This window comes from Coregonus clupeaformis, chromosome 33 (assembly GCF_020615455.1).
Source record: "Coregonus clupeaformis isolate EN_2021a chromosome 33, ASM2061545v1, whole genome shotgun sequence".
Lineage (NCBI taxonomy): Eukaryota > Metazoa > Chordata > Actinopteri > Salmoniformes > Salmonidae > Coregonus > Coregonus clupeaformis.
In genome coordinates, this window is record NC_059224.1 from 5,868,682 (window position 1) to 5,939,013 (window position 70,332).

At 44.5% G+C, this 70,332-nt stretch overlaps 5 protein-coding genes across 9 annotated transcripts; 4 read left to right on the forward strand and 1 right to left on the reverse strand.

Annotated features, from left to right (window-relative positions):
- Positions 1 to 6,719: 6,719 nt before the first annotated feature.
- Positions 6,720 to 8,840, forward strand: LOC121549216 (prostaglandin E2 receptor EP2 subtype-like). 2 transcript variants are annotated; one of them, XM_041861068.1, is made up of 3 exons: positions 7,521 to 7,604; positions 7,693 to 7,834; positions 8,095 to 8,840. In XM_041861068.1, the coding sequence occupies exons 2-3, from the start codon at positions 7,757 to 7,759 to the stop codon at positions 8,407 to 8,409; spliced, it is 393 nt and encodes a 130-aa protein (XP_041717002.1). In that variant the 5' UTR covers positions 7,521 to 7,604; positions 7,693 to 7,756; the 3' UTR covers positions 8,410 to 8,840. The 2 variants fall into 2 exon arrangements, with proteins under 2 accessions (XP_041717001.2, XP_041717002.1); XM_041861067.2 differs by having other exon boundaries at positions 6,720 to 7,834.
- An 8,422-nt stretch (positions 8,841 to 17,262) lies between these two features.
- LOC121548557 (26S proteasome regulatory subunit 10B) lies at positions 17,263 to 21,860 on the forward strand. Its single transcript, XM_041860026.2, has 14 exons — positions 17,263 to 17,378; positions 17,825 to 17,904; positions 18,023 to 18,062; positions 18,154 to 18,206; positions 18,489 to 18,556; positions 18,713 to 18,827; positions 18,948 to 19,035; positions 19,335 to 19,396; positions 19,514 to 19,637; positions 20,093 to 20,154; positions 20,478 to 20,598; positions 20,943 to 21,023; positions 21,155 to 21,226; positions 21,337 to 21,860. The coding sequence occupies exons 1-14, from the start codon at positions 17,294 to 17,296 to the stop codon at positions 21,453 to 21,455; spliced, it is 1,170 nt and encodes a 389-aa protein (XP_041715960.2). The 5' UTR covers positions 17,263 to 17,293; the 3' UTR covers positions 21,456 to 21,860.
- A 121-nt stretch (positions 21,861 to 21,981) lies between these two features.
- On the reverse strand, positions 21,982 to 29,563 carry LOC121548556 (cell growth regulator with RING finger domain protein 1). The gene is made up of 6 exons (XM_041860025.2): positions 29,322 to 29,563; positions 28,530 to 28,669; positions 27,265 to 27,445; positions 26,799 to 26,946; positions 23,023 to 23,130; positions 21,982 to 22,723 (listed from the first exon to the last, which is right to left on the reverse strand). The coding sequence occupies exons 1-6, from the start codon at positions 29,561 to 29,563 to the stop codon at positions 22,382 to 22,384; spliced, it is 1,161 nt and encodes a 386-aa protein (XP_041715959.2). The 3' UTR covers positions 21,982 to 22,381.
- Positions 29,564 to 29,907: 344 nt separating this feature from the next.
- On the forward strand, positions 29,908 to 39,828 carry LOC121548555 (phospholipase DDHD1). The gene is made up of 13 exons (XM_041860024.2): positions 29,908 to 30,700; positions 30,921 to 31,124; positions 31,792 to 31,920; positions 32,638 to 32,785; positions 33,074 to 33,183; positions 33,573 to 33,679; positions 34,138 to 34,397; positions 34,560 to 34,638; positions 34,753 to 34,902; positions 35,178 to 35,242; positions 35,443 to 35,624; positions 37,774 to 38,022; positions 39,573 to 39,828. Exons 1-13 carry the CDS (start codon positions 29,908 to 29,910, stop codon positions 39,755 to 39,757), a joined length of 2,661 nt encoding a protein of 886 aa, XP_041715958.2. The 3' UTR covers positions 39,758 to 39,828.
- Positions 39,829 to 42,621: 2,793 nt separating this feature from the next.
- LOC121548558 (syntaxin-binding protein 6) lies at positions 42,622 to 50,160 on the forward strand. 4 transcript variants are annotated; one of them, XM_041860027.2, is made up of 7 exons: positions 42,622 to 43,103; positions 43,869 to 44,029; positions 44,770 to 44,900; positions 45,300 to 45,624; positions 45,956 to 46,054; positions 46,829 to 47,001; positions 48,218 to 50,160. In XM_041860027.2, the coding sequence occupies exons 2-7, from the start codon at positions 43,876 to 43,878 to the stop codon at positions 48,245 to 48,247; spliced, it is 912 nt and encodes a 303-aa protein (XP_041715961.1). In that variant the 5' UTR covers positions 42,622 to 43,103; positions 43,869 to 43,875; the 3' UTR covers positions 48,248 to 50,160. The 4 variants fall into 4 exon arrangements, with proteins under 4 accessions (XP_041715961.1, XP_041715964.1, XP_041715962.1 ...); XM_041860030.2 differs by having other exon boundaries at positions 46,832 to 47,001; positions 47,995 to 50,160; XM_041860028.2 differs by having other exon boundaries at positions 46,832 to 47,001.
- Positions 50,161 to 70,332: the final 20,172 nt, after the last annotated feature.

Sequence of the window (70,332 nt, forward strand, 5' to 3'; positions counted from 1 at the left end):
AAGCCTGAGAAGTGTGAATTTCATGTTTCTCAGACTCAGTTTCTCGGGTTTATTGTCACTCCCGGGCACCTAGAGATGGATCCCAAGAAGGTCAAGGCGGTCCACGATTGGCCCACACCTGCCACGGTCAAGGAGGTTCAACGGTTCATTGGCTTTTCTAACTTCTATCGGAAGTTCATCAAGAATTTCAGCTCGGTGGTAGCCCCCTTGACGACGCTTACCAAGGGAGGAGGGACCAAGATTCACTGGGGTCCGGAAGCAGCAGGGGCCTTCGAGGATCTCAAGCGCCGCTTCACTTCTGCTCCGATTCTGGTGACCCCTGACCCAGAGAGACCTTTCGTGGTGGAGGTGGACGCCTCAGAGGTGGGGGGTGGGAGCCGTCCTGTCACAGAGGGGTGCGGATGGGAGATTACACCCTTGTGCCTTCATGTCTCGCCGCCTGTCTGAGGCCGAGCGCAACTACCACGTGGGGGATCTAGAGTTGCTTGCGGTAAAACTGGCCTTGGAAGAGTGGCGCCATTGGCTTGAGGGGGCTCAACACCCTTTCCAGGTTCTCACAGACCACAAGAACCTGGAATATCTCCAACAGGCTAAGCGGATGAACCCTCGGCAAGCACGATGGTCCCTTTTCTTTAATCGATTCCAGTTCCTCCTGACTTACCGACCTGGCACCAAGAACGTCAAGCCGGATGCTCTGTCTCGAGTCTATTCTCCCGAGGTACAAGAGAAGCCCTTGGCATCGATTATTCCGAGGTCTAGGATCGTCGCACCTCTTCAGTGGGAACTAGAAAGAGGGGTACGAGAAGCTCTTGCCCATGAGCCCGATCCAGGCGGTGGTCCTGCCGGTCGCCTGTACGTTCCTCTCTCGGTTCGGGCCCGCGTCTTGCAGTGGGGGTCATGAGTCGCCCTTGACATGCCATCCTGGCAGTGCTCGCACACTGGAGTTCCTCCGACGGCGGTTTTGGTGGCCGTCCATCAAGAAGGACGTGCAGGTCTATGTTGAGGCCTGCCCTGTGTGCAACCAGGGAAAGTCGACACGCCAGCGACCCCAGGGACTGCTCCATCCCTTATCTGTTCCTCGAAGGCCATGGTCACACCTTTCTCTGGACTTTGTTACGGGACTTCCTCTATCCCAGGGCAACACCGTCATCCTTGTGGTGGTAGACCGTTTCTCTAAGGCTGCCCGGTTTATTCCCCTGCCCAAGCTGCCCTCGGCTAAGGAGACTGCTGAGCTCCTCATGAACCATGTCTTCCGGATATTTGGCATTCCCCTGGACGTGGTCTCTGACCGAGGTCCCCAATTCTCGTCCCGGTTTTGGGGGGCCTTCTGCAGGCTTATTGGGGCCACAGCCAGCCTATCGTCAGGATTCCATCCAGAGTCTAATGGCCAAACGGAACGGATTAATCAGGATCTGGAGACCACCCTGCGGTGTATGGCGGCCAGTAATCCCACGTCTTGGGCCACCTATATCATTTGGGCTGAATATGCCCACAACACCCTCCAGTCCTCAGCCACCGGATTGTCCCCCTTCGAATGCCAGTTCGGTTACAACCCTCCATTATTTCCAGAGGAAGAGGCGCAAGTTGGTGTTCCCTCGGCCCAGCGCTTTGTCCAACGCTGTAGGCGGACCTGGAAGAAGGCCAGGTGTACCCTCCTTCGGACCTCCCAGAGATACCAAAGTCAGGCTAATCGCCACCGCCGGGACGGCCCCTAGTTTCCGAGCTGGTCAGAGAGTTTGGTTGGCCACTAAGAACTTGCCCCTCCGGGTCGAATCCAAGAAGCTTTCCCAGAGATACATCGGCCCTTTCCGCATTGCTAGAAAGGTTAACCCTGTTTCGTATCGTTTAGTTCTGCCTCGCTCCCTTAGAGTTAACCCCACTTTCCATGTTTCACTCCTTAAACCTGTCTTGTCTTCTCCTTTTGCCCCCCACACAGACCCCCGCCACCTCCCAGGATCATAGACGGCCAGCCAGCCTACACAGTCCGCCGGATACTGGACTCCCGGAGGGTCCAGAACTCTCTGCAGTATCTGGTGGACTGGGAGGGCTACGGGCCAGAGGAGCGCTCCTGGGTTCCAGCCAGGGACATCCTGGACCCAGGGTTGATCCGAGATTTTCGCACCCTGGGGCCAGGGTGTTCTGGAAGGAACGTCAGGAGTCGTTCCTAGAGGAGGGGGTCCTGTCAGCTTCCTGCTTCCCCTGTTTGTCTCCTGGCCTCTAGAGGTCAGCTGTGTTCCCCTTTGCCTTAGTTCTTCCTCATGTGTCCTAATTAGCTTATCCAGGTCACCTGTGCCTTGTTTCCCCTTGTGTATTTTAGCTGTGTGTTTTCCCCTTGTTTCTCACTTGGTTATTGCGTCCTGACTGTGTGTCTCCTGCTTTGTCTCACCGTGTCTGTCCTAGTAAGTTTTTGAAGTTATCTTTAGTTCGTTTTTCTCCCCTCGTGGAGTTGTTTTGTTTTGCCTTCTGTTTTGGAACATTAAATCTACTTGCCTGGAGTATTGCCTTGGGTGTTTCATTTGGGTCCTACAACATCTCCTCTGTGGCTAAGGGGTGGTACCCCCAGCTCTACACTTCTGAGACCGGAGTTCTAACCCGGATTGTGACAGTTAGGATCCCCATGCCAAGGCATCAGCTAGTTTTCCTGGGGGTCCAAACAGTGTTAAAACACAAATAGACACAAATATTTTTTTCTCCTCTTCCACTCTCACTTTACAGAATTAAAAATTGCAATATTTTGTCTTTCATAATTTGGTCTGTTATGCATTGATATGAAGGTTTCAGAATTTGTTGTTGCCATCCCTTGGTTTGCTAATCTTGCAAATGAAAAAGTCATTAAAGTAGTTGGGAATATCAGAGGGTTTTGTGACTAATGAGCCATCTCAATCAATGAAGGGTGGAGCTGGGTTTGAGTTTTTGCCCAACATTTAATTTAAGGTGCTCCAAAGCTTTTTACTATCAACAACTGTACTTGTTTCACAGTACAGTTTCTTCTTTTTATTCAGTTTAGTCACATGATATCTCAATTTGCAGTACGTTTGCCAATCGGTTGTGCAGTCAGACTTATTTGCCATGCTTTTTGCCTCATCCCGCTCAACCATACAATTTTTCAATTCCTGTGGGACCTTATATAGACAGGTGTGTGCCTTTCCAAAACATGTCCAAACAATTGAATTTACCACCAGGTGGACTCCAATCAAGTTGTAGAAACATCTTAAGGATGATCAATGGAAACAGGATGCACCTGAGCTCAATTTCGAGTCTCATAGCAAAGGGTCTGCATACTTGTATTTCTGTTTTTAGGTTATCATAAATTTGCAAAAAAATCTAAAAACCTGTTTTCACTTTGTCATAATGGGGTATTGTGTGTTTATTGATGAGAAAGAAAATGCATTTAATCATTTTAGAATAAGGCTGTAATGTAACAAAATGTGGACATAGTCAATAGTCTCAATACTTTCCGAATGCACTGTAACCAGGTAGGTACACTGATTGCATTAACCAGATTGTAGTCTAGGTTAGGGACATATTGTGACCTTGTTTTTCAACTGTTACTGCAGTAGGCTAGGCCAGTGTTTCCCAACCCTGTTCCTCCAGTACTCCCAACAGTACACATTTTTACTGTAACCCTGGACAAGCACACCTGATTCAACTTGTCAACTAATCATCAAGCCCTCAATGAGTTGAATGATGTGTGTTTTTTCAAGGGCTACAACGCTGGGCTAGGCCACAGAGTGCAATAAAGTATACGCTATTTGTTCGTGCTCCCACTCAATTGTCCCCAGTTACGCTCACAGATAATCCAACACCCCCCACTGAAAACCTAAAAACTTGTCACGTGTGTTTGTATATGAAAGCAAAAAGGAGAGAGGGAGAGACTGTTTGAGGCCACGGTGTTGTGTGTGATTGAGAATTTTGTATTAATCAAACACCTGAAACAGCTTTTTCCTGCAATCTACAGCCATAATCAAAATGCTTGATTCTATTTATTTTCTGTGTATCTAAGCATACCTCTTGAGCTGTCTGTATCCTCCTGACTGATGGGTAAAAGACTGAAAGGATGATGGGAGCAGAGAGAGAGAGAGAGAGAGAGTAATGTTTACTGTTAATATTTATTGTTTATTTCACATTTGTTTACTATCTACTTCACTTGCTTTGGCAATGTTAACACACGTTTCCCATGCCAATAAAGCCCTTAAATTGAATTGAATTGAATTTGAGAGAGAGAGAGAGAGAGAGAGAGAGAGAGAGAGAGAGAGAGAGAGAGAGAGAGAGAGAGAGAGAGAGAGAGAGAGAGAGAGAGAGGAGAGAGAGAGAGAGAGAGAGAGAGAAAAAAAGAGAGAGAGAGAGAGAGAGAGAGAGAGAGAGAGAGAGAGAGAGAGAGAGAGAGAGAGAGAGAGGAGAGAGAGAGAGAGAGAGAGAGAGAGAGAGAGAGAGAGAGAGAGAGAGAGAGAGAGAGAGAGAGAGAGAGAGAGAGAGAGAGAGAGAGAGAGAGAGAGAGAGAGAGAGAGAGAGAGAGAGAGAGAGAGAGAGAGAGAGAGAGAGAGAGAGAGAGAGAGAGAGAGAGAGAGAGAGAGAGAGAGAGAGAGAGAGAGAGAGAGAGAGAGAGAGAGAGAGAGAGAGGCTAAAACGAAATAGCACAAAAGGTTGAGCCTCCCTCCTCTCCAACTGTGGTTCTTTAATTACTGTGAATTATGTGGTTTCTGGGTGAGTGAGAAAGCACTTAGAGAGAAATCTGAATGAAAAGTAGTTATTAAATGCTACCATGTTTATTTGATGTCTGTTTGCCTTCCAGGCTCATAGTCTCAGTCAGATACTCAACATGTCCCATTGGTTCATCACACCAACAGAGGGATGAATGTACTGTAACGTGGTACATCAACTTCCAAAAGAGGCCTTGGTCTCAATGGGACTCCCTGCTTAAATAAATAGAAAATAAATAATAAATATAATGACCATGACACCTCACACACAAAATACACTTAATATAACCCTGTAGCACTGCGAGCCCATGTTGGAGGCTATATCAATATCCACTGAAGAATAACCTTTCCTATTTCAGTTGTCCAAGGTATCTGTATGTCTTTACTGTTTGTTGTCTGACTGTAAGTCGCTTTGGATAAAAGCGTCTGCTAAATGGCTTATTATTATCTTGAGTAAAGTCAAGCTGAACAGCCATAAGCGTTTCTCGAAGTTGACAATAACCCGACTAAGACCGCCATCTAGTGGAAAGAGTCTAGAACAACAGCCAACTGCTGAGTTGAATTCTGCGCTTACATTTACATTTTAGTAATTTAGCAGACGCTCTTATCCAGAGGGACTTACAGAAGTGAGTGCATACATTTTCATACTGGTCCCCCGTGAGAATCGAACCCACAACCCTGGCGTTTGACCCGCCATGCTCTACCAACTGAGCTACACAGGACATGATTCATACATCATGGATTTAGTCCCAAAAAAACAGGCCTCAGATATATTTTAACTATCTGGAACTGTATTCATTAAGGGTCTCAGAATTGATCCTAGATTAGCACTTTGATGCTTGATACGGCCACAGATCGATTCACTTGTATGGATTGGTTGACCGTTTAGATATAGAACTGATATGGTCTGTGGTTGACAGTCTTACCTGAGGGACACAGTGAGATGGGATGACTGTGATTCATTCCATACAGGTGAGACATTTGTCTAGGCAGGTACTCCTCTGTCAGATATTTAATTATAACTATAATAATCATAATAATATATGTTATTTACTAGACACTTTTATCCAAAGAGACTTACAGTCATGTGTGCATAACTTATCTTCTACCTTATCTTCTACCTTATCGTCTACCTTATCGTCTACCTTATCTTCTACCTTATCTTCTACCTTATCTTCTAACAGAAATATCACTCACACAACAGAGGACGAAACAGAAAAAAAATCTGATAAAACTGCAGTTCCTCACAATTAAATGACAGCTCTTAATAGAGATTGTTTAAAAAGAAAGACCAGCTCTATAGGACATTAAAACGAATCGTTTTGAGCTGATAGGAACTCCAGGCCTTTGAAGGCCTTAGAAAAGTCCCTAGTTGTGGATCTCATCAAGGAGTGTTTCATTGTGGCTTTGTATGAATAAATACAAATTAAATACATTATTTTCTGCCTTATATTCTACAATATCTTTATACATGATCTTTATTCATCAGGAGTCATGACAAGCACATCACTGAAAGAAGAGTAGGCTGGTGAGGGGATGTCGGCTCATAGTAATGGCTAGAATGGAATAAATGGTATGGTATCAAACACATGGAAATAATTTGTTTGACGTTTGACACAGTTCCATAAACTCCGTTCCAGGCGTTCCGGGCATTACTATGAGCCCCTGCCATCAGCCTCCACCAGCGACCTCTAGGCCTATACAAAAGAGGGCTACATACAAAAGTGGCATTTATCAGGCAGACCTATAATAGTGGGCCTAAACAAAAAGCAAATGAAATCCCAGGGGATTTCCAATCTTATAAAAAAACGAAACCATGGGTAGTGCGCACTTCTCAGTCTGAGCAGGCTGACAGTAGTCATATGCCACGTTCAAAACAACTGGGAACTCCGGGTTGGGTTTCCGAGTAGGTTGACTGTTCAAATCGATTTTGTCCAGTTGGAGCAATTTTTTTTTTTTTTTCGATTTCCCAGTTGTTTTGAACCCTCGGAAGTCGGAGATTTCAGAGTTCCGAGCTCCCAGTTGTTTTGAACGCTGCATTAACTTATACTCATGCGTTGTAAAATCTGGAATACGTCAGCAACGCCTTGGCAGAGGAACGTGCCCAGTGTGTGACCACACTACACTCAGTGCAGGAAACCACATGGTTGTGTATGAGAGTTGTGGGTGGGACTGAAAAGACATCAGAGTTTTTACTGACACGAGATGAACCGCATTTCTTATGTCATTCAAAAAGTTGGATGGGGACATTGCTCCTTTGTGTGCACTGATCTGAATAAAAGTACAATTGATCAGGTCATGCACTTACCGCTTAGTGGAGTAGGTTATGACAATTTTTTATGGATTACAAAAATAATATTACCTGCCGTGACAGTGTCACTGTCTCTTCCGGAAATCTCTATATGTCCGCGGCAATGTTCTCGGCGGGAGTTCTGGGCAATTTAATCGCCTTGGTCCTTTTGGAGATGCGGCGCCGGCGGCAAAGTCCATCCCTGTTCCAGGTGCTGGTGACCGCGATGGTGTTTACGGACCTACTGGGTACTTTCTCCGTCAGTCCTCTCGTACTAGCCTCTTATACACAAAACAGGACCTTGGTGGGTATGAGTGAAAACGGAGCAGTATGCGCCTATTTTGGGTTCAGCATGACTTTTCTAAGCCTCGCCACTTTGGCCATTCTGTGCGCCATGGCTTTGGAGCGCTACCTCTCCTTTGGACATCCGTACTTTTACGAGCGCCACTTGAGAAAGCGCTGCGGATACATCACCATTACACTCATCTACCTGATCTGCATCTTTTTCTGCCTAGCACCTTTCGTGGGTTTTGGAGATTACGTTCAATATTGTCCGGGGACTTGGTGCTTCTTTGACATGATCCAAACCGAGACCAAACAAAAAGTATACGTCGGTGTGTATGCGTCATTGACTCTCATCATGATTTCGACCACGGTGGTTTGTAACTTATCTGTCGTCTCCCACTTAATTATGATGTATAGGAGGTGTAAAGCGCGCCGCGGTGGTTTTACGCGACGGATACGGTTCTACCAAAGATCCCTCTCCATGACGGAGGAAGTGGAGCATCTTCTGCTTTTGGTGTTCATAACGGTGGCTTTTGTTATCTGTTCGTTTCCTTTAGTGGTAAGAGCATTCGTTTTGATGTGGCTGTTCTAAGTGTTGAAAATATTGATCCACAGTCTAATGTGCAGTGTGTGTGTGTGTGTCCTCCCTCCCTTCACTCAACCCAAACATCTCTTCATCTCTTCTTCAGATATGCTACAGTTCAAAATGGCCTGTAATAGATCATAATGACACTGTCTTACTTGATATCCATATTTTGTTGATGTTGAAATTCTGAATAACTGACTGTGATGCTTTCTCTCTTTGTGTCCCCCCTATAGCTCCATGTGTTGGTCAACCTCACGGGCGTGTCAAAGCCGAGGTATGGCAATGATCTTGCTGCTCTCCGCCTGCTGTCCTTCAACTCCATCATCGACCCCTGGCTCTTCATCATCCTCAGCCCCTCGGTGCTGCGCTTCCTCTGGAGGAAGCTGACACTGTGTAAGCCCCCTGAGGCCCCCACATTCCACCAGGAAAAGCCTCTCCCCGTTGGGCTAAAACTCTCTCCTCCAAGCCCACCCATGGAGCTCCAAAACAACGAAGTACAGAGACATTGTGTCATGCATATGGACCAGGGGGCCAATGGCCCACTCTAGAAGCAATATGGTAATGGGACCATCAGGAGCCTAAGTGGACACAGGAAGTGATTTGTCAGACTAGACATCCACTGGTTGAAGGGACCCGCTTACACAGTGTGTACTTGCAAATAAACATTTAGTGAAGTGCAGCATTTTCACTTACTGACCTCCCATGACAGGAGGTTGGAATAGATTGAGGAAGAGATCAGAGGTGTGGACGGATGCGGTGCTGACATGTGATACCCACACAATATGGATTTGGAACAGGACTTAGCATTTTGAGAATTCATTATGTGTCTATTTATTTTATTGCTTCATTATATTTATATACAAGCTTTATGATCAGCACTTCATAGGACTGAAATTCTAATTTGCCCAAACTCCTTCTGGACAAATGGGTCCAGTATTTACTGTATTTATGAAGGTCAATAAACATGATCTAATCTTAAGCCGTCTTGTGATTGGAGAACCAAATAAAATGTCCATGTATTATATTTAATGTTTACATTCAATGTTTCAGTATCAGAACCCAAACCCAGCTGTCGTCGGGGCCCGTATTCATATGGTGTCTCACAGCAAAGGAGTGCTGATCTAGGATCAGTTTCGCATTTTAGATCATAATGAATAAGATTACATGGACAAGGTGAACCTGATCCCAGATCAGCATTTCTACTCTGAGAGGCTTTGTGAATATGGGCCCATGTGAGATGACAGCCATAAGCCTGCATTCATGTGAGTGTGTGCGGTAGATCACTGGGGGACACTGCTCTTAATATACTCTTGTAATGCACATACTGAAGCATGCATACTAGACATGCTTGTTGAGGACAGATGGCCAGGTCACCTACATGGGACTCGAAAGCCGACAGACCAACTGTTAAGGCTGGACGCTATACAGTCCCAATCCTGAGAAGTTAGACACAGCTGTGGCATTCTTAACATTTACAGTGGGGAAAAAAAGTATTTAGTCAGCCACCAATTGTGCAAGTTCTCCCACTTAAAAATATGAGAGAGGCCTGTAATTTTCATCATAGGTACACGTCAACTATGACAGATAAATTGAGAAAAAAGAATCCAGAAAATCACATTGTAGGATTTTTAATGAATTTATTTGCAAATTATGGTGGAAAATAAGTATTTGGTCACCTACAAACAAGCAAGATTTCTGACTCTCACAGACCTGTAACTTCTTCTTTAAGAGGCTCCTCTGTCCTCCACTCGTTACCTGTATTAATGGCACCTGTTTGAACTTGTTATCAGTATAAAAGACACCTGTCCACAACCTCAAACAGTCACACTCCAAACTCCACTATGGCCAAGACCAAAGAGCTGTCAAAGGACACCAGAAACAAAAGTGTAGACCTGCACCAGGCTGGGAAGACTGAATCTGCAATAGGTAATCAGCTTGGTTTGAAGAAATCAACTGTGGGAGCAATTATTAGGAAATGGAAGACATACAAGACCACTGATAATCTCCCTCGCTCTGGGGCTCCACGCAAGATCTCACCCCGTGGGGTCAAAATGATCACAAGAACGGTGAGCAAAAATCCCAGAACCACACGGGGGGACCTAGTGAATGACCTGCAGAGAGCTGGGACCAAAGTAACAAAGCCTACCATCAGTAACACACTACGCCGCCAGGGACTCAAATCCTGCAGTGCAGACGTGTCCCCCTGTTAAGCCAGTACATGTCCAGGCCCGTCTGAAGTTTGCTAGAGTGCATTTGGATGATCCAGAAGAGGATAGGGAGAATGTCATATGGTCAGATGAAACCAAAATATAACTTTTTGGTAAAAACTCAACTCGTCGTGTTTGGAGGACAAAGAATGCTGAGTTGCATCCAAAGAACACCATACCTACTGTGAAGCATGGGGGTGGAAACATCATGCTTTGGGGCTGTTTTTCTGCAAATGGACCAGGACGACTGATCCGTGTAAAGGAAAGAATGAATGGGGCCATGTTTCGTGAGATTTTGAGTGAAAACCTCCTTCCATCAGCAAGGGCATTGAAGATCAAATGTGGCTGGGTCTTTCAGCATGACAATGATCCCAAACACACCGCCTGGGCAACGAAGGAGTGGCTTCATAAGAAGCATTTCAAGGTCCTGGAGTGGCCTAGCCAGTCTCCAGATCTCAACCCCATAGAAAATCTTTGGAGGGAGTTGAAAGTCTGTGTTGCCCAGCGACAGCCCCAAAACATCACTGCTCTAGAGGAGATTTGCATGGAGGAATGGGCCAAAATACCAGCAACAGTGTGTGAAAACATTGTGAACACTTACAGAAAACGTTTGACCTGTGTCATTGCCAACAAAGGGTATATAACAAAGTATTGAGAAACATTTGTTATTGACCAAATACTTATTTTCCACCATAATTTGCAAATAAATTCATAAAAAATCCTACAATGTGATTTTCTGGATTTTTTTTCTCATTTTGTCTGTCATAGTTGACGTGTATCTATGATGAAAATTACAGGCCTCTCTCATCTTTTTAAGTGGGAGAACTTGCACAATTGGTGGCTGACTAAATACTTTTTTCCCCCACTGTATTTGAATTTTTAATCTGTCCTTTTACACTAAGCCATTCCTCAACAGTTACTCAATCGTTGATTTAGTTGTAATGTGTGATGATAAGATGGGTTTCAGCTTGAAGTACTTACTCATACCAGTAACTTTCAGTTCCAAACAAAGGCGTTGGCTTGTCTTATTCATAATGTACACTGCACAGACAGGTTTTGACTTGTTTATGTCATCCTAACTACGGCTGTGACATATGGCCACTCAAGTGTTCCTGTAATTCTCCTTCATTTCCTGACATGGCTTTTCTTAAAAAAAAAAGATTAATGTTATTTTCTTCAAAGGTGTGCCTACTCTTCCATTGTTCTATTGATTTTCAGTCATTCCGAAAGCCCTGCATCTATATTCATCCTTCACGAGGGAAAAGACCAGCAGGGCTTCCAGTGGCAGTGATCTGGTTGAATGACTGTGTAAGACTGAAATAGCCATGTTGTCTATTAAACCAGAGTGTTATTGCCCTTAAGGCAGGAAGTCAGAGGGAGACGGTGTCTGCGTCCCAGAAGGCATACTATTCCCTTTAGAGTGCATTACATTTGACCAGGGCCCATAATGGAATATGTAGTAAATAGGGTGTCATTTGGCACGCACACACCGTATTCAGATTAGTTTGATTAGATTCACTCCACTGCTTCTGTATTTAATTTATGCTCCGTTCCCATCATTGATGGTAAGTCCCATGTCCTTAAGATCTCCGCTCGCATAAGAAATGTGTTTTCTGCTGGACTTTCAGTCCCTTATGAATCTAGGAGGGAAACACTTACCTTTGATTGTTTGACTATTGCATTGAGCTGACATTTTGGCACATCTTTGCTAGGTTAGTAAATGGTACAGCTGCTCTTTGTAAAAGTGGATATTGTTAAACTGTTCTCATGTGTGTGCCACTGTGTGTGGGTTTACTGTTTACATTTATTGGTCTGAATTTCAGTAGCCCGTTGAAGTGAGGGAGAGATCGAGCTAATATACTGTGGTTTAGCTCCAAAGCTCCATACGTATTGTACTGAATCTCTCCAAATGGTCCTTTTTTGATCTACAGAATGAAGAAAATAAGTCAATAATGTCTCCAAGTGCAACAGTATATTATGCTATATACTAACAGTACACTTCCAGGGAGGATGCATGGTCATCTCACAACCAGATGGTTTGGTTGGACTGATCCAACATAGATAAACATAGAATTGGACACAGATCCCACTTACACTAACAAACACAGACCGCATGTACAAACATATTTTTTAAATGTAAACGAGGACATAGGATTTCGAAACACAAACAGGAACTCAGAACTTTATTTTCAAAGGGATCTGAGATTTCATTGCAGTGAAGCTGACATTTTATTGTATTTTTTATGTTCATATCAGTTAGATTGGACAGCTCACAGAATGTCGCACATCTTATGAGGATAACAAGGAACAGACAAGTAAGAACAAACAAAAATAGCCCAGGACATTCCTGTACATGCAAAATACAACACACTACATGATATTTTAATAATAATAATATGTAATTTAGCAGACGCTTTTATCCAAAGTCACTTACAGTCATGCGTGCATACATTTTTACATATGGGTGGTCCCGGGGATCAAACCCACTACCCTGGCGTTCCAAGTGCCATGCTCTACCAATTGAGCTACAGAGGACCACAGTGTAAGTCAGTTCACAGTTTAGGGCCCTTATTCACAAAGAGTAGCAGTGGTAAAATTAAGATTCTATGGACAGCTCTGTGACTGAGAGACTGGGACACTATAAATACGGGTCCTGAGATTTAAAGATTTGACCTAGGTCTAATATACCGTAGGAGTGTATTTTTACGTTGATCAAGTACCATGTCCATGACCCCACAGGAAATTTCCCACAGGAAAGTTTTTTTAATGCTTCCGAGTTGAGAATATTGGCAGCGTCAAGGGACCAAATATCTGTAGAGAATTAACAACACATGTTTGATTTGCAGAGGGGTTGTTGAGTTGAAGCTTCTGTGGCGCTTGCTTCTCTGTCTGTCCTCATTCAAATTGAATTCTTTAAAAAATTCAACCCTTATTTTACCAGGTAAGTAGACTGAGAACACATTCTCATTTACAGCAACAACCTGGAGAATAGTTACAGGGGAGAGGAGGGGGGATGAATGAGCCAATTGGAAGCTGGGGATGATTAGGTGGCCATGATGGTCAGATTGGGAATTTAGCCAGAACACTGGGGTTGACACCCCTACTCTTACGATAAGTGCCATGGGATCTTTAGTGACCACCCATTTAACATCCCATCCGAAAGACAACACAGGGCAATGTCCCTAATCACTGCCATGGGATATTTATTTTGACAAGAGGAAAGAGTGCCTCCAACTGGCCCTCCAGCACCACTTCCAGCAGCATCTGGTCTCCTTTTCCAGGACCAACCCTGCTTAGCTTCAGAGGCAAGCCAGCAGCGGGATGCAGGGTGGGATGCTGCTGGCTAAAATGGAATGAGGGGGTGCCGCCAGATGGATGCTGCTCATTCTCCTCATTTGGAGACCAGCTGACTATGGGGTACCATTATGGGGTACCATTACTTACAGGGGCATCATGCACCCCAAAAATCTGAGGGGGCACAAAGTAAGTGAGGATGGCTGGGGGGTGATCCGGAGGGGGGCTAAGTTGGAGAATTTTGCCTTTTTCAAACAACTGAAACAGCTTTTTCCCGCAATCTAGAGCCATAATCATTATGCTTAATCCTATGTCAAAAATATGCATATTTTTTCTGCATATCTAAGCATACCACTTTGGCTGTCTGTATCCTCCTGACTGGTGGTTCTTTATTAAAGAAACAAAATATTATTCTCTGCATCTCTGCTAAAGTCTGGGTAAAAGATTGAAATGAATGTGAGTCTTATTCAGTACATTTAGTTATTGCTAGCTTTTCTAAAGTCTACCAACCTTGCCAGCAGACATGCGAGTTAAGATAGTTAGACAAGCTAGCTACTCTTGGTAGCTACTCTTGGTAGCTAGATGTGATGTTAGGAGATTGGCTAGCTAGCTACTCTTGGTAGCTAGATATGAGGTTAGGAGATCGGGAACCTATCTGGGCTAGCTAAAGCCAACTTCATAAAATTGCTACGTGGCTAGTATTATTATTACAGAGAAAATAATATAATTTTTTTCAAATTATTTTTTAACAGGACAAATCTGAGGGGGTGTGTGCCCCTGTGCCCCCTATGGGCATGACACCTCTGATTACTCAGTATAATCTGTAGCTTTTTAGACAAAGACATTCCAATGAAGTGCTGGGGCGGCAGGTAGCTTAGTGGGTAAGAGCGTTGTGCCAGTAACCGAAAAGTTGCTGGTTCTAATCCTCCTGTAAGTCGCTCTGGATAAGAGCGTCTGGTAAATGTAAATGTAAAGTGCTGCTTGCTGTGTTTTCCATTGAAACCTCCCCTGCAGAGCACTAATGCAGCGTGGCAGCCCAGAGGTTGTTTGTGTAACTAGGGAGGAATGCCAGAGCTTGTGCTCTGCAAAACCACAGAATCTCATCATAGTAAAAGGTCCCATTTATCAGTAGGCCTATACCACATCCTAGAGTTTTTATATCTAATCTACAGCATAAAGTATCAATTATATCAGACACCACAGAGCTCTCTGTACCCTATACATCTCTGGATTGCATTCCTACATTGAAAAGGGAAAAACAAGCATGGAAAAAACCCTTTTTAATAACTGTTTGTCTATACTTCCAATGTGTTTATCTTGTGAAATGTCTTGGGGGCAAATCAGCTCCTTGTGTAACCTTGTGGTCAATGCAGTGTGACCAGAAGTAGCCCTCATGCTTGCAATACCATACCATACTGTGCTAGAGAGTACTCCCCTGGGACACGGGACAACTACACCACATACTGTAGAATCATTATCACTAAATCATGTCTGTGGTTTTGAGATTAAAATGGAATTGATGACCGTAAAATCACTAAAGTTCATATTTAGTTTAGAGTGATCACAATGTTTAGCATATTTAGAGTTTCACTAGACTTGATGCTGAACGTTATGGATGAGAGAGGTTACTGAAGGTCCAGGTACAAGGACCGAGGACACACTGATTATTCACTGTTGCATTATATTGATGACATTCTGTGGACACTGATTGATAATCTAATAATTTTACAACTTCTGTTTGAAAATCTGTTTAGTTTACAACAACTTTTTGATAATTTGGTTAGTTTACAACTATTGCTTGATAATCTGGTTAATTTATGACTACTGTTTGGTAATCTGGTTAATTTACGTCTACTGTTTGATAATCTGGTAGGTTTACGACTACTGCTTGATGATCTGATTAGTTTACGACTACTGTTTGATAATCTGGTTAGTTTACAATTTCAGTTTGATAATCTGATTAGTTTACGACTACTGTTTGATAATCTGGTTAGTTTACAATTTCAGTTTGATAATCTGATTAGTTTACGACTACTGTTTGATTATCTGATTAGTTTACGACTACTGTTTGATTATCTGGTTAGTTTACGACTACTGTTTGATACACTATATCATTTGACTACTGTGATTGCTTTAATACTGTTTTATAACTCTGTAATAGTACAACACACACACACACACACACACACACACACACACACACACACACACACAACAGCTGATGTTTATAACTATATAGCTGGTGACGAAATTCATTGCCTTAAATGTTGGGTTTTCTACAAGCATATTGTTAACAGAACAGTTGTGCTATCTGATTAGGATATAAGGGCCTGCTCAGAGAAGGCAATTTTAACATGTTCGCTGCTTCTGTGCTGGATGGTCTCCGTGTTGATAGCCTTTACTTATGACTGCTCTCCTTTTTGTTCAACTGGAAACTCCTATTACAATGGCAATTGTTTTACATTACATTTTATTTAATAGCATAGAAAATGTTCCACCAATCAAACATTGTGTTTTGTCCCTGCAATGTCCCCTATGGTCTCTCTAACACAGCTTCTACAACTCACTCTCATACCATACTCCAGAACCTTCCTGACATCAACCCCCAACAACCCTCAACCTCAGGTAGGTAGGTAGGTAGGTAGGCAGGTAGGCAGGCAGGCAGGTACCCTCCACTAAGTTGAATAAACATCCTACACAGCTCTACTGTCCCACTGACATCACGCTGTGACGTTCCTTATACCCTTCAACAAATATACAGTCATTTCTGTGAATACAGGAAATGCAGATGGGCCTCCAGTCGCAATGTGTCTTATCAGGGTGAGAGCACCCAGTGTCTTCTATTCTCAGGCTAGTTAGTGACAGGAAGAAGACATAGTGCATTATGATAGCAAGGCCTGAGGGGTCTTGCATAAGGCGTCCTTCTGAAACAATCCATTAAGTTAAGTGTTTACATGTTAGAATGATTCAAACAGGCCTGCTTTTGGCTCTCTACCCTATTACACACATGGACTAAAAAAGAGATGCTATAGAAGTTAAATAAAGTGATGGTGAAAAAAACGAAAAGGCTGAAAGTGTGGACAACAGATACATTTTATGACCGTCTTTTGTCTTTGTTGACCTTTTCCTGTGTTTGTGGGCGGAAGTGATGGTGGTAGGGGTGTGTAAAATACACACAGCTGTTCTATAGCTTTGCTTCCTCACTTTAGCCACCTCCACTGCCTACTATGCTCACAAAGAACACATGAGAAGTGATTCAACCAAACTGATAGTCTAAACCACCAACTCACAATCAATCTGCACCCCCTCCCATTCTCTTCTCAGGAAGTTCAGGGATTCATCATGCTATGAAAAACCTTAGCTTCTCATAACAAAATGACGTGCTCTGTAAAATATTATTAGATGATATCCAGACTAGAAGAGTGTCATAAAATATTATTATTATTCATCTGTGACTCATCATGGGAAAGTCACCCAAGCCAAACTTTACCAGATTCATACTGAGTTAGAATAATGTGTTTTTGTGATTTGAAAGCAGGGGAAAATATTTTATTTCCTAACTAAACTTATTTTGGGTTCGAGCGGCATCCTTTAGAGCAGTGGTTCGCAACCTTTTTCACTTGCTGTACCACCAACTGAATTTTGCTCTGCCCGGAGTACCCCTGAAGTACCCCCTCATGTGCATTTGACCAGTACGCCTATCATCTCATGAGTCTTCTCCAGTACCCCCTGTGGATAGGCCAAGTACCCTTAGCGGTCCTAGTACCCCTGGTTGGGAAACACTGCTTTGGAGCATCCATTGGTCCTGGTCATAATGAGAAGAATGAGGGGACACTGCCCCATGTGGCAAAGATGACAAATTGCACGATGTCACAGAAAAAAAAATACATCCTCTCTGACGTTTACAATTCCCATAATTCATAGAGGCAAAATGGCTGACACCAGAGAAAAGGGACTTCAAGATTACAGAAAAAGATTACTTGAACATAAAGAGATTGATGGACGTTTAAAAGAGTGTAAGTAATATATTAGTTTGCCTTTGTCAATATTTCAGAATAATGCACATAAAAGGGGTTATCTAACTAAAATAAGCAACATGACCAGTTAGCTAAGCGGTTGTTGGCTAACTCGCTTTGTCATGCAGTAGAATCGGCCATAGAAATTAATGGTCATGACAACCGGCTAACGTGTTAGCATAATGCTAGCTACCAAAATAGCTGGAGTTAACCGTATATTGAAGTGTGTTCGCTGTGCTTAACAAGCTATTTAACCAGTTATTTGCCAAGACCGCTAGCTAACAATAGTAGTTAGAATCTAACTTGAAGTCACGGAAAAACAATAACAGACATGATCAGCTATCGCTAGCTAGCTAGTTAGCTAACAGAACACAGCCCTACCTTCTAGCTAGAGTTAATTAGCTTGCTACATAGCTTGATTTCATACTTGTATCATCTGTTTTCAGTGAGGGAACAGCTCAAGGAACAGACAAAACAATATGAAAAATCTGAAAATGACCTGAAGGCCTTACAAAGTGTTGGTCAGGTAAGATTGTGTATTCACACAACATGATTTATTGATCTGCAATATAGTGACGTACTAAAAGTGTCTCCGTATCATAAAGAATATATTTTAACTGCAACTTCTTGTCATACTTATGTAGATTGTCGGTGAAGTGCTCAAACAGCTGACAGAGGAGAAATGTAAGTTGTAACATCATTGCAATCGTCCTATGACCCATACATATGTCAGACATTACATATTATGTCATGTTCATTCTCTTCCTCTCTTCAGTCATTGTCAAGGCAACCAATGGACCTCGCTATGTTGTTGGCTGCCGCAGACAAGTAAGTCTTGAGCCATGACGTTACCCTCGTATCGTCAGCGTTTATTTACTTTCTGTGAGTGTCAGTGTCATCTCTCCATGATTGTAATAATAATAATATAATAATATGCCATTTAGCAGACGCTTTTATCCAAAGCGACTTACAGTCATGCGTGCATACATTTTTGTGTATGGGTGGTCCCGGGGATCGAACCCACTACCCTGGCATTACAAGCGCCGTGCTCTACCAGCTGAGCTACAGAGGACCACAGAGCTCATCTGTCTATCTGTCATTTTCACACAGCTGGATAAATCGCAGCTCAAACCAGGCACCAGAGTGGCCCTGGACATGACCACCCTCACCATTATGAGGTAGGCACTGTACACGTACACACACACACACACACAGCCATTGAGCAACTGTTAGTTCTGTCTACTGACACAAAATGTTCCAAGTAAAAGGTATGTCAGCCCTAAATGTTGCCCCTGATGGCAGTTAACATGTCCCGTCCCTACCTCCCACCACAGGTATCTGCCCAGAGAGGTGGACCCCCTGGTGTACAACATGTCCCATGAAGATCCAGGCAGCATCTCCTACTCAGAGATCGGGGGCTTGGCCGAGCAGATCCGTGAACTGAGAGAGGTAACATCTAGCAGATCCTACAGTACACTTACGATATTTTTAGAAAATGGGGTTACGTGTTTTTCCTGAGACAGTCAGGTTTTTTTATATGACCTTTCCCCTATGTTCCCTGTGTTCCAGGTGATTGAGCTGCCCCTGACCAACCCTGAGCTATTCCTGAGGGTGGGAATTATCCCTCCAAAGGGCTGCCTGCTCTACGGACCTCCAGGTGAGTCACTGTATAGCAGGATTTCACTATAGACCGAGGCTGAATCTCAAGTGTTTCCTTGATTTCTCATATCCTTGATTCCTTCACCTACCTCTCAAAACACATGGATGAGAAGATCTGAGGTCCCTCCCCTCGGACCTTCTCCTCCAATGTGTTTTGAGAAGGAGGTCATGGAATAAAGGGTGCGGCGAATCACAGAAATACTTTTGAGACTCACCCTGAATAATGCGATGAAGTTACGTCACTGAGGTCCTGAGGGTTTATTCATAATTTCCTTTATGCGCTTATCTTTTCATTAGGCACCGGAAAGACTCTTCTGGCCAGAGCTGTGGCCAGTCAGATGGACTGTAACTTCCTCAAGGTGAGTAGTAGGCTACACTTTGTTTTCCTCCACTGGCCTTTCTGACTCTCTTCACCATTCTTTGAAAAACATGGCTGACGCATAGCGTGTCCGTCTTCTTCGCACCCCCTGTGGCAGGTGGTGTCCAGCTCCATTGTGGATAAGTACATTGGAGAGAGCGCCAGGCTCATCAGGGAGATGTTCAACTATGCCAGGGACCACCAGCCCTGTATCATCTTTATGGACGAGATAGACGCCATCGGTGAGCATCCTGTGCTGTAGCCTGGCCCCAGATCAGTTTGTACTGTAAATCAAATCAAATTGTATTTGTCACATACACGTGTTTAACAGATGTTATTGCGGGTGTAGCAAAATGCTTGTGCTTCTAGCTCCGACAGTGCAGTAATATCTAACAAGTAATATCTAACAATTTCACAGCATATACACACAAATCTAAGTAAGGAATGGAATTTAAGAATATATACATGGACAAGCAATGACAGAGCGGCATGGACTAAGATACAATAGAATATTATAGAATACAGTATATAATTTAAATATGAGATGAGTAATGCATTGTCAACCTGTTGGCTATACAGTACAAACTGATCTGGGACCAGGCTAAGCATCCTGATGCCATATTTATTCCTTGGCTCAGCATTGCGTACAGTGTCTGGGAACTGAGAATGAAGTTAAATACTTGTTTTTCTCTCCAAGGTGGCCGACGGTTCTCAGAGGGTACATCAGCTGACAGAGAGATCCAGAGGACTCTGATGGAGGTAAAATGAGCGACCATAACACTTAGATAGGTTACATAGAATGGATATTGTTCAACAGACGTTGCTTTCTATGAGAATGGTGGTTCTATAAAACATATTTATTTGGGTAAAGACCTGGTTCTGTGGCTTGGTCAGTACAGTATATATTGTGGGGATGTTGAAGATGAGAACTCAATTACGTGTAGCTTGCAGCAAGCTTGACTGGCATTTCAATAAGCAATGAAGGGTATTACTGTAAGGTGTTTAACATTATTAGGATCCATGGCAGATAATCCTCTCGCTGAGTTGGCTTCTCAGCGTCTTATCTCTGTGTGTGTACCCAGCTGCTGAACCAAATGGACGGCTTTGACACCCTGCACAGAGTCAAGATGATCATGGCTACGAACCGGCCTGATACCTTGGACCCCGCACTGCTGCGTCCCGGCAGACTGGACCGCAAGATCCGTAGGTTCTTCCTCCCTCTGCCCATCATCATCACCCAGTCTCCTTCATACTTACTCAATCATCTTAATATAATATAATATATGCCATTTAGTAGACTTTTATCCAAAGGGACTTAGTCATGCTTCATACATTTTTCGAAATGGGTGGCGCCGGGACTCGAACCAACAATCCTGACGTTACAACGGCCATGCTCAACCAACTGAGCCATACAGTACCTTATCACCTTTGGGACATAGGGTCACAATGATCTCCCTCCACCTCCTTCTCCTCATAACCAGGTAGTAACACATGTAAATGTCTATGGTATGAAAAGAGTGACGTGGTTATTTCTACTGTTCCAACAGACATTGAGCTGCCCAATGAACAGGCCCGTTTGGACATCCTGAAGATCCACTCTGGCCCCATCACCAAACATGGAGAGATAGGTGTGTGAGTGAGAGTGTGTGCTTAGGAGAGACTGGTCTTGATTTTAACACAGCTGGGATACATTAGGTTGAAGTCGTGTTTTAGACTTCAAGTACTGTTCCTTTTAACATGTTGGCTTTTTTCTTCTCAGATTACGAAGCGATCGTGAAGCTTTCGGACGGCTTCAACGGAGCCGATTTGAGAAACGTCTGCACTGAAGCAGGTAGCTGTCATGACTAACATTATCAGTCTAGCTTGACAAAAACTGAGATTTTCTTGAATCCAACCACATTGTTTTGATCTCCCTAAGTCTGGTCTCTTTCGGTCTACCAGGTATGTTTGCGATCCGTACCGATCACGAGTACGTCACTCAAGAGGATTTCATGAAGGCGGTTCGCAAGGTGGCCGATTCGAAGAAGCTCGAATCCAAACTGGACTACAAGCCCATATAAATTCCTATATCAGTATTTCTAGAAGTGTAAATGGGGAGGGAGGGGGTTTGCTGTTGCAGCGTTCTCACCAGTAAAACCAGTTTTGTTTCTCACTAGTTTTTTGGCCAAGTTGTATGATGCAGAAAAGTTTATTTGGAGAAAAGTGGATTAGGGATCTGTTCTTATCAGAGAACTATTTCTATATAGAGTTGCCAAGAAGTGACATCTAAACAGTTACAGATTACAGATATGGGAAATGCATACATTAAAGTCTCTCTACCCACTCAGAGTTTTACATTTCTGCCCACTGGCCCAGTATTTAGAATTATATTAACGAGACAATAAATACTTTTGCCATTGGAGCGCCTGTATCTGTAAAAGCATACAAAAGGAGTATGCCACATTAAAAACGTTATATCATGCTGATCACTGTTACGCTGTTTTTTTTTAACCTCTGTAACGCTCTGATGCCAGGTTTGGCTTCTTTGCCAATTTCCTAAAAATGAAATTCATCATTTCTGTCCCTACAAACGATCAACGCTCAAAAGAAGGGAAAAAACATGTAATGTATTGTATATTGATAAATAAAATACATTATCTATACATTACACATAAAAACAAATAATAGGTTTTCCATATCTACATTGTTTACAAACAGTTCAAGGAATAGTTTCCACCACAACTATCAACGTGATAAAATAAAATGTATATGATAACGCAGTCCTAAAACAGTTGGAAATGTCCAATAAATGACTGACGTAAAACCATATCACATCCATTCTATGATAAACACTGATTCCCTTGAAACGGTACTACTATATCTGTATTGGACCAGCACCTATAGTGACAATGCTCATACACATTCTGGACACCATACAGCTACTCCAATGAGTAACATTCCTGTTTATATCATAAATACTAATAACATTGACCTGCTACATCACAGTTCATTCTTCCTCTACCTCGTCTTCCTCCTCCATAGGGGGCTCCTGGGACAGGGCAAAGGACTCCAATACGAAAGCTCTGCATATGGGGCAGTGTTGGAAGCGATGGACACAGCCATCACACACACAGGCGTGTCTGCAGGGTAGCAGGACGCGGTTAACAGGTGCATTCTGACACACCACACAGTCTTTGGCTTTTCCCACCTCTGACCACTCCTCTTCATCTTCCATTCCTGGCATCTTCTCCTCTTCCTCCTTTCCAGGTGGTTCTGGTGGTATCTCTGCGCTAGGGGCGGGGTCAGTCGCCCCTGACAACCCCATGCTCTCAGCTGACATAAAGAGTGACTGGAGAAGGAAACAGACAACATTTATGAGAATGTCAACTGCCAGCATCAGACTTGCTCTTAACAGCCAACACTTTGTTCCAATATCTACAATAGCATAGCACTAAGAAGGAAGCAATGCATTGGCCTGCATTCTAAGTGTTACGCTAGTCTGGATAATGGAACACAACCAAAGATCAGAAAAAAGTTATGATAGCCTACTGTAATCTCACTGAGCCCTTGCCCACTCCATAGAAAAATATATTCCTATTTCAATGGGACTGGATAAAAAAATGATGAATAAAAAAAACAAATCTATACCTTTAACTCATACATGTTCCCTTGTGCCGTGAGGAGATATTGAAATAGGATCCGTGCCGACAGGCTGTATTTGTCATCTGGAACATGAACCACGGTGACACTGGCGACCTGAGAGAGAGGAACCATGAGGGATAATGAGTGTCACATCCAGGACAACACCCACGCAGAGAAGGTACCTTTAAACTTACTGAGCACACCTTATACAGGGTGTGGATTGCATCGTTATCCTTAGGTTTATACACATTGAAGTGATTGGACGGTTTCCTGGACACAGATTAGTCCTGGAATAAAAAGCACTTTCAGTGGGAATTCTCCATTGAGCATGTTCTTTACCCCCAGGACTAGGTATAATCTGTGTCCACGAAACTGGCCCCATATGACGATGTTCCAAGTGTTTTTGTTTTTAGGGAGTAGATCAGCTTTAATATTGCAGATAGATAGTGGCTTCCATCAATGTAATTGTCTGCATCATTTCCAATCCCCCATATTTTTTGGGGGTAAGAATATATATATATATTTTGTATATACAGTACCAGTCAAAAGTTTGGACACACATACTAATTCAAGGGTTTTTCTTTATTTTTTACTATTTTCTACATTGTAGAATTAGAGTGAAGACATCAAAACTATGAAATAACACCATGTAGTAACCAAAAAAGTGTTAAACAAATCAAATATATTTTATATTTGAGATTCTACAAAGTAGCCACCCTTTGCCTTGATGTCAGCTTTGCACACTCTTGGCATTCTCTCAACCAGCTTCATGAGGTAGTCACCTGGAATGCATTTCAATTAACAGGTGTGCCTTGTTAAAACTTAATTTGTGGAATTTCTTTCCTTAATGCGTTTGAGCCAATAATTTGTGTTGTGGCAAGGTAGGGGTGGTATACAGAAGATAGCCCTATTTGGGAAAAGACCAAGTCCATATTATGGCAAGAACAGCTCAAATAAGCAAAGAGAAATTACAGTCCATCATTACTTTAAGACATGAAGGTCAGCCAATCTGGAAAATTTCAAGAACTTTGAAGGTTTCTTCAAGTGCAGTCGCAAAAACCATCAAGCGCTATGATGAAACTTGCTCTCATGAGGACCGCCACATGAAAGGAAGACCCAGAGTTACAGTGGGGAAAAAAAGTATTTAGTCAGCCACCAATTGTGCAAGTTCTCCCACTTAAAAAGGTGAGAGAGGCCTGTAATTTTCATCATAGGTACACGTCAACTATGACAGACAAAATGAGAAAAGAAAATCCAGAAAATCACATTGTAGGATTTTTAATGAATTTATTTGCAAATTATGGTGGAAAATAAGTATTTGGTCAATAACAAAAGTTTCTCAATACTTTGTTATATACCCTTTGTTGGCAATGACACAGGTCAAACGTTTTCTGTAAGTCTTCACAAGGTTTTCACACACTGTTGCTGGTATTTTGGCCCTTTCCTCCATGCAGATCTCCTGTAGAGCAGTGATGTTTTGGGGCTGTCGCTGGGCAACACAGACTTTCAACTCCCTCCAAAGATTTTCTATGGGGTTGAGATCTGGAGACTGGCTAGGCCACTCCAGGACCTTGAAATGCTTCTTACGAAGCCACTCCTTCGTTGCCCGGGCGGTGTGTTTGAGATCATTGTCATGCTGAAAGACCCAGCCATGTTTCATCTTCAATGCCCTTGCTGATGGAAGGAGGTTTTCACTCAAAATCTCACGATACATGGCCCCATTCATTCTTTCCTTTACACGGATCAGTCGTCCTGGTCCCTTTGCAGAAAAACAGCCCCAAAGCATGATGTTTCCACCCCCATGCTTCACAGTAGGTATGGTGTTCTTGGATGCAACTCAGCATTCTTTGTCCTCCAAACACGACGAGTTGAGTTTTTACCAAAAAGTTCTATTTTGGTTCCATCTGACATTCTCCCAATCCTCTTCTGGATCATCCAAATGCACTCTAGCAAACTTCAGACGGGCCTGGACATGTACTGGCTTAAGCAGGGGGACACGTCTGGCACTGCAGCATTTGAGTCCCTGGCGGCGTAGTGTGTTACTGATGGTAGGCTTTGTTACTTTGGTCCCAACTCTCTGCAGGTCATTCACTAGGTCCCCCCGTGTGGTTCTGGGATTTTTGCTCACCGTTCTTGTGATCAGTTTGAACCCACGGGGTGAGATCTTGCGTGGAGCCCCAGATCGAGGGAGATTATCAGTGGTCTTGTATGTCTTCCATTTCCTAATAATTGCTCCCACAGTTGATTTCTTCAAACCAAGCTGCTTACCTATTGCAGATTCAGTCTTCCCAGCCTGGTGCAGGTCTACAATTTTGTTTCTGGTGTCCTTTGACAGCTCTTTGGTCTTGGCCATAGTGGAGTTTGGAGTGTGACTGTTTGAGGTTGTGGACAGGTGTCTTTTATACTGATAACAAGTTCAAACAGGTGCCATTAATACAGGTAACGAGTGGAGGACAGAGGAGCCTCTTAAAGAAGAAGTTACAGGTCTGTGAGAGCCAGAAATCTTGCTTGTTTGTAGGTGACCAAATACTTATTTTCCACCATAATTTGCAAATAAATTCATAAAAAATCCTACAATGTGATTTTCTGGATTTTTTTTCCTCAATTTGTCTGTCATAGTTGACGTGTACCTATGATGAAAATTACAGGCCTCTCTCATCTTTTTAAGTGGGAGAACTTGCACAATTGGTGGCTGACTAAATACTTTTTTTCCCCACTGTACCTCTTCTGCAGAGGATACATTCATTAGAGTTAACTGCATCTCAGATTGCAGTCCAAATAAATACTTCACAGAGTTCAAGTAACAGACACATCTCAACATCAACTGTTCAGATGAGACTGCGTGAATCAGGCCTTCATGGTCAAATTGCTGCAAAGAAACCACTACTAAAGGACACCAATAATAAGAAGAGACTTGCTTGGGCCAAGAAACACGAGCAATGGACATTAGACCGGTGGAAATATGTCTTTTGGTCTGATGAGTCCAAATTTGAGATTTTTGGTTCCAACTGCCGTGTCTATGTGAGATGCAGAGTAGGTGAACGGATGATCTCTGCATGTGTCGTTACCACCGTGAAGCATGGAGGAGGTGGTGTGATAGTGTGGGGGTGCTTTGCTGGTGACACTGTCAGTGATTTATTCTGCAGTGATACGCCATCCCATCTGGTTTGCGCTTAGTGGGACTATCATTTGTTTTTCAACAGGACAATGACCCAAAACACACCTCCAGGCTGTGTAAGGGCTATTTGACCAAGGAGAGTGATGGAGTGCTGCATCAGATGACCTGGCCTCCACAATCCCCCAACCTCAACCCAATTGAGATGGTTTAGGATGAGTCAGACGGCAGAGTGAAGGAAAAGCAGCCAACAAGTGCGCAGCATATGTGGGAACTCCTTCAAGACTGTTGAAAAAGCATTCCTCATTAAGCTGGTTGAGAGAATGCCAAGAGTGTGCAAAGCTGTCATCAAGGCAAAGGGTGGCTATTTTGACAAATCTAAGATTTGTTTAACACTACATGATTCCATATGTGTTATTTCATAGTTTTGATGTCTTCACTATTATTCTACAATGTAGAAAATAGTAAAAATAAAGAAAAACCCTTGAATGAGTAGGTGTGTCCAAACTTTTGACTGGTTCTGTATATATTCCCTACCCCTTCCATCCCTCCCCTACTTTGAGTAAACTAATGGACAACAACACTTAGGCTTCTACTTCCAATTTATATATACTATATACATTTTATGGACACATGTTCCAAGTGTTACCATGACAGTCATACTCACAATATTGTATGTGTCCCTGGCTTCAGGCTCGGCCAGTGTGAGGAGAGCCACCAGGGGGTAGCGTTCCCGTGGCAAAATACCAAAATCTGTTATCCTCAGTTCGGCTGGCATCTCGGTGTAATGCTCCTCTCCGTCCTCTCCACCGATACTGAGGCTTTGGTTAACGGGTGAAATACATGATGAAACTGAACTGAAAGAGATCTATCCTTTGCCTTGCATGTACTCCATCCTCAATCTTAGTGTTACATCTAAATATCACGATGATTAAATATCATGATATATCATAAAACATCAATGAAACTTGCAATATATAATAAAGGATAAACATAACATGAGAAAATTATATATTCTACAACCCGAATATCAAATAGGACCATCACATGCACAAAACATGTACTACTAATACTTAAACTAAAGGAAGCAACAATGACACAGATTATCAGATTATGGCCCCAGAGAAGGATACTGGAAGCTTTGGCAGTGGTGGTACTGGAAGTGCAGGGCTTCCTGGAACTGTTGTGGTGTGCTGAGCCTGCTGGGGCCATGTTGGTGGGTCTGTAGCGCCCCCTGGAGGGCATGGACACCACAACCCCAGTAACAGCTCAGCACACAGGACTCCAGGCAGCATGGACGCAGGGACACACCCTCTGGAAGGAGGAAAATAAAGAATGATTAAAAGTGGCAGTCAGATGGGGTTGGGGAAATTGCCATGGATACAGTAGTAGTAGTAGAATTCCCTGGTTAACCATTCAAAAAGAAAATGTGGTATATTTAAGCAATAAGGCGGCAGGTAGCTTAGTGGTTAAGAGCGTTGTGCCAGTAACCGAAAGGTCGCTGGTTCTAATCCCCGCGCCGACTAGGTGAAAAATCTGTCGATGTGCCCTTGAGCAAGGCACTAAACCCTAATTGCTCATGTAAGTCGCTCTGGATAAGAGCGTCTGCTAAATGACGTAAATGTAAATGTAAATGTAAGGCACCTGGGCCACATATATAGGTGGAGGTTCCTTTATATTTAGGCAATAATGCCCGACGGGGTGTGGTATACTGGGTGGTTTGAGCCCTGAATGCTGATTGGCTGACAGCCGTGGTACAGTATATCAGACCGTATACCACGGGTATGACAAAACATTTATTTTTACTGCTCTAATTATGTTGGTAACCAGTTTATAATAGCAATAAGGCACCTCTGGGGTTTGTGGTATATGGCCAATATACCACGGCTAAGGGCTGTATCCAGGCACTCCGCGTTACGTCGTGCGTAAGAACAGTCCTTAGCCGTGGTATACTGGCCATATACCACACCCCCTCGGGCCTTATTGCTTAAATATACCCCGGCTAAGGGCTGTACTTATGCAGGACGGGAAGTGGAATGCCTGGATACAGCCCTTAGCAGTGGTATATTGGCCATATATCACAACCCCCTGAGGTGCCTTAATGCTATTATAAACTGGTTACCACCATAAATACAACAGTGAACAAGTATTTCTGTTTCAGCCAATCAGCATCCAGGACCCAAACTACCCAGTTTATCTATATTTATATATAATTCATGGCGGCACACCTATAACATAGTATGTGGCATAGACCTAATATAACACTATGCTATATGGGCCGGTTTTCCTCGAATGTCCATTGAAATAGCTTTTTGGCCCTGGCGGCTTAATCTGGGTCCAGGAAACTGGCCCTATGTGTGGTGTGTTGCAGTATAACTGTCCTTGCATGCTCTCTTACCAGTCACAGAGGCCACCCCAGAGGACCCCATCTCCAGGGCAAAGGGGTTGGTCACCTGAACCATCCTCTTCTCTGGGACAGGCAAGACTGACTCAGTCTCATCAGAGCTACGAAGAATCACTGGGACATCGAAACCAAACCTATGGGGGACGAGGTGGAGCAACACAGAACATTTGAATGGAGATATTCCATTATGTTGTGTGTGTATAAGAGATCAGACAAGATTGTTGAAGTAGCCTATATAACAACTTGATAATTTGATATTGCACGCACACCAATTTTTATAAAAGTTTATATCGTCCCATTTCTGATTTTAAATAAAGCTCTCTAATAGCCTACCTTATGAAAAGTATGACAATTTGTGTGGAACATAAAAAAATTAACTTTTGCCAACCACCATAAAACGAGTAGACAACCGTGCAGAAAAGTGAACATTACAGTAAACTTCAGAGGCAATGTTACTATGTTTCAGTTTCTCGAGTGCCATGTTTATCCAACGCTACAATGTTTCATTTTCGCGCGTGCCAAATATTGTATCACTGTATGTTGTCACGTGAGGTGTCAATGTAGCAATAATGGTGTGCTGTCAAATGATCAACGCCTTTTGCCATCTTTATTACAGCGAAAGAGAGGAGGAATTGGGCTTTACTGAACACAATATAAACATGACTGACTTCTAAATGTAGGCACAGATACGACAGATAGCTAGCAACGTTATGTGTAGGCTAAAATAAGCCCTTCATTCAATAATAATAGCCTAATGTTGTTGTCAAGGCAATTTCATGAACCTACCAGCCGAGGACCATGGCGGCGGTAACAACGAAACATAAGGATATGACACTAATGTAAAATAAAGGAGAATATTCATACAACATAACTAGAAACACGGCTGCCATTTTTAATCTGGCTAACGATAAATAAACCGATTTATGATCAAACCCGTGGATAAAAAAGACATTCGTATCCTCCATAGCAGGCACTTCCGTCACTACGGTGTCCCGTGCACATGCCCTGATGCGCATTTTTTCGCGCATTTGGGAGGAGCACGTAGCCGACCATCTGTAATAAGCAAACCGCAGATAGCCATGCGAATGGAATAGGTGAACAGATATATTTACTGTCAGGAACAAAATGTGCTATCTATCAATCATTTCAAGAAGTCTCAATTTCGGTAGCCTATTTCTGGGAGAGAGTGGATGAACCTGCGCACAGATTGTGGCATTTGCGGTAGGCAAGGAGAAGGTTTTGAAACCGTTAGTCCCGGACCTATCAATGACAGTCCATTAGGTAAGCAAAAGGCACAGAGAAATGAGGTTGAGGACGTAGGCTAGGCTATATTGTTTATTTAGGCAATAGGCTGCTTTTTTATTGTCAAGTCATGAGCAATTTTAAGGACATTAAGTCGACCTCCCGTCAACTGAGCTCGGATAATAATTCCGTGAGCAGCAATGACTGGGATATGGCCAATGATGTGTTTGTGACCTGCTACGAGGACCCGATGGGAGAGAATATACACGGGGAGATGGACTCGGTCCAGTCCGGCTTGGAAATACACCTGCCTCCGCTGCTGCTAGGCGATCACCGTTTATCTCAGGACGGCATGATATTGGGCCTAGTGGAGGAAGCTTACTCGGGCTATCACCCTCTCCCAGACTCAGGGACAGAATACTTGGATATCACAAACGACCTGAACTACACCGAAAGTGATGGGAATGTGACTATAAAGAAACGTAACCGCTCCACCAGTTCCAGGCACCGCGGGGAGGTAGTCACCGAGTTGGGACCAGAGGAAGTGCGATGGTTCTACAAAGAGGACAAGAGAACCTGGAAGCCATTTGTTGGACACGACTCTTTGAAAATTGAAGTCATTTACCGCAAATTATGTGAACTAAATCCCTGCAAGGTCAAATGTCGGAGTCCCACCACCGAACCAGAGGATGCCAGTGTGTCGTCCACGGGTTCCGAGCCCAAACCGGAAGATGTGTCGGAGGGGGGAGCTGTCCAAGCGGAGCCGGCGACAGGGGACGCAGAGGGTGGAGGGGACAGAGAATGCGAGAAAGATGAACTCGACCTGGATTCCATAAGTGTCAACGTTGAGGCTGTTTGCGTCAGAGGTGGTCTCTACGAAGTGGACGTCAAAGAGAAGGAATGTTACCCCGTCTACTGGAACCGTGAGTAGCCTATTCTTATCGCTATAGATGATTCTTCTCTCCCTCACTGTTTGTCTTGTTAATCCTGATTATATCACACTGATCCCCAGTTCTATTCAATATGGCTGCCATAACAGTCCCAAACCCTTCAGAGCACAGATAGAGCATCTGATACTGCCCATTCAATAGAGTTGGACCGACATCACCATAACCACAGTGTAACCCCTCTGTATGTCCACAGAGCAGGACTGTATTCCTGTGATGAGGGGTCAGTGGTTCGTCGACGGCACTTGGCTTCCCCTGGAGGAGGACGAGAGTGACCTCATCGAGCTGGAGCACCTTGCCCATTTCCGGGGGCACCAGATGAGGGAGACCTACGAGGACGCCATTGAAGTGGTGACCACCACAGTGGGCAACAAGGACGGTAAAGTGGATGGACTCAATGGCAAGTGGGACATGGGCGTGCCGCCGTGTGGGGCGTCGGGTGTGACAGTGTCGATGAAGGGTGCATGTGAATGATATGAATGAACACACACACACACCACTTTCACACTGGTTCTGCACCCAAAAAACAAACATTTAGAATAAAGAGAGAACAAAACCTAGCTAGAACATCGCACATGGCTACGCAAAAGCATATGGCATATACTGCTTCCAAGTGCTTTCAATGAACCTGTGCCGTACTACAGACAACACTGGCTACTGTGCAGCACTACAGGAAGTGAGTCACTATACTGTGTGCAGGCTGTCTTTCTTTAGTGTCAAACCATTTAGGCATTTAGGCCAACGTCACAAAGGAAGCTCTGGTCAGCTGACCTCGTTTTAGCCGAGCTCAGCAAAACCAGGGGGACATTCAGAAGGTCACCTGAAAGTGAATACAAACTGTGTCATAGTTAAAATGGACGGCTTGCATAAAAGAAAAACAAGCGATTCTTATTGAATAAGTTCATATCTGTTTGGGACCATTTTCTTCCATTTAGTAACTACTGAACATTACCACTGTTTAAGTGCGTGCAAGTGGGATTTCTCCAAACGTCACTGGAGACTTAATTCACATTAACGGAATGAAGTTATTTGGTCTATGTTAATTACTGTTCCTCGTATTCCTCCAGCAATCCACAGTTTGAAACTAAGCCGAAGCCATGTGGACTGGCACAGTGTGGACGAGGTGTATCTCTACAGTGACGCCACCACCTCCAAGATCGCACGCACTGTCACCCAGAGATTGGGCTTCTCCAAAGGTTTTTATTCCCACTGACATGAAATAGGAATCCTCTGTGTTTCACTGCCTACAATATGTTGTGTAACACCTTACTTAAAACCTGCAGGTACAATGCATCCTATTATTGTTATAATGCATTATAAGAATTGTCATAAGCATGTATGAACCCCTTATAATGTCTCATCATCTCATAATGATCCTGACTAAGAACTAGCAGTCTTTTGTGGGATTTGCTCAAATACTTTGTTTTGGTACTGTATAATAATAATAATAATATGCCATTTAGCAGACGCTTTTATCCAAAGCGACTTACAGTCATGCGTGCATACATTTTTGTGTATGGGTGGTCCTGGGGATCGAACCCACTACCTTGGCGTTACGAGCGCCGTGCTCTACCAGCTGAGCTACAGAGGACCACATATATATAACTGTATATAACTGTACAGTTACAGTAGGCTAATCAAGTTCAAGTTTTTATTTACACTAATATGGCATTCAATACAAAGTGTAATCCATGCACGTACAACATATGAAATGGATAGGAGGATAAAATCCAGCAATTTTAGAGTGACTCATTAATGAGCAGAAGTATGGGATGGGTGATCTTTTGTACCGTTCAGTTCTCAACTTTGGTATACTGTTGTCAGTTGGTTTTCTCCAGCGGGTGTTCCTGCCCTTCACTGTGTTTCCCTGTGCACTTGTATACCGTATAAGAGCTGGTCTACTTCCTCCTCAGCCGGCAGTAGTGGGACGCGTCTCCATCGGGGCTATGTGGAGGAGGCAGCGCCCGAGGACACCCCACCCGAAACAACACACATCGTCTTTGTGGTGCACGGGATTGGCCAGAAGATGGATCAGGGCCGTATCATCAGGAATACGAGCATGTGAGTTACAGGAACAAGGAAGTCTGTGATGAAATGGTATAAAATCCTCTCAGACTCTGTCATTGGGTTTTATACCATCTAATATGTTTATAAATAGTATTATTATGGGGAAAGTGAGCAGAGTGGTTAATGAGCAGTTATTAACACCTATGTTTTGCATTCTAAGGCATTAATAATGCACTTATAATGCTTCACAAAGAGGGTATTCATAGGAAGTATTACCAAACATTCTTGTTAATGTATTTTTTCTTAATGTGGATCTGTGTCGGTGCCATTGCTCGTCTATAGGATGAGGGAGGCTGCTAGGAAGATGGAGGAGAAGCATTTTTCTGATCGTTCCACAGAACACGTGGAGTTCCTTCCTGTGGAGTGGAGGTCCAAACTGTGCCTGGATGGAGGTATGTGTGGCCACACCCACTTTGTGACCTATTGAACACCTAAGTGGTCGAAACGTTGTCTGTGGTAGCATAGATTGCAGGGTGTGGTGTCTGTTCTTATCATGTGAGTAACAGTGGATGTATTTGTGTAATATTTTCCCACATCTACTTTGTACTTCACTTTCAATTAGTTCTAAGAGGTAAATGCAGTAACAACAGCTGTTGTTGTGTAATAAAGACAAACAAATTAACCTGTAAACCCACTGGTCTGTTTGTGCTTTAGCCGTAATGCATGACAACAATACAACATTTGGTTACTGTACATTCTGTATAGGACTAGGTTTCTCACCAGACGGGTTGAAATGTGTTTTTTGTTGATGACTTCGGCTGTGTGTGTGTGATGTTTGTAGACACGGTGGATTCCATCACTCCAGACAAGGTTCGCGGACTCAGGGACATGCTCAACAGCAGTGCCATGGACATCATGTACTACACCAGCCCTCTGTACAGAGACGAGGTGAGATCCTCTCTCTCTCTCTCTCTCTCTCTCTCTCTCTCTCTCTCTCTCTCTCTCTCTCTCTCTCTCTCTCTCTCTCTCTCTCTCTCTCTCTCTCTCTCTCTCTCTCTCTCTCTCTCTCTCTCTCTCTCTCTCTCTCTCTCTCTCTCTCTCTCTCTCTCTCTCTCTCTCTCTCTCTCTCTCTCTCTCTCTCTCTCTCTCTCTCTCTCTCCTCCCCCCCACCCCCCCAATCTATAGTATGCAATGTCTGTCAGCTGTAGACAACTATAGGGCCCCACTGGTCACTGTGAGTATAGACATGTACAGTAAACATATGATACTGTCCACTTTCACATTCCATATGTCTGTGTCCACTTTCACACGCGCGCGCATATGTCCAATGCATATTTTAACACACACACAAACATATCATGTGTTGCATTGTACAATCTAATTTGTCATACTGTTTGTCTCTGTAGATCACTAAGGGTCTAACTCAGGAGCTGAATCGTCTCTACAGTCTCTTCTGCATGCGGAACCCTGAGTTTGGGGAGAGTGGCAAGGTGTCCATCGTGTCCCACTCCCTGGGTTGTGTCATCACCTTCGACATCATGACAGGCTGGGACCCGGTACGCTTCCGTCATGAAGAACTATGGGCCGACCCAGAGGAGATGCAAGAGCGCTGGCCAAGCTACCAGGAGCGTCAACTACAAGAAGAGATGAGATTCACACGACTCAGGTAGGTAGACACTCACTAGCCAGCGTCATATTCATTAAGCACCAAACGGATGAACACGACCCAGTGGTCACCCAGTCGCCCACTGTAATTTGTCCCCAGTGTTGAATGTTTATGTTTCATTTATAGTTGTGTGATAATGTTGTGTTACATTCATGTCTATAGGTTACGAGATTTGGAAAATCAGTTTGCTGGGTTGCAATCCCCATCATCTGAAGGCTCTTCTTCAGCCTTGAAATTTAAGGTGACGTCGACATTCAATATTCCATTCCTTCTGATTGTTGTGACAGACATATTGAGCTGGGAATTAACCCTTTGTTCTCCTCTGATGTTCTCTGTGCCGTTTATTTGCTTCTAGGTGGAGAACTTTTTCTGCATGGGTTCTCCCCTGGCCGTGTTCTTGGCGTTGCGAGGGATCCGACCGGGGAACAACGTGACCCAGGATCACATCTTACCCAAATCCATCTGTCAACGTCTCTTCAATGTCTTTCATCCTACTGACCCTGTGGTGAGCCAACCAACCAAATCCAGACAGTAGAGTCATTCAGTCATGCAGTCAGTCACTGATGGTATACTGTAGTATACCTATAAAAGATTGGAAGGTGAAAGGGGAAGGGCTTTGGTAGAGGCTTTGGGAGGGGTTGACACTTACCTGCCGTTTCCGCCTCCAGAATCACATCAAGCGGCTAGCTAGTGCAGGCAAGATCTGGTTCTGGGTTCCAGTATGGAGATTGCTGATGGCATGATGGATGTGCTTAATGATGCCTATGGCTGTATTTTCAGGCCTACCGATTGGAGCCCCTGATCTTAAAGAACTACAGTAACATTTCACCTGTCCAAATACACTGGTGAGTAGTGGATTGAGTATGTTATTTTGAATATATTACTTCACAGTCAGTACACACACACACAGACACAGACACAGACACAGAGAGAGATTGGGAACAGCAAAGATTCCGCGGAAGAGCAGCGCCCCTGGAGCAGTGTTGTACGAATCAGGAATTTGCATGTTTGTGAATGACGTATATATTGTGACTGGGTTGTACAGGTATAACACATGTAGTCCGACACCGTACGACCAGATCCGTCCCACGCTGCTCAACCCTGCACTGAAGGAGAGAGCATCCATCTCGGACACAGAGAGCCTCCCCAGCCCCTGTACCTCCCCCCCTCAGGCCCGAAGACACTACGGAGAGTCCATCACAAACCTGGGGAAAGCCAGCATTATGGGTGAGAGAGGGAGGGAGTGAGGGGAAGGGAGAGACATAGGGACTTTCTGTGGTGGATTCTTTCTTTTTTATCTTATAGATGTTTTTTTATTTTGGACTTTCCTGAAATCGCCTAGTGGTCCTAATGGAGAGAGTGGGCCGTTAGGTCCTAGTGGAGAGAGTGGGCCGTTAGGTCCTAGTGGAGAGAGTGGGCCGTTAGGTCCTAGTGGAGAGAGTGGGCCGTTAGGTCCTAGTGGAGAGAGTGGGCCGTTAGGTCCTAGTGGAGAGAGTGGGCCGTTAGGTCCTAGTGGAGAGAGTGGGCCGTTAGGTCCTAGTGGAGAGAGTGGGCCGTTAGGTCCTAGTGGAGAGAGTGGGCCGTTAGGGTCCTAGTGGAGAGAGTGGGCCGTTAGGGTCATAGTGGAGAGAGTGGGCCGTTAGGTCATAGTGGAGAGAGTGGGCCGTTAGGTCATAGTGGAGAGAGTGGGCCGTTAGGTCCTAGTGGAGAGAGTGGGCCGTTAGGTCCTAGTGGAGAGAGTGGGCCGTTAGGTCATAGTGGAGAGAGTGGGCCGTTAGGTCATAGTGGAGAGAGTGGGCCGTTAGGTCATAGTGGAGAGAGTGGGCCGTTAGGTCATAGTGGAGAGAGTGGGCTGTTCGGCAAGAACAGACCCACCCACATACACTACATGGCCAAGAGTATGTGGACACCCCTTCAAATGAGTAGATTCGTCTATTTCAGCCACACCCGTTGCTGACAGGTGTATAAAATCGAGCACACAGTCATGCAATCTCCATGGACAAACACTGGCAGTAGAATGGCCCGTACTGAATAGCTCAGTGACTTTCAACGTGGCACCGTCATAGGATGCCACCTTTCCAACAAGTCAGTTTGTCACATTTCTGCCCTGCTAGAGCTGCCCCGGTCAACTGTAAGTGCTGTCATTGTGAAGTGGAAACGTCTAGCAGCAACAAAGGCTCAGCCGCGAAGTGGTAGACCACACAAGCTCACAGAACAGGACCACCGAGTGCTGAAGCGCGTAAAAGTCGTCTGTCCTACCGAGTTCCAAACTGCCTCTGGAAGCAATGTCAGCACAATAACTGTTCGTCTGGAGCTTCATGAAATGAGTTTCCATGGCCGAGCAGCCGCACACAAGCCTAAGATCACCATGTGCAATGCCAAGCGTCAGCTGGAGTGGTGTAAAGTTTGCCGCCATTGGACTCTGGAGCAGTGGAAACGCATTCTCTGGAGTGATGAATCACGCTTCACCATCTGGCAGTCCGACGGACAAATCTGGGTTTGGCAGATGCCAGACCATTTCTGTGCGTCCAACTATGTGGCAACAGTTTGGGAAAGGCCCTTTCCTGTTTCAGCATGACAATGCCCCCGTGCACAAAGCGAGGTCCATACAGAAATGGTTTGTGGAGATCGGTGTGGAAGAACTTGACTGGCCTGCACAGAGCTCTGACCTCAACCCCATCGAACACCTTTGGGATGAATTGGAACGCCGACTGCGAGCCAGGCCTAATCGCCCAACATCAGTGCCCGACCTCACTAATGCTCTTGTGGCTGAATGGAAGCAAGTCCCCACAGCAATTTTCCAACATCTAGTGGAAATCCTTCCTAGAAGAGTGGAGGCTGTTATAGCAGCAAAGGGGGGAACCAACTCCATATTAATGCCCATGATTTGGGAATGAGATATTGGACGAGCAGGTGTCCACATACTTTTGTATATATTTAATTTTGTGGAAAGATCTCATTTGATCTCGCTGAAACAGAAGTAGCTTGCATAGCTGATGTAACAGCAAGCCAAGCACAAAATCAATGCCCAGAAAACACAGCCTCAACAAATCAATGGAGAGCAATTAAGTCTCGTCACAGGGATTGACACTATAGGACTTCTGATTTATATATTTCCTTTATTCATGATTAGATGTTATTTTTTAAAGAACACTTTTCAGTATAGGACCAAGTCTAAGGCAATGATTTGTAAATTCATGGGTGTGCTATGTACAGTATGAATGTTATTGTGTTTTCCTGCCTATATCTGTGAGGAGACGTTACTTGATTGATATGTCCTGTGCTGTGCTGTGCTGTGATGTGCCATGTGTGTTTGTATGTGTGTGTGTCTGTGTCTGTCCATCTTTGAGTTTCACTGTGTTCTCCATCTCGGCAGGTGCGGCCAGTCTCGGGAAAGGCATTGGTGGGATCTTCTTCTCCCGCTTCTCACGCTCAAGTGGTCAGGTGGGCAGCGTGGAGGAGGAGCCTTCTGATTCGGAGAGTGGGGTCTTGGAGATGGATAATGCCGTATCAGGAGAGGAGGGCGTGGCTATGGAGTTAGAGAAGTTACCTGTAGTAGAGGAGACAAGGGAAATAGAGCCCTCCATGTCTCGGTCCACCTCGGCTATCCTGGAAAACACCACATGTACGTATCAGGGATGGAAATGAAGCTAGCCCATGGCTAGTACTTTTCAGACCGGGCTAGTAGAAAATGTGTCCAACTAGCCCACCGGTTAGTGACATTTTTTATTTTCAATTATCGCAGGGCATAGATTTTGGACCGGGTAAAAATGTCAGTCTAGCCCAGCTGGCCAGTGCCCAAAGTCCTTAAAGACATACTCCAGAACTTTGGCGACTACTAAGTATTTTTTAAACATCCTGCTTTGGGCTGGATGTGTCAATGTTTAGTTCAGACGTGGGCCAGCCCCCTAGCAATTCGAGTTTTAGCCAATGAGCTTCTGGTACTCGCCATTTGAGTGACAACTAGCAAGATGACCACACAACAGAGCAAGAGAGAGCAATGACGTGGTACACATATTTGCACATACTGTATGTGATGTAATACACAATTTACGTGGACCATTTTTGGCTCGTAAGTCCTACTTTCAGAACTACTGGCTAAAAAGTATATAAAAGTACCAGAGAATCTCTTTCAGTAAATTCCATCCCTGTCGATGACGGATCAAATATATTTTTTAAATATATATTCTTTAACTTTTTACCCCTTTTTCTCCCCAATTTCGTGATATCCAATTGGTAGTTACAGTCTTGTCCCATCGCTGTACCGACTTGGGAGTGTCGAAGGTCGAGAGCCATGCGTCCTCCGAAACACGACCCTGCCAAGCCGCACCGCTTCTTTGACACACTGCTCGCTTACCCCGGAAGCCAGCCGCACCAATGTGTCGGAGGAAACACGGTGACCGAAGTGAGCGTGAATGCCCCAGCCCGCCACAAGGAGTCGCTAGAGCGCGATGGGACAAGGACATCCCGGCCGGCCAAACCCTCCCCTAACCCGGACGATGCTGGGCCAATTGTGCACCGCCTCATGGGTCTCCCGGTCGCGGCCGGCTGCGACACAGCCCGGGATCGAACCCGGGTCTGTAGTGACTCCTCAAGCACTGCGATGCAGTGCATGACGGATCTATTTAACTGAAGCACTTACCCTAGTGCTTCCCCCACAGACCTGGATCAAATATGTATTGCAAATACTAAATACTTGAGGTGTGCTTGATTTAGTTTGTCAGGCGTAATCAATCAACCAATCATTCAACCAATTAACCAATCAAATGTATGTGTAAAACCCTTATTACTGCAGTTGTCACAAAGTGCTTTTACAGTAACCCGGCCCTAGAACCAAGCAAAGGCAGAAGTCAGAGGACAGTAGCCAGGAAAACCTCCTTGGAATGAAGAAATCTAGAAACTGTGCCCTGTAGTATAACCAAACATGTATCATAAGTGCAAACTCATGCTAGGCCAGCTAAATAAAGCGTTAGTATATAAAGTATTTGAAAAACCCAGGTCTGCTCCCTCATATTGTTATCGGAAAGCAGCAGTGAACTTTACTATGCACTATGCCCTTTTGACAGAGGTTTCCCTATTGCCTGTTCTAGTTGTGTTTTGTTATGGTGTCTATGGCTAGTATTAAAAGGGTTTGTGGGTGTGTTTGTTTTAACTCTGTCTTTCTTTGTGTTACAGTGGAGTTGGAGAGGCGCATTGACTTTGAGCTGCGAGAAGGCATGGTGGAGAGCCGCTATTGGTCGGCGGTGACCTCGCACACAGCCTATTGGTGTTCACACGACGTGGCACTGTTTCTTCTCACCTTCATGTATAGACAGGAGTATCCCACTCAGCTCTCTGAGGATAACCCAGAGTTATCCTAACCCACAGCCAACACACACACACACACACACACACACACACACAGAGAGAGAGAGACACACACACACACACAGAGAGAGAGACACACACACTCTTTTCCCCTCTCCCTCAACACATATAATAGTCTCCCAGTGTACACACAGATCTTGCGACCAGACCGATGAGACATAACTGTGTATCAGAGACCACTTCACAGCCTGCGGTCAACCTGTGGTAAGCCTGTGTTCATCTCCTCAGAGACTGTTCCCTTTACCCTATGGTCCTAATAGTGACTGTTCCTCATATACCCACCCTGTGGGTTTAATGAAGACTACCGCCCAGGCACACACGAAGACTGTTCCTCTTTCCTGCGACTAAATGATGACTCTAGGACCAAGCATCTGTCAATGTTCATTATCTTGGACTCAGCAGCGACTGTGTTGGTGTCGGACACAGCTTTGACTGGGTCTGTATGACTCATGAAACTGTAGCCATGCCTCAAGCCTAAACTCCTCTCACAACTCCCAGCATCAACACTCATTCAGATGTTTAGCCTGTTGAGAGAGTTACATCCAAATGCATCCCTTAGAACATTGAAACCCATTTGATTTCATCATTTGATTTCAACCCGTCAGGTCGATCAAAGTGGATTGTTACGGAAGGGTTGATTGTCCGTTCAGGATAGTTTGACCAGGCTAGGCTTAAAGCCCCTTTATTGATGACGACATTGGACTGGAGCATATGGTAGACTAAATAGAATGCAGCCCTATAGACTAACTGTACTGCTATGCTGATGTCTGGAGTCACCAGATTAGAACATGTGGTGGGACCATGTTTACACTAACTGACTAACTGAAGGTTCCTATAAGGGATGGTGGACAGATGCTAATGTTGAGTACACAACTTTAACAAAGTTGCCAAATACCGTTTTTGTTTATATTTCATAACTTAATGGCAGGTTCGGTCTCTTGGCTGATCCACCCATTGGAAGACCACATAATTGTTTTGTTCTACTGTGAATTGATAGCTTGATAGAGCAGAGCACTACTATATGTGTTTGTACTACTAACACTGACATGTTGCACATAATGCAGTAACTTTCTGCTCTTTCTAGGTCAGGCAACAAACAAGAGAGACAACATATCAGTAAAACAAGGCATGAAGGACCCATGCAAAATGTTTCATTTACATCCAAGTAACTAAAGAGAGTTGCAGTGGAGAGGACTGGATAATACACTATACTTCTATTTCTAATACATTATTAGACTCAATAACGACACTGGTTAAAATGAAAATGAAGCATGCAGTATGTACCTAAATAGGGAGGAATATGCTTTGCTTAGGATTGTCTTGCTGTTAGTGAGGGATCGTAGCATGCAGGCTCATTTGGGGGGGTTACTTCATGATTTGTTAAAGGCTTTTAGCAAATGAATTACACTAACATCAAATGACATCACTTACATCGGATCTCTCTGCCAAAATCAAGCTTGCCATCAGGATTTTTTTTATATGATCTGTGTAAACACAGCAGAGTTGTTTTTACACAGTATGAGTTAGGATGACTTTTTACTTCCTTGTGAATGTTAGCTACTTAATTTCTCCTCAGATGTGTTTGAAAGCCTCCCTTGTTAGGTCAGACTGTCAGATTCCTAGGTATGCTACTCTATCATCCCAATGCCTTGGCTCTAACACCTGATTCCCACTATAGGGCCGACCTAAACTAAACTGTGCTGGCACAGATATTTTATTTTCACATTGTCCTTTCTAGCATGGTTCTAACAACTATGGTGGATACCTAACCAGACCAGGCCAGTAAACTCAGCTTAGTTTGGCTAAGTAGTGTGAAAGGCCTCTTACCCATGGTTCTCTCCTTGGTTCTGCATATCCTTGTTTACATGTCATCCCACTGGGCACAGACGTCAATTCAACGTCTATTCCACGTTGGTTCAACGTAATTTCATTACGTAATAATCATGGCTTGAACAGAGCAAATAGAATGGCATAAACACATGGAAACCATTTGATACCATTCCATCAATTCCGCTCCAGCCATTACCACGAGCCCGTCCTCCCCAATTAAGGTGCCATCAACCTCCTGTGCTAAGGAAATTGAATTGTGATTATGTTGTGGGTCGTCCACCCTTCAGTTGTGGGTCGTCCACCCTTCAGTTGTGGGTCGTCCACCCTTCAGCTGTATTCTCTTTTGCCTTCCACCAGAGGACACTATTTTTCTGTCATGTCTCCTCTCCACTCACTGTCCAATCCACTCATTACTCACTATTTTTAACGGTCGTCACTAGTTACCACAGCCACAAAGTCATAAACCCCGCCTAATTCTGAAATGTATCTTCTTAAAATGTGATTTAAAACGTAACCCTAACCACACTGCTAACCTTATGCCCAACCCTAACCTTAAATGAAGACCAAAAAGCTCTTTTTTGTTTGTTTTCATGAATCTTTACGATAGCCAATATTTACTTTGTGGATGTGGTAACTAGTGGAAACCAATTTTAACCTGTGTTTCGTTCCCTCTTCAAATTAATAACGCGGTGCTTAACCTTGGTAAACCTTTTGTTTTACATTAAAATAGATCTCTACAGCTGTCTGTCTGTGGTCTCAGTTCATTCAACATTAGGCCTACTTTTGAAAAAATAAAGTCGAGCCATATAAGTGAGCTTTGGAAATAGTGTCATGGCAAATTCAAGTTTTTAAAGGGGCAATCAGCTGTTGCTACATCCATATTTTGACTTATAAATTAATGATATGTACCCACTGATTCAGCTGTCGTACCCCATCAGAACCCCAAATATAAACTTGTTTTACTTCATTGTTTGTAAACAAAAAATGTAAAAACAAACACTATATAGCCTCAAAACATGGTTAAAACTATAATTTTGATATCATGGATACTTACATCCATAGCTCTGTCTATGCATTGGAGAGTGAATACATTTACCCAGTCCAATCCCTCAGCTTTTTACCAAACCAGGGGTGGGGTGCAATGGTTATTGTTTCTACTGCTGATTGCCGCTTTAAAGTATGACTTTGAGAGAGCAACCTGCAAAGAATAAGCCTACAAAGAATTATGGTAAACCAAGATTAAAATTATTTATTGTATGAGTTTCAACCCAATAAATCAATTCTCCCACGTGACTTCTAACTTGTTGAAATGGGACGTCTCCAGATAGATACGCCTTCTCCGCAAGCCACGCGGTTGTTGTGTGACTCTAGAGCCGAAATTTAACTCGGATTCTAAACCTTGAAGCGGTTGATTAGAGGGGGCAGCCTGACAGTTATAAAAGGCAGTGGAGTCGTTCGGTAATCAGACTAGCTAGTTCTGCGTCTTGGTGGAGTAAAACAACAAAACAGGTATTGTAAACGATACTTACTTTCTTCTCTCTTAGTTGTCTGTCGAGGGATGCTAAATAATAATCGATAAAGCATTTGGGGATTTTTATGATTAATTTAATCAAATGTAATCGAATAAAGAGTACCCATGACGCATTAAGCTGATTCAAATGAATTTATCCCCCACTCTTACAGGTGTGAAGTTTCCCTTTCACTAACTACAATACAGATTGTTACACCAGATAATGTGATTTAACCAAAGAGATTTGGTATCCATTACTGGGAGTAACAGGATAGGTACTGTTTGGTGTAACACTGAGAATTTTCGACCAACCTTGGCGATACTGTCTTCGTCCTTGATTTGTAGAAACTGGGGTCTCATAAAGTGTCCAGTTGCAGGGGGTCCGTTTGAATTTGCTCCATGAAGAAATCCAACAATGTGTACGCCGCCAGCTTGTCTATTTCAAGTCATCTCTCATTGATCGAGACAGGTGGCTATCATCATGACTTGCGGCACTTTGGGGTGGACACCCACCTGTCTAGAAAAGTATCTGCGCTACACTAAACATTACCTATCCTGTAACAACCAGTAATGGAATACCAAAAATCTTTGTTACACCAGATAATGTGATTTAACCAATCTTTCACCTATGGTGATCACTCTGAGTCAAGGTGTCATTCATTTGGAATACAATACACTTAAGCATATGACTCACGAGTAAAATACTCAATATTTCCCCCATCAATCTGTCCATCTTTTTTGTCCATTACCTATCTGGCATCCAGATCCACTATGAATATCCAGTCAGCTATCAACAGGGAGGTGTTTGCCCCCCGGGATGAGAGGATACTAGTGGCCGTGGAGGTTAAGAGGAGACCGAGGAAAAGACTTTCCTTTCTGCCCACTGGAGGCAAGGCAGGATATATAACATACATCTGTCTGTCAGGTAGGCTACTGTAACAGATTTATTTCAGCTGGAACCAGTGTGACTTGAATTTTAAGTCCACAAAAAGACTTGTTGCTCTGCTGTATAAATGATCTTATTCAGGATTAAAAGGCTGCATTGTTTAACCATCTCATGGTGGAATTATCTGAATGGAAGGATGCACAGCTATTCATCATGTTGCAATCAGGACATTGTGCTGCTGGCTATCTAATACCACTGAGTCTGACATTGTCAGAGGACATGGATCCTATAACTGAGCAGGAAGGATCACTTGCGTGTTATTTAGATGTTCAGTGTCACTCACTCCATCCATAGTAGCTATTGTTACTGTGATGAAGTCACCCAGAGCCATGGGCATTCACTGCCCCAGTGTCCCTTGAGGGACTCTTCACCCCGTCCCAATTACACCACTGACGGATGAGTGACTAGTGTCCTCAGCTGGCACTGCCAGTCTCCCCCCATTACAAATCCTCATATTGTGTGTACAAGAGAAACCACTGAAGAAGAATGGGCATTGGCGGTCTGTTTGTTGATCTGTGATGGTGACTGGTCCCGTGTGTGTATGTCCAATGTTTGATAAAAATTAAACACACATTTAGTAGTGGAAAGTGAATCCTGAATCTCTTCTTTATATCCTGTCTTCATTGTAGTACTGAGTAGATTTACTTCTACATTTTGGGGTTTTATGAAGTGTGCTTACTTTCATATTTCTAACCCATGACCCCTCCTAATCCCCCCAGTGACCAATAAGAGGCCAGCTCAGCTCCTCATCACCAAGGTCAAGCGGTTTGGAGGCTCCGCCCCCTTCACAAGGAGGTCACAGTGGAGCGTGGAGCAGCTCCGCCAGGTCGATGGCATCGACCCCAACAAGGTGACATCATCATAGAGCTAGTATAGATGTGATATTCTGTGTAGTGTTTTTTAAATTTAATTCTATAGATCTTAGCCTGTACTGCCTACACTCTCTGTTGGAAGCCCTGTATCCCAGACCCATCCATTTCATTCCTCTTTCCTTAGCCACTCTCCCTGTTAATTTGCATATTCACATGCGCTTCTGCCATGTTCAGTGTTGTCCCAAAGCAGAATGGATGAAAATCAGACCCTAGTATAGCCAATCAAGTCTTGATGGGTAAAGGGTTGTATTGGGATTGGAGCACCAGGATTCTGACCTGTGTTTCTGGTCGGTTGGTTTGGTCCGCTATTCTCCTCTACCGTCTTATGACCTCTCTATTGTATCCCTCATCTGTATACCCTTCTGGATCGCCCACAGGACTGCCCAGAGTTTGACCTGGTGTTTGACAACGCCTTTGACCAATGGGTGGCCAGCTCAGCGGCAGAGAAGTGCATCTTCATCCAGATCATGTACCACGCCTGTCAGACTTACTGGGAGGGCAAGGTAGGGGTCCCTGGTGGCCCGGCTAGCCCAGCTGGAGACCAGCAGAAGGACCAGAGAGCTAGTCCAGGGGGCCAGGTTAGCCCAGGGGCCCAAGGGGGCCAAAGAGGAGGTCCAGGGGCCCAGGCTAGACGGAAGAGCACAGTGGGTCCCAGGCCCCGCCAGACTGAATTTGTCAACTGTCAGTCCAAACTCACAGGAGGTAAGGGGCTGTTGAAGGAGAAGCACAGTCTGTCAACAGTCAGTCCCAATTCAGTCCCTTCCCCTTGGTCCTAACCCGTCCATGTTTGCAGATCGACGTGCTATAGCCTAGGGGAAGTGTTAGGGCTAGGGAAATGTTAGGGAGCGAATTTGGACCAGCTGTCAGTGGGCATTATTCTGGTACCACTTCAACCATAGGAGTGGCTTATCCTCTCACCTCTCATGATATGGCAGGGACTCCAATTTCATGTTTGATTCTGTGCTGTCTATTTTACCTATTCATCATGGTTATGATACAGCTTTTATCAGTCTCATTGCTGTCATTCTAACAGATGCCTGCACTGTGAATCTGGTCATCTACCGTTGCAAGGTCTTCTTCAACCACATGAAGAAGGTGATGGTTTCAAAACAAAGCAGTCCTCTGGCTGGAGGTAAGGGAGTAACCCCCCCCCCCAAATAACCAATAATTCTCTGTCATTGGGTAGCAACACAGTCTTTGCAGAAATGACAAAGTCGTATAAGGACATATCCTTAGTGGAAGGCCTATGGTTGTATCCTTTATATTCTCATGGATTCCTAATCCTCTCTCAGGCGATTGATGGTTTTGTCTATTGTCCTCTGTAACACCTCTCTCTGCTACAGTAGAGAATGGCTCTTCTATGAGGTTGCGGCTAGATGAGTGGCGACTTTGTGTCCAAACCTCCTGCTAAAAAACAAAGGCTGGCCCTGTGAGAAGAAACGCGGCTCCCCATTTGTGTGTGTTTGTGGCACAGGGAGAGGTGCCAGGCAGTAGCAGGGCGTAGAGACGCGGAGCAACAGCAAATGTTGGGCAGTCTCTCTCCTAAGCTGACCACTCCAGGCGGTATGAAATAGCCCCCCCCCCCAGGCAATTTTTACCTCTCTCTCGAACAAACATTAGTTTAGAATAAAAGAAAGCCAAGATGGCTAGCTCGACATTCTGATTCTGGCTCTTGGATGTTGTAACAGAATGTTATGCCTGTTGGGTATCTCATCTGGGTATCCCATCTCTGATGTACTACTCTCTGTGTGTTGTCATGTACAGTACTACTCTCTGTGTGTTGTCATGTACAGTACTACTCTCTGTGTGTTTTCATGTACAGTACTACTCTCTGTGTGTTGTCATGTACAGTACTACTCTCTGTGTGTTGTCATGTACAGTACTACTCTCTGTGTGTGTTGTGCAGCAGGTCCCAGAGCAAGTCCCAGTGGGCAGCGCCCCCCAAGGGGCAGTTTGGGTAGTGTAGTCAAGAGGGCAAGCCAGGCCCTGCAGGAGCGTGGGGAAAGACTGGGCCGGGCCGAGGACAAGACAGTGGACCTGATGCACAAAGCCCAGCAGTTTGCAGACACTGCTCACAAGGTGAGACATGTCACGGTTGAATGTAAATAGTATACACGCACATGCTAACACACCACACCACACGCTAACACACCACACCACACGCTAACACACCACACCACACGCTAACACACCACACCACACGCTACCACACCACACCACACGCTACCACACCACACGCTACCACACCACACGCTAACACACCACACGCAAAAAAAACACACGCTAACACGCTCGCACATTCGCTGACACTCCGCGCTCGCTCGCGCATTCGCTAACACTCCGCGCTCGCTCGCGCATTCGCTAACACTCCGCGCTCGCTCGCGCATTCGCTAACACTCCGCGCTCGCTCGCGCATTCGCTAACACTCCGCGCTCGCTCGCGCATTCGCTAACACTCCGCGCTCGCTCGCACATTCGCTAACACTCGCTGGCGCTCGCTGCACACCGCTGCACACACTCGCGCGCTCGCTCGCACATTCGCTAACACTCCGCGCTCGCTCGCACATTCGCTAACACTCCACCCGCTAGCACACCGCACGCGCTCGCTGACACTCCGGTCGAAAGTTTCATTTCAGCCTCTGAGTTTGGTCCAGCCAAGCTCGAGACGTATGAGCAGCTTAACATTTATTATGAAGTGTGTATCATTCCACACTATGCTGTGTAGTTGACCTTGTCTAGAACGCCTACCCAATGAGTGTGCCAGAGGGCTACCAAAATCCCCCCCCTAATTTAGGCTGAGTGAATGACCATTAGGTTTTACAGTAATTGCAAGGTGATCAATCCTCATAATAAACTTTTCATTTGGAATGGAGGTATTATAAGTATACCAGCATAACACTCTCATTGATGAGATCATACGCAAGTCATTAACTACTTAAATGTTTATGTAATTGGATGACATTGGTCAGGCCCTAGAACAGCTTCAAGTGGCCCATCAAAGAGAAAATATATTTTTTATTTCAGGGGAAATTAGCTAGAATGTGAAAATGATGAGACTTTCTTTCTCCTCTAGCTGGCTCTGAAGTATTCAAACTAGAGGCAGCTCTTCCCGTGGGTCCGTGGCCCTAATTCACCTGTTGATTCTATGTAATAACTTCTATACTAATGTTGGACTGAGGCATAGTTTAGTTGAAACCCAATGGACACACTGCAATTCCTCTGTGAAGAATCCTATATGTTCTGAGAGGAGTGGTGGGTTGTGGGACTTGCTCTTAGGACTTTGACTGTGTTAAAAGGACATGGAAACCTTTACAGACTGGCAGTAGGGAGGACAGCCCAGTTATGGACCCCGGGGTTGAAGATTGACCTTTAACCTCCAGAATGGGACCTGTGGATCACATGACGGTGTCTTTTCATGGCAGAGCTAGCTGGTTTACTTCACAATTCTCCCACTGTTTGAGTGTACTTATATCTCTGCTCTGATGACAAGGATTTCAGATGATTTAAGTTTTTCAGTTTTGGGTGGTTTCACGTGTTTTTAGATATTTTAATATTGGCATATGAATTCTCAGTAAACAGCTGACAATGTGATGGTGCCTTTTTATATTTTTTGACTTTTCAGAATTCACGTGTCTTCTCCGCTATGGAAGTATATTTCAATGGTGGTTTTGCTCATTGCATAAATAATTGATCATTTATGACTGTGAATAGGCACACTCATAGACAGCAGCTTGTGAATGTTTGCACAGACTGAATTAGATTTAGATTGATACTGGAGAACCCATTTTACCCATGTTTTTTTACAAATGACACATTAATTTAATGTTTGAATGGCATTGAATGCATAAGTGTGACTATTTCAGGTTATTGCCTTAGTTTTGTCTGAGCCGGTGCAGGGGAATGAGGAACACCTGGTGAAATGTTTTTTTTTATTTCTTTGCATGGTAATGATATAGTATAGTCTTTATTTCTTTGCATGGTAATGATATAGTATAGTCTTTATTTCTTTGCATGGTAATGATATAGTATAGTCTTTATTTCTTTGCACTTTCTAAAGATTACTTTATTGCATGGATTGCTATATTGCACTATAATTTGTTTGCTTCCACTATTTTTCACAGCTATATGTCTCTACTACCCTCTCCCTGCTTGCATCAAATCCATTGATTGTTCACTAATCACTATTCAAACCATTGATTAGTCACTAATCACTATTCCAAATTCAAGTTGATAATGTTACTATTTGATCCTTGTCTTTGTCTAATCATGTCTGATTAATTGATCCCCTGTCTTGTCGCTGTCTTGTCACGTATATGTCATGTGTTTTTTTTTCTTCTCTTGGACCATATGTGCCGTAATTACACGTCTCATGCCTTTTAAATAAAAATCTTTAATGGCTGGTTCCATGTCAGAGAGTTGAGTGCAGCAGCTATAATGATGGGCTGATGTATGTAGACCAGGGCTCTTCTAGGTGAGGTGGTAAGCAAGATATGGAATGTTGACTGAATGATTGTGTGTGTAATCATAATCTCGTCCACACAGCCGGCTCTCTATGTGGTAGCAATTGAGTCTGGGGACGAGGTTTGTGTGATGACGGTTCTGAAGGGCATAGTAGAGAATAGACTTCTGAGTTGGTTAGTGATAAGGGTCTGAAAGGCATGTTGAAGGTTTAGTTGAGTGCTGTTGCATATGCCTGTGGTTGTTGAATTTGTCTTTTGATGCCTAATAGTGTTTTTATTGTACACAACACTGATAAATGAATTGGTATGCTTTATCAGCTGGGACAACATGTCCCTCTTCATGCTGAACCTGTCATAGAGTGAGAGGGTAGCCTAATCGGTCTTTTAAACTACTTGTATTAGAATGAGGCTTCATTGTGGCAGTTAACTAAGGAGAGGAATCCAAAGATGGCACTTGTCCTGACTGTGCATGCTTTCTGTTGCTATATTACTGTTTTGGTGATATGATGAAAGATGGGCTAGAATGTAGATTTGTTGACCATGTCTTGTCCAAGCCTTTACTACCTTTTTTAAATATTCTGATCATGGAGTTAAAACCATGAACTGATATGTTATTATTCCTAGAAATGCTGACTTTAACATAGCCTTAGAACGGTACTTAAAGCTCTGTTTAGTATGTGTCAATGTTAACATGAGATTTGTACTGTTTTTTTTTAAAAATGAGAACATCAATGACCTTAACACTCTTCTTTTTGACCCAATAAATGAAATGGGACCCATCTGATGTTCTGTGTTTTCATTTTGTTAGTGTCTACAGCAGGGCTCTCCAACCCTGTTCCTGGAGCGCTATCATCCTGTAGGTGTTCTCTCCAACCCTGTTCCTGGAGCGTTATCATCCTGTAGGTGTTCTCTCCAACCCTGTTCCTGGAGCGCTATCATCCTGTAGGTGTTCTCTCCAACCCTGTTCCTGGAGAGCATTGCTCCAAATCTAATCTAGCACACCCGATTCTAATAATTAGCTGGTTGATAAACTGAATCAGGTTAGATACAACAGGGGTTGGATTGAGTAGCCTGGATAGAGAGGTACAGTACTTGAAGTTTGTTTGACTTATTTCTGAACACCAGAGGGTGCTCAAACAGCAGTTAAATCTGATCCACCGTCCATCACAAGTGACATAATTACTTAGGGTAATTTGTGATGATGGGGTATTCTTTAAACATGTCATTATGTTGCATATAATACAACACATCTACGAGTTCTTGTAGATTACTTGTGGTCAGGATGTTTTTTTTAATGAATATGTTAGTTCTGCAACATTTTGCTATCACCAATGATTGAGTAAAAGGAAATGTTTGCTCGAAAGAACTGGGGTTAATATTTTGGGATCCTAATCTTTATTGGCCATTTGCTCAGTCCCCAGTCATAACTCTGTGTCGAGCCTCTATCCAAACCATTAACAGGCAGGTGGTCAAGCAGTTACCTGAGCTGACTGAAAAATCAGTCCATGTGCCCTTGTGCAAGACACTTAACCCTAATTGCGCCTTTAAGTTGCTCTGGATAAGAGCGTCTGCTAAATGACTCAAATGTATTCCGTAATCAATTGAATTCATGCACCTGTCTATATTTTGCTATATTGTCCATCCAGGCAGCTTGGTCAGCGTCTATGGATCAGATGGAAAAATAGCTCTGGTCTCTGGAGAATACAGTACTTACAGTATTGACGCATGATGCAACTATACTGTAGCGACCTTAAGCCAACACCAAGCGACCTCGTCAAGAGGTTCAGACCTCTGGGTGTAACAGTTGTTATTGGGTTGACAGTCGCTGGACCTGGTTTGAGTCCCAGTCGGGGCTACCTCTCAAATTCACTATAATATACTGCATGAGGATACGTTTATTTTTCTTACAAATGCCAACTTGGTTTTTGAGTAGCCTGTGGTCACGCAGGGCAGAACAGACACTCCGACTGAGGTATACATTGTGGATCATGTCGTTGTATGTGGTGTGATAGGAGTTTGTTTGTTTGGTACTATATTTACAGGCCCTGCGATAGACTAGCGTCCTGTCAAGGAGGTGTACATGTACATCAAGCTGCCACGCTACACAAACAGGAGATCGGCTCCTGCTCCTATGAGCGGTTCCGGCTCGCACAAGCCAAGGCTCCTTACTTATTGTACTTACAAAATTTAAATAAACTACTTAGCTCCTCCTTTAGTACCATAGATGTAATTTATGGTTTACTCATCAGTATCACATTGTGGCTAATCAATGTGTTTAACCTTCATGGTCACACCAGGAAGTGTCAGTAGTGTGTCGTATCGACGAAGGAGATTTCCTGATGCCTAATGTAGACGCATCAGCAAGAAGTGCCGGTCGTGACTTGGTGGCCATGGAGACGCAGTGACTTTGCATCAATCTAATATTGATCTTACTTGTCTATTCCTCCTTGGATGTTAACATGGCACTGACCCTCGGTTTAAGTCTGGCTGAACTCTGACTCAACAGAAAACATAAATAAGCTGTTCTTTATTGAACAATTTCAGGTAGTCCCTCCTTGTTTAACTCAATTTTCTTTCTTTTGGTGCCTAATGAAGACAACCAGGGAGGGCATGCTTTTAATGGCTTTTGGTGATATTGCCATCAATATATTTTTGACTGCTACAGTAATACAGCTAGGGGAAAAAGCTCTATGTGCCCATGAGCAAGGCACTTAACCCTAATTGCTCCTGTAAATTGCTCTGTATAAGAGGGTTCTAAATGACTAAAATGTAAATGTACTGTATTACATGAAACATGATTTCTTGTTGGTCAGATTAAGTGGTTGTAGTGCTCCAGTGTACCACTGTGTGGCGCTGCTGTGCAGTGGTAAAGGTTTAGTTAAGGGATGTTTATAGGTCGTTTACACTACCAAACATTCAAGAAAAAAAAAAGAAAAAAATCAGATACCTACATTACTGTAGTGTAAAGATGCAAATTTCTCACGCCCGTAGGTAGCGCGCGAGACTCGCTGTAGACTTGCCCCCCTCCGAGCAGAATAATGTAAACAGAATTGTTTCTTGAAGCCAAATGCTCCTACACTAACAATTTGAATAGCAGAGCAATGCTTTTGAAACTGCTGAAATGTATAGACAGACATTTTCCTTATATTTGAGACTTATTCCCAGCACCTGAGAATTAAGAGGAAGTTGAGTTCTTATCTCTTTTGGCTGAGAGTGTCTATCCACCTGCTTTCTATGAAGGCTGTCTGGCTACAGACTAAAGGACTATCTCTCTCTCTCGCTGATGTTTTGGTTGAAGGCAGAATGCTGTGTAGACAGAATGCTAAAATACACATTCAGTAAATCATTATTGATTATTTATTTACATTCAATCTCTGCGTCACAAAATTCGTTTTTTTCTTCTTCTGATTTACTCAACATTTCTGATGTTATCCTCTGTGACATCATAACAGAGAAACTTAACCTAGAAAGAGCGATTAGAGGAGCAGAGGGCACTCTTCCAGACAGTTATCCGAGGTCCCTCTTACACGCTCCATACAAACTTTGTGTGAAGAGAGGAACAAAAAATAGAGGGGTATTGGTTTTGAAGAGAAAACACAGGAAGTCCAGGGCCTGGTCCTAGTGACACTGTCGTCCAGGGCCTGGTCCTAGTGACACTGTCATCCAGGGCCTGGTCCTAGTGACACTGTCGTCCAGGGCCTGGTCCTAGTGACACTGTCGTCCAGGGCCTGGTCCTAGTGACACTGTCGTCCAGGGCCTGGTCCTAGTGACACTGTTGTCAGGGGACGGGATTATGGACAGATGCTGTGTGTGTGAGTGAGAGAGAGTTTACGTGTGTGTCTGTGTGTGTTTTTAGGGTTCTCTAACCTGTCTCGGCAGTACAGTACCCCGTCCACATCTTTTACAACAGTATCGAGGACAGACAGACAGACCCCACCTAGGACAGACAATATGCACAGTCATATATCACAAACATGCCTCTTCACATAGAGAATTATGTAAACAGCCTTCTTGTCTTAGACATGGTCACATTGGGGACAGAAGGCGAGGTCAGTACAGGTGCATCAAAGCTGGGACCGAGATAATTAAAAACAGCTTCTATCTCAAGGCCATCAGACTGTTAAATAGCCATCACTAGCACATTAGAGGCTGCTGCTGCCTATTGAAATCACTGGCCACTTTAAGAAATGGAACACTAGTCACTTTAATAATGTTTACATATCTTGCACTACTCATCTCATATGTATATACTGTATTCTATTCTATAATATTCTACTGTATCTTAGTCCATGCCGCTCTGTCATTGCTCGTCCATATATGTATATATTCTTAATTATATTCCTTACTTAGATTTGTGTGTATTGGGTATATGTTGTAAAATAGTTAGATATTACTTGTTAGATATTACTGCACTGTCGGAGCTAGAAGCACAAGCATTTCGCTACACCCGCAAAAACATCTGCTAAACACGTGTATGTGACAAGTAAAATTGGATTTGATTTTGGTATAGTGATGACATGGATTGTTCATGCCCATGTTAGGGACTAGCCAGTTGTTGAGAAGTCTCGATTAAACAGGTGACCAGTGCTCTGAAGGTTAACCTTGTCTGACAATCATAGGGTTTGTGAGAAAGGGATTTGATTGGTGCTCACAATTGTTGTTACAGAATTGTCCTTGACAACACATTCATTTGAAACTCTATTGAGAATAAACAAGGGCTGTCCCCAAATCACATTACTTTTCATGTACATGTCTACCTCAAATACCTCGTACCCCTGCTCATTGATCTGGTACTGGTACTCCCTGTATATAGCTATTACCCCTGAACATTGATCTGGTACTGGTACACCCTGTATATAGCTATTACCCCTGAACATTGATCTGGTACTGGTACTCCCTGTATATAGCTATTACCCCTGAACATTGATCTGGTACTGGTACTCCCTGTATATAGCTATTACCCCTGAACATTGATCTGGTACTGGTACTCCCTGTATATAGCTATTACCCCTGAACATTGATCTGATACTGGTACTCCCTGTATATAGCTATTACCCCTGAACATTGATCTGGTACTGGTACTCCCTGTATATACCTATTACCCCTGCACATTGATCTGGTACTCCCTGTATATAGCTATTACCCCTGAACATTGATCTGGTACTGGTACTCCCTGTATATAGCTATTACCCCTGAACATTGATCTGGTACTGGTACTCTCTGTATATAGCTATTACCCCTGAACATTGATCTGGTACTGGTACTCCCTGTATATAGCTATTACCCCTGCACATTGATCTGGTACTGGTACTGCCTGTATATACAGTGGGGGAAAAAAATTATTTAGTCAGCCACCAATTGTGCAAGTTCTCCCACTTAAAAAGATGAGAGAGGCCTGTAATTTTCATCATAGGTACACGTCAACTATGACAGACAAAATGATTTTAAAAAATCCAGAAAATCACATTGTAGGATTTTTCATGAATTTATTTGCAAATTATGGTGGAAAATAAGTATTTGGTCAATAACAAAAGTTTCTCAATACTTTGTTATATACCCTTTGTTGGCAATGACACAGGTCAAACGTTTTCTGTAAGTCTTCACAAGGTTTTCACACACTGTTGCTGGTATTTTGGCCCATTCCTCCACGCAGATCTCCTCTAGAGCAGTGATGTTTTGGGGCTGTCGCTGGGCAATACAGACTTTCAACTCCCTCCAAAGATTTTCTATGGGGTTGAGATCTGGAGACTGGCTAGGCCACTCCAGGACCTTGAAATGCTTCTTATGAAGCCACTCCTTCGTTGCCCGGGCGGTGTGTTTGGGATCATTGTCATGCTGAAAGACCCAGCCACGTTTCATCTTCAATGCCCTTGCTGATGGAAGGAGGTTTTCACTCAAAATCTCACGATACATGGCCCCATTCATTCTTTCCTTTACACGGATCAGTCGTCCTGGTCCCTTTGCAGAAAAAACAGCCCCAAAGCATGATGTTTCCACCCCCATGCTTCACAGTAGGTATGGTGTTCTTTGGATGCAACTCAGCATTCTTTGTCCTCCAAACACGACGAGTTGAGTTTTTACCAAAAAGTTCTATTTTGGTTTCATCTGACCATATGACATTCTCCCAATCCTCTTCTGGATCATCCAAATGCACTCTAGCAAACTTCAGACGGGCCTGGACATGTACTGGCTTAAGCAGGGGGACACGTCTGGCACTGCAGGATTTGAGTCCCTGGCGGCGTAGTGTGTTACTGATGGTAGGCTTTGTTACTTTGGTCCCAGCTCTCTGCAGGTCATTCACTAGGTCCCCCGTGTGGTTCTGGGATTTTTGCTCACCGTTCTTGTGATCATTTTGATCCCACGGGGTGAGATCTTGCGTGGAGCCCCAGATCGAGGGAGATTATCAGTGGTCTTGTATGTCTTCCATTTCCTAATAATTGCTCCCACAGTTGATTTCTTCAAAGCAAGCTGCTTACCTATTGCAGATTCAGTCTTCCCAGCCTGGTGTAGGTCTACAATTTTGTTTCTGGTGTCCTTTGACAGCTCTTTGGTCTTGGCCATAGTGGAGTTTGGAGTGTGACTGTTTGAGGTTGTGGACAGGTGTCTTTTATACTGATAACAAGTTCAAACAGGTGCCATTAATACAGGTAACGAGTGGAGGACAGAGGAGCCGCTTAAAGAAGAAGATACAGGTCTGTGAGAGCCAGAAATCTTGCTTGTTTGTAGGTGACCAAATACTTATTTTCCACCATAATTTGCAAATAAATTCATTAAAAATCCTACAATGTGATTTTCTGGAGAAAAAAAATCTCATTTTGTCTGTCATAGTTGACGTGTACCTATGATGGAAATTACAGGCCTCGCTCATCTTTTTAAGTGGGAGAACTTGCACAATTGGTGGCTGACTAAATACTTTTTTTCCCCACTGTAGCTATTACCCCTGCACATTGATCTGGTACTGGTACTCCCTGTATATAGCTATTACCCCTGAACATTGATCTGGTACTGGTACTCCCTGTATATAGCTATTACCCCTGAACATTGAACTGGTACTGGTACTCCCTGTATATAGCTATTACCCCTGAACATTGATCTGGTACTGGTACTCCCTGTATATAGCTATTACCCCTGCACATTGATCTGGTACTGGTACTCCCTGTATATAGCTATTACCCCTGAACATTGATCTGGTACTGGTACTCTCTGTATATAGCTATTACCCCTGAACATTGATCTGGTACTGGTACTCCCTGTATATAGCTATTACCCCTGCACATTGATCTGGTACTGGTACTCCCTGTATATAGCTATTACCCCTGAACATTGATCTGGTACTCGTACTCCCTGTATATAGCTATTACCCCTGAACATTGATCTGGTACTCCCTGTATATAGCTATTACCCCTGCACATTGATCTGGTACTGGTACTCCCTGTATATAGCTATTACCCCTGCACATTGATATGGTACTCCCTGTATATAGCTATTACCCCTGCACATTGATCTGGTACTGGTACTCCCTGTATATAGCTATTACCCCTGAACATTGATCTGGTACTCGTACTCCCTGTATATAGCTATTACCCCTGCACATTGATCTGGTACTCCCTGTATATAGCTATTACCCCTGCACATTGATCTGATACTGGTACTCCCTGTATATAGCTATTACCCCTGCACATTGATATGGTACTGGTACTCCCTGTATATAGCTATTACCCCTGCACATTGATCTGGTACTGGTACTCCCTGTATATAGCTATTACCCCTGAACATTGATCTGGTACTGGTACTCCCTGTATATAGCTATTACCCCTGCACATTGATCTGGTACTGGTACTCCCTGTATATAGCTATTACCCCTGAACATTGATCTGGTACTGGTACTCTCTGTATATAGCTATTACCCCTGAACATTGATCTGGTACTGGTACTCCCTGTATATAGCTATTACCCCTGAACATTGATCTGGTACTCCCTGTATATAGCTATTACCCCTGCACATTGATCTGGTACTGGTACTCTCTGTATATAGCTATTACCCCTGAACATTGATCTGGTACTGGTACTCCCTGTATATAGCTATTACCCCTGAACATTGATCTGGTACTCCCTGTATATAGCTAGTACCCCTGCACATTGATCTGGTACTGGTACTCCCTGTATATAGCTATTACCCCTGAACATTGATCTGGTACTGGTACTCCCTGTATATAGCTATTACCCCTGAACATTGAACTGGTACTGGTACTCCCTGTATATAGCTATTACCCCTGCACATTGATCTGGTACTGGTACTCCCTGTATATAGCTCCATTCTTCAGTATTTGTATTACATTTTTTAAACTCTTCATCGTTGGGAAGGGCTCGTAAGCGAGCATTTTACGGTAAAGTCTACACCTGTTGCATTTGGCACATATGACAAATAATCCAAATCACAATTTTGAGATTCTAATCATCATTGAGAGACGAACCTATTCTGCAAATGATTTAAAACAATCAAATAAAAGCATGATTGCTAAGGTTAGCTAGAGCCAGCCCTAGAATGAACATCAGTCTTACAGAACTCCCTGTCGGGTCACTGTAACAAGGGACCGGCCTTGAATCTATACAGTTGAACACAACTGTGAAATTTATTTTCAGAACCTGTGATCATCACATTGATCACACCATGAGGTGACGTGACATCTCCCAATACCGTCACAGAGGACACGTAGTGACTCAGACAGACAGACAGACAGACCGACAGAGTGCAGTAAGATAAAACCATACGGCTGGCCCACCTGTATCGGAGGTGTGGCTGTAAGAGAATGCAGTGCTGTACTACGGTAGTGTGTGTGTTTTCTCCTGCGGCTGCTACTGGCCTCTCATAGTGGGGCCATATGGCCTTCTCAATTCCCCCCCCACCCAGCCAGCCAGCCAGGTAGACAGACATCACGCACCTCTGGTCATCTTCAGCCTCCTCCCCCGGCCCTCCCTCTGACCCCCGGAGAGGTCACTGTCTGGGTTACTCCTCTCTCTATCCTTTACTCCCAGTCTGTCTGTCTGTCTCTGTCTGTCTGTCAGAAAACATCCCAGCCTTTGTCCAGCTGTTAGGCACCAGAACAGTTCAGGTGAATAACAGCCACTGTTAAGCCGCTTTAAAGAGAACATCCTTAATCTACCAGACCTTGATTTGTGAAGCGCGTGCGTGTGCACGACCTTGTCTGTATGCTTGTTTGTTGGTGCGTGTGTCCGTGCACATATCTATCTATCTCTGTGTGTGCACCTGAGGGTCATGGGCAGGACACGGTACAGGAATTGACAGGCTCAGACAAGGCAACATGGTCGTGAGGTCATCCAATGTCTCATTGCCAAGGTAACCAGGCGTCTAGTCAGGAATGTCCCTCATTTTGTTTTGTTAGTGACAACACATTTAACATGTCAATATTGACAAGAATTTCCTAATGAATGTATACCGGTAGTACTTTGTATTGTGTTGTGGTATTCTACTCTATTCTTGGATAGAGTGAACAATCCACCTCCTTCCTCCGAGTTCAACCAGGGCTGTTTCATTTTCTATTTTTCATGATTAATGGTGGGTCTGTCTGCAGCACAGTAAAGCCACACCGTTCAGATCATATGACCGGATCCTGTATGGTTTTTATGGTACAGAGTTATGCTGCCTCTCTCACTCCCATTGATTAAAGTGAAGTGTGTGTGGCTGGGTGAATTGCTCCACACGTTAGCGTAGCAGTCTAGTAGCAGCAGCTGATTGGTGGTAGTGTATGTCCAAGGCATTTAGCCAGATGAATTGGTTGCTGTGGGACTATGAAATATGATGACTGGACATGAAGCATGGTCCCTGTGAAAATATGGACTGTTCTAATGTTATGTCATTTATTTTTATTTTTCTGCATGTCTAAGCATACTTCTTGAGTACATTTAGTAATTGCTTTTCTAAAGTCTAGCAACGTTGCCAGCTGGCATGCCAGCTAAGATGGTTAGACAAGCTAGCTACTCTAATTTGACTGATAGCCTGAAATGGCTTCTTGGTAGCTAGTTATGAGGTGGGGAATGTGAGATAAAGCCAACTTCATAACCTTTGTAGGTGGCTAGTAGTATTACAGAGAAAAATGTACATAAGAAAACTGAGGGCGTATGTGTCCCCGTATGGACATGGCCCCTCTGTTCCTGTCTCTGGGAGGGAAGGGACTGACAGGGAAACTACAAACCAAAAACATGGCTCTAGTGCCATCTCCCAAGCGGGGTCATATTCATTAGGCACCAAATGGGGGGGAAAAACAGACTGAAACAGGGAGGGGACTACCTGAACTGGTCCAATAGGAAACGCTATGTTTTCGCTTTCCATTGCAAAACATGTTTGCTACAGTGTGTCGCAATTAACACGATCCAACTCTCATCTCCCCCAACGCTGGAGCTGGGCAGGAATGGGTCAGGCTTGGCGCTCCGCTTTGAGCAGATGTTTGGTAACATCACAGAATTAAGCTGGTGTTTTCATGCTTGACTTTTCCCCGCTCCAATGCTGCACCAAAAAAGCCCCTGAGCCTCCCCACTGGCTCCAAACAGAGATGTGGGTTCTTTTTAGAGAGTGAGAGGGAGAGATGGGGGAGGGGTGGTAGGGAGCAGGGCAATATGATTAAAGATACAGAGGGAAAGGACGGGGTTCGTGAGCTTGAAAGTGCCAGCATCAAGGCTCACTGCACACTGATTGATGTTGCATATCACACCCTGAAATGACAAACCCCTAAACACCCCTTTGCCTCATATCAAAGCCAGATACCCATTGCTAGCTAACACATTTTTTTATTGCAATGAAGACCCTGTGGATCTATGTGATCTGCAGTACTGTATCCGACTCAGTGGCACCAAACTCTGTCTCTCTCTCCGATCCATCGGTCTTTCCTATTTACAGCGTTATTGGTTATTTTAGTCATTTCCTGGTTACGTGCCCTGTGATTGGATGACTTGGGGTCAGTGAGGGGTTCAGATTACAGAGGATAAATCCGGGTGGAGACAGATGCTGTGAGGTGAAATACCTCTGTCAGACCTATTCCACACAAAGAATACGTGGACTAAGAATAACCATAAACACACGGCTGGCTGGCTGGCTGGCTGCTTGTCATGTGCTGTATGTTTAAGTGGGTGCACATGTGATCGTATTTTTGAAATTATAGTGAATTAGTTATTTTATGCATTTCTTGGTATACAGTATGAATGTACTCCGTAGTTATATACATTGATTGTACCAAACATTAGGAACACCTTCCTAATATTGAGTTGCACCCCCCTTCCCAAAGTTTTGTCGAATTGTCTGGATGTCCTTTGGGTGGTGGACCATTCTTGATACACACAGGAAACTGTTGAGTGTGAAAAACCCAGCAGCGTTGCAGTTCTTGACACGTGTATAGCAAGTATCAGAGTGGCCTATTCAGATCATATAGAGAACTATACCCCTGAGAGGGTCTTTGACTGTCTTGGTCCATGTCCAACATTATTACCCATTATTGTGTTCAGAATGAGGAAGCTGTACAGGGAGTCCGGTATCAGCCTACAGTACCAAAGCTGACGTCGGGCTGGTGGGGACATTCTTTCCCTTCAACACACCACCAGTATGTCTGTGGGATCAGAAATGTTTGCGCTGGCAGGATGAGTACCTAGGCTAAATTTCAGCTTACATTTCACTGAACCGCATGCGGAACTGTCGCCCCCGTGCAATACTGCGCCTCGCCAGTAAGACCATACAAACGTGGGATGTGCTTCTTTTTTTTCTTCCTGCCGTCGCAAACAGGTGTGTTGTAGGAGGAGTATTGACACCGGATGGGATGGGATAGAGGCCCATACTGCCCCTGCACAACAGACACTGGGGATAGAGGATGGACATGGTCCAGATGAACGGCATTAAACACTTTAGGTTCAAGGCTGGGCTGTTCAGTATGTAATGCACGTGTGGAGTTTTGTTTTTACAGCAGCGCCACGGCAACACAGCACAGTGAACACTTAGGTATGATGACTAAATGAGGTCTGTGTAAGACAGTGGTCCATAGTAGCATTAAAATGCATGCCCAATATATTGCTTCATTCAGTGTGCATAATGGTAGTGGCTTGTTTGCATATTGAAACAGAGCCTTGTTGATATAAGGGCGTAGGGTAGAACCCAGTCTTTGCCTTCACAGCATCACAGAGCCGCTGTAGCTCCCTGAAATAGCTCTGCCACACATGGAGATGCTGAGAGCACGCACAAACACACAAAAACATAAACACTTTTCTCAAGCAGAGAACAATATGAGAAGCAGTGCTTAGCTCTGTGATTTTGGGCCAGCAGCTGTCCATCCAGGGCCAGCTCTGTGGGGAAAGAAAACAAAGAATCACGGAGCTAACAGGGGAGAGGTTAGGAGAGAGGTAAGGAGAGAGACAGGGGAGAGAGGTAAGGAGAGAGACAGGGGAGAGAGGTAAGGAGAGAGACGGGAGAGGGGTAAGGAGAGAGACGGGAGAGGTCAGGGGAGAGTTAAGGAGAGAGACAGGGGAGAGACAGGAGAGGTAAGGAGAGAGACGGGAGAGAGGTAAGGAGAGAGACGGGGAGAGAGGTAAGGAGAGAGACGGGGGAGAGGTAAGGAGAGAGACAGGGGAGAGAGGTAAGGAGAGAGACAGGGGGAGAGGTAAGGAGAGAGACAGGGGAGAGAGCTAAGGAGAGAGACGGGAGAGAGGTAAGGAGGGGGACGGGAGAGGTCAGGGGAGAGTTAAGGAGAAAGAGAGGGGAGAGAGACAGGGGAGAGAGGTAAGGAGAGAGGTAAGGAGAGAGACAGGGGAGAGAGGTAAGGAGAGAGACAGGGGGGAGAGGTAAGGAGAGAGACAGGAGAGGGGTAAGGAGAGAGACAGGGGGGAGAGGTAAGGAGAGAGACAGGGGGGAGAGGTAAGGAGAGAGACAGGGGGAGAGGTAAGGAGAGAGGTAAGGAGCGAGACAGGGGAGAGAGGTAAGGGGAGAGACAGGGGAGAGAGGTAAGGGGAGAGGTAAGGAGTGAGACAAGGAGAGATATGAGAGCGGTAAGGAGCGAGGTAAGGAGAGAGATGGGGGAGAGAGGTAAGGAGAGAGACGGGGGAGAGAGGTAAGGAGAGAGACAGGGGAGAGAGGTAAGGAGAGAGACAGGGGAGAGAGGTAAGGAGAGAGACGGGAGAGAGGTAAGGAGAGAGACAGGGGAGAGAGGTAAGGAGAGAGACTGGAGAGAGGTAAGGAGAGAGACAGGGGAGAGAGGTAAGGAGAGAGACGGGAGAGAGGTAAGGAGAGAGACGGGAGAGAAGTAAGGAGAAAGACGGGAGAGATGGGAGCGTGGTCAGGGGAGAGACAGAAGAGAGGTCAGAGAGGTAAGGAGAGAGACGGGAGAGAGGTAAGGGGAGAGATGGGAGAGAGGTAAGGGGAGAGACAGAGGAGAGGTAAGGAGAGAGTGATAGATGAATAGGAGAAAGACGGGAGAGACGGGAGCGTGGTAAGGGGAGAGACAGGGGAGAGACAGAAGAGAGGTCAGAGGGGTAAGGAGAGAGACAGGGGAGAGAGAGGTAAGGGGAGAGACAGGAGAGAGACATGGGAGAGAGGTAAGGAGAGAGACAGAGGAGAGGTAGAGACGGGAGAGGTAAGGGGAGAGACGGGAGAGAGACGGGAGAGATGGGGGAGACGGGAGAGATGGGGGAGACGAGAGAGATGGGGGAGACGGGAGAGACGGAAGAGACAAGAAAGGTCAGAGAGGTAAGGAGAGAGACAGGGGAGAGAGGTCAGAGAGGTGAGACGAGAGAGGTCAGAGAGGTAAGGAGAGAGACAGGGGAGAGAGGTCAGAGAGGTAAGGAGAGAGACAGGGGAGAGACGAGAGAGTCAGAGAGGTAAGGAGAGAGACAGGGGGAGAGACTTAAGGAGAGAGGTCAGGGGAGACGTAAGGAGAGCGAGTTTAACTGTAATCTGTACCGCCACAGCTCGACATTGTTGTTCTAGGCCATGTGTCAAACTCATTCCACGGAGGAACAAGTGTCTGCGGGTTTTCACTCCTTTCTTGTACTTGATTGATGAATTAAGGTAACTGATTTGTAAAGAACTCCCCTCACCTGGTTGTCTAGGTATTACAGTTTTTTCCAACTGCTTACACACAAAATCTTTTCATGTCACACGACTTTTGAAACCTCTCTCTCAAAGTGCAAAACTACACACCAAATCTCCAAAACCATAAGCTATTTATCAGCCTTTGACTCAGTTGTCAATTGGATAAAACACTTTTTTCAAAACACTACACACAATTCTCTACCTAAAACACAAAAATCTAACAGGAAGTGACTTGCTTTCCTTTTCCAAACACAACCTATCAAAATGCTACACTTATTCACCAGGTCACACACACACACACTGCTCACATGTGCAAACACTAATTGCTTAACTGATCACTAACCAATCACTGCTTTACTGTAGTATAGGCCTATAAATAGGTTAAAGGTCAGATTACCTGTTTTGAACAATGGATGCCAACAATGGACAGAGAGCAAGAGGAGTAGGAGGGAGAGGCAGGGGACAACAACGAGGACAAATTCAAAGACGAAGAGGAGGAGGAGTAGGAGGAAGAGGAAGAGGATGAGGGCAAAGAAGAGAAGGAAGGAGAGCCATCTCTGATGAGATTAGGGCAACGCTTGTTGATCATGTGATCAACCACGGTTTGACCATGAGAGAGGCTGGACTGAGAGTCCAGCCCAATTTGAGTCGATTTACAGTGGCGTCCATAATTCAAACCTTCAGAAATGAGAACAGGTATGCAACTATCTAATGACTATTTTAGCATTACAATAATGTACTGTAAAATACGTATGACTGCATAGTATTGCATAAACATTTGTAACTCTAAGCCATCCATTTACTGCACTGCATTGAATGAATGAGGTTGGTTATCATGCTGTACTACATTTATTTGTACATTGTTTACAGTTCCTATGCTGAACACATACTGTGTTTGAATTCTGTACAGAGTGGAAAGGCAAAGACATCATGGAGGACGAGGACGCTTGTTTACAGATGTACAAGAGACTGCAATTATAAATATGGTTTCGGCCAACAATGCAATTAAGATTCGAGAGATGAGAGAGCATATCTTGAATAATGACACCATATTTAACAACATCAATGCTGTAAGCCTGTCGACCATACAACGCATCCTCCAACAGCACCAAGTGACGATGAAACAACTTTACAAGGTGCCATTTGAGAGAAACTCTGACAGAGTCAAGAATCTGCGACATGACTTTGTAGAGGTATGTATGCAACACTACTTCCAGTACTTCAGACATACCATATTTACTCATCTGTATATCCTTTTGTCTGTTAAAGAGAGATCGATGCCCATGTAATTCGCCATTAATTTATTTATGTGGATGAGGTTGGCTTCAACCTCACCAAAACCAGGCGCCGCGGAAGAAATGTAATAGGACAGAGGGCAATTACCAATGTCCCTGGACAGCGTGGGGGTAATATAACTATGTGTGCTGCCATCACTCAAAACGGGGTCCTCCATCACAATGCCACACTGGGTCTGTACAACACCGGCCATATGCTCACTTTTCTGGATGCAATTTACACAATGCTTGTCCCTGATCCAGATCAGGAGCCTGCTAGATTTGTGGTTATATGGGACAATGTTAGTTTTCACCGGGCTGTTCTGGTCCCCCCCCCCCCACCAATTCCTGGACTGCCCCCCCCCCCGGGACCCCACACACACAATTGTGTTCTTTACTGTATTCTAAAGAATATACTTTTGGTTTACATATGTTTATGGTTTTGTTGTATGCTACTGTATACAACAGTAATGTTTGGCCTAATAAATATTTTCTGTTTCTACATTGCATTGGTGTTTACTTGTTACCCCTCTCAGCAGATTACTTTCACTGTAGAACATTGTATTGAAATGTAGATATAAGCCTATGAAAGACCAAAGAGCTTTAGATTTAGAACAACAGTGTTTACATAGTATATCCAAAGATTTACTATTATGAAAGAAGTGTTTGCCATTTGATGTGTTTATGGCATTTTGAATGCAGTGTTACATTTTGAAGGAGATGTGAGGCATTTTGCATTTTGTGTGTGTAGTTTTGGGAATTGTGTGTAGAGTTTTGAAAAAAGGAGACATAGTTTTGAAAACGTGTGTAAGCAGTTGGAAAAAAACTGTAATTAATTGAAGTCCAGCGGACACTTGGCCCTCCATGGAATGAGTTTGACACCCCTGTTCTAAACTCTCTCTATTTTCTGAGGTAGCTAACCAGGGACATACTATGAGCTGTAATCTGGGTTCACTCTGTCTACAATCAGCAGTGTTACTGCAGCCGTGTGTCCCTCTGTCCTCAAACAGCAGTGTTACTGCAGCCGTGTGTCCCTCTGTCCTCAGTCAGCAGTGTTACTGCAGCCGTGTGTCCCTCTGTCCTCAAACAGCAGTGTTACTGCAGCCGTGTGTCCCTCTGTCCTCAGTCAGCAGTGTTACTGCAGCCGTGTGTCCCTCTGTCCTCAAACAGCAGTGTTACTGCAGCCGTGTGTCCCTCTGTCCTCAAACAGCAGTGTTACTGCAGCCGTGTGTCCCTCTGTCCTCAGTCAGCAGTGTTACTGCAGCCGTGTGTCCCTCTGTCCTCAGTCAGCAGTGTTACTGCAGCCGTGTGTCCCTCTGTCCTCAAACAGCAGTGTTACTGCAGCCGTGTGTCCCAAACCTCTGGCCTACTTCAACTGCAAAACAATGGCAGGAAGAAGCAGCTGCAAATAATCCTATAATCCACACATGCTGCACGGCCCTGGCATGATTAAATAGGCCAGGAAGCCGGAATAATGCACTCTACTTTGAATAACATCAACCCCAAATACGCCTAATGGTCTTGCAGGAGAAAGAAAATAGGAAATGGGGACAAAACATTCTAAAAGGGGAACGAGTAGTAGAGTAGAGATTCAGGGAAATGTTTTTTCAATTTCTTCCTTATGTTCTCTGCCGTTGTCATTTCCTGACTGAACGTCCATGTGATGTGGAAATGGTGGCAGATGACAAAAGAGGAAATGCCTAAACGTGATGATGCCTTTGGGAAGTGTGTGGTTGTGACTCCGTGTAGGTGTTTGTGCTCCCATACGCGCACGTGTGTGTGTGTGTTTTACTGCCGAGATACTCCGCTTGACATCATCTCTCAAATGACTCATTTGAGTGGGTCATTGAAACCCTTTTATTGACTGCACCGTCTGCACGGCTCAAAGTAGGTGAGTGTGACTCTCTATTTATGGTCTGAGTAGTGGCTGGTGTGTGCTGCTGCCTGCAGGCATGTGCCACTTCACTTGGCTTCAACATCCACCCTCCATAGCAGCTGGTACTGGGAGGTTCACCATGCTGTCCCCTCCATGGCTTTTTCATCCCAGGGAGAAAGAGAAACAGAGAGGGGGTTGAAGAGGGAAAGTGACAAGGGAGAAGGGGTTGGAGGAAGAGGAGAGAGAGTGAGGGAAGGGGAGAGGAGAGGAGCATTTGAAGGGCTAAATTAGATGTCTGCTATCCACTGTAAAGACAGTTGAAAGAGGCTTGGTTTTCCTCCTCTGTTGCTGAAGACTACCATGAGTCCAGGAAACCACTTTATTAAGAATCACAACCTCAGTGCAATTCACAAAACTAAACGACTATGCCACAAAATCTGCGAGACACAAGCGCTGCACGATACCCATAATGCACTGCGCCTCAAACGTACAGTACTCCCACTACAGACCCGTTCGACAACAGTCCTTCTCCTCCCCCATATGTATCCTGAGTAACGGTGGTTTGCACTTCCAGGTGTCAGCATAATGCACCATGGGATGTCACAGCGGATATTGTCATGGTGTGACGGCAATGGCCGCCTCGACTGACCTCCAAACTCCTGTGTCAGCGTGACAACCGGGGAACATGTCACACCGTGTGACAGGTCCAGTGCCAACACGAGGAGGACAATGTTGGCCCAACAACACGAGGAGGACAATGCTGGCCCAACAACACGAGGAGCACAATGCTGGTCCAACAACACGAGGAGGACAATGCTGGTCCAACAACACAAGGAGGATAATGCTGGTCCGACAATGCTGGCCCAACAACACGAGTAGGACAATGCTGGTCCAACAACACGAGTAGGACAATTCTGGCCCAACAACACGAGGAGGACAATGCTGGACCAACAACACAATGAGCACAATGCTGGTCCAACAACACGAGGAGGATAATGCTGGTCCAACAGCACGAGTAGGACAATGCTGGCCCAACAACACGAGGAGGACAATGCTGGCCCAACAACACGAGGAGCACAATGCTGGTCCAACAACACAAGGAGGATAATGCTGGTCCAACAGCACGAGTAGGACAATGCTGGTCCAACAACACGAGTAGGACAATGCTTGCCCAACAACACGAGGAGGAAAATGCTGGCCCAACAACACGAGGAGGACAATGCTGGTCCAACAACACGAGTAGGGCAATGCTGGTCCAACAACACAAGGAGGACAATGCTGGTCCAACAACACGAGGAGGACAATGCTGGTCCAACAACACGAGGAGGACAATGCTGGTCCAACAACACGAGGAGGACAATGCTGGTCCAACAACACGAGGAGGACAATGCTGGCCCAACAATACGAGGAGGACAATGCTGGCCCAACAATACGAGGAGGACAATGCTGGCCCAACAATACGAGGAGGACGATGCTGGCCCAACAATACGAGGAGGACGATGCTGGTCCAACAACACGAAGAGGACAATGCTGGCCCAACAAAGTTTTCCCAGAGCAAAACAGACGATAATAAACAGTACACTCATCACGCACTTTGTCTTATGACAAAGTGTTTGGGTTTTGTGCTTTGTTGTTTGTCCAACATTAAGTTAAATCGTGTGAGACCTTGTCAAAACAGATCCTAAATGTGACAGGAAACCATTAAGAGCTGTCAGCTAATCTTATCCCTGTGGTGGCGTGTTGCTAGCACTGACACAACATATTTATGTATGTGGAGTGTTGTTCCTCTATGTGAAACAGTTTGCCTTAGTGCCATGGAGGTGGTTCGGAACCACACTCACGTGATGAGTAACCTTGCCTGTGACCTGAAAACTTGAGTTAGCTCCCAAAGCTAATGCCTAGGCTTTAGCTCCTTGGGCTAACACAGTATTGTGGCGTGCAGGAGACCCGTGTTCCAAACCAATAGTCTGTCACATTTTGAGCTTGTCACATTCATTCTAACACCTGACTGAGGCCAGAACAGTATAATTTTGAAGAGATCTGAGACACAGGGGAGAGCATCCTCCCTCCTCACTCTAAGGTCCCTAGTGGCCTCTGATAGAGAGGCGGCCGAAAAATATACCACCAGCCCTATGGCGATCCAGGGCCCTTGAAACCCTCCTCCAATGGGGGCCATCAAGCAGGGACACTCTGATGTCCCAGCGGCCATTTGTCACAGCAGGGACAGGGGACAGGTGACAGGGGTGAGTAGGTCGCTGGGACGGCCATGCCCTGCCTCTACCGAGACTCATCGGCAGTGATGGATCACCGGCTGGCTGGGGCATTTATCTTCCCCTTCCTCCCTCCACCAGCTGATCCAGCACTCATCCTCCACCCCCTCTTCCTCCTCCTCCTTCGATGGGCAGCCACAGGGCCAGCCGCTCCGCACACCACGCAACCCCCACAGATGCCTCCACAGACTTGGTTTATTTCATCAGCTGCCTGGTCCTCTCCCCACAGCCCCACAGGCCCACAGCTCCACAGCAACATAATCATCAGGGTTATATACGGAGGTGGATGAGCTGGTGTGACGACCAGCCTGTTTGTCATGTGTGGCAGGCAGCTAGAGAGGGATGCTGAAATGCCAGGCAGGGGTATTTCATCAATGCTTTATATGGTGTTGGATTGTAACACTACTCTACTGCATGTGGTTTTCAGGAATGTGTAAAATATGTACTGTGTGGATTCTTCATATTTGTATTATTTTTAATCAGTTTTATTATTCTTGTTTGTTAAGCACCATGACATGACATTTTGTCAAGCATAGACCTGTACACCCATATATAAACTCAGCAAAAAAAGAAAAGTTTCAGGACCCTGTTTTTCAAAGATAATTCGTAAAAATCCGAATAACTTCAAAGATCTTCACTGTAAAGGGTTTAAACACTGTTTCCCATGCTTGTTCAATGAGCCATAAACAATTAATGAACATGCACCTGTGGAACGGTCGTTAAGGCACTAACAGCTTACAGACAGTAGGCAATTAAGGTCACAGTTATGAAAACTTAGGACACTAAAGAGGCCTTTCTACTGACGCTGAAAAACACCAAAAGAAAGATGCCCAGGGTCCCTGCTCATCTGCGTGAACGTGCCTTAGGCATGCTGCAAGGAGGCATGAGGACTGCAGATGTGGCCAGGGCAATAAGTTGCAATGTCCGTACTGTCAGACGCCTAAGACAGCGCTACAGGGAGACAGGTCGGACAGCTGATTGTCCTCGCAGTGGCAGACCACATGTAACAACACCTGCACAGGATCGGTACATCCGAACATCACACCTGCCGGATAGGTACAGGATGGCAACAACAACTGCCTGAGTTACACCAGGAACGCACAATCCCTCCATCAGTGCTCAGACTGTCCGCAATAGGCTGAGAGAGGCTGGACTGAAGGCTTGTAGGCCTGTTGTAAGGCAGGTCCTCACCAGACATCACAGGCAACAATGTCGCCTATGGGCACAAACCCACCGTCGCTGGACCAGACAGGACTGGCAAAAAGTGCTCTTCACTGACGAGTCATGGTTTTGTCTCACCAGGGGTGATGGTCGGATTCGCGTTTATCGTAGAAGGAATGAGCATTACACCGAGGCCCGTACTCTGGAGCAGGATCGATTTGGAGGTGGAGGGTCCGTCATGGTCTGGGGTGGTGTGTCACAGCATCATCGGACTGAGCTTGTTG

What these genes read in the sequence shown, in the direction of transcription:
- LOC121549216 (XM_041861067.2), top strand. Translation starts at nt 7,040, where the DNA reads ATGGATTACAAAAATAATATTACCTGCCGTGACAGTGTCACTGTCTCT. An exon ending in TCTGTTCGTTTCCTTTAGTG is followed by an intron (nt 7,835 to 8,094) that starts GTAAGAGCATTC and finishes TCCCCCCTATAG; the next exon opens with CTCCATGTGTTGGTCAACCT.
- LOC121548557 (XM_041860026.2), top strand. Translation starts at nt 17,294, where the DNA reads ATGGCTGACACCAGAGAAAAGGGACTTCAAGATTACAGAAAAAGATTA. An exon ending in ACCACCCTCACCATTATGAG is followed by an intron (nt 18,557 to 18,712) that starts GTAGGCACTGTA and finishes CTCCCACCACAG; the next exon opens with GTATCTGCCCAGAGAGGTGG. An exon ending in CAGACTGGACCGCAAGATCC is followed by an intron (nt 20,599 to 20,942) that starts GTAGGTTCTTCC and finishes CTGTTCCAACAG; the next exon opens with ACATTGAGCTGCCCAATGAA.
- LOC121548556 (XM_041860025.2), bottom strand. Translation starts at nt 29,563, where the DNA reads ATGCGCGAAAAAATGCGCATCAGGGCATGTGCACGGGACACCGTAGTG. An exon ending in CACCACTGCCAAAGCTTCCA is followed by an intron (nt 26,947 to 27,264) that starts GTATCCTTCTCT and finishes CCAAAGCCTCAG; the next exon opens with TATCGGTGGAGAGGACGGAG. An exon ending in CCAGGGACACATACAATATT is followed by an intron (nt 23,131 to 26,798) that starts GTGAGTATGACT and finishes CCTCTCTCTCAG; the next exon opens with GTCGCCAGTGTCACCGTGGT.
- LOC121548555 (XM_041860024.2), top strand. Translation starts at nt 29,908, where the DNA reads ATGAGCAATTTTAAGGACATTAAGTCGACCTCCCGTCAACTGAGCTCG. An exon ending in CTTCAGCCTTGAAATTTAAG is followed by an intron (nt 34,639 to 34,752) that starts GTGACGTCGACA and finishes ATTTGCTTCTAG; the next exon opens with GTGGAGAACTTTTTCTGCAT. An exon ending in TATCCTGGAAAACACCACAT is followed by an intron (nt 38,023 to 39,572) that starts GTACGTATCAGG and finishes TTTGTGTTACAG; the next exon opens with TGGAGTTGGAGAGGCGCATT.
- LOC121548558 (XM_041860027.2), top strand. Translation starts at nt 43,876, where the DNA reads ATGAATATCCAGTCAGCTATCAACAGGGAGGTGTTTGCCCCCCGGGAT. An exon ending in AAGCAGTCCTCTGGCTGGAG is followed by an intron (nt 46,055 to 46,828) that starts GTAAGGGAGTAA and finishes TGTGTTGTGCAG; the next exon opens with CAGGTCCCAGAGCAAGTCCC. An exon ending in TTGCAGACACTGCTCACAAG is followed by an intron (nt 47,002 to 48,217) that starts GTGAGACATGTC and finishes CTGTGTTAAAAG; the next exon opens with GACATGGAAACCTTTACAGA.